General features: G+C 35.1%; 3 protein-coding genes across 3 annotated transcripts; all 3 read right to left on the reverse strand.

Moving 5' to 3' along the window:
• Nucleotides 1–7838: 7838 nt before the first annotated feature.
• LOC143228154 (uncharacterized) lies at nt 7839–9742 on the reverse strand. The gene has a single exon (XM_076459466.1). The coding sequence runs from the start codon at nt 9676–9678 to the stop codon at nt 9298–9300; it is 381 nt and encodes a 126-aa protein (XP_076315581.1). The 5' UTR covers nt 9679–9742; the 3' UTR covers nt 7839–9297.
• Nucleotides 9743–12409: 2667 nt separating this feature from the next.
• On the reverse strand, nt 12410–23606 carry LOC143229910 (myc protein-like). The gene is made up of 3 exons (XM_076462780.1): nt 23515–23606; nt 18266–19020; nt 12410–15159 (listed from the first exon to the last, which is right to left on the reverse strand). The coding sequence occupies exons 2-3, from the start codon at nt 18333–18335 to the stop codon at nt 14558–14560; spliced, it is 672 nt and encodes a 223-aa protein (XP_076318895.1). The 5' UTR covers nt 18336–19020; nt 23515–23606; the 3' UTR covers nt 12410–14557.
• LOC143228411 (transcriptional regulator Myc-1-like) lies at nt 18446–18958 on the reverse strand. The gene has a single exon (XM_076459675.1). It carries the CDS (start codon nt 18956–18958, stop codon nt 18446–18448), a length of 513 nt encoding a protein of 170 aa, XP_076315790.1.
• Nucleotides 23607–72089: the final 48483 nt, after the last annotated feature.

A 72089-nucleotide genomic window follows, 5' to 3' on the forward strand; every position in this document is an offset into this window, starting at 1 on the left:
AAGATCAATCTACAAAATATACTGGTAAATTATTTATGTAAATACCAAGTTTCTGCATTCTTTGAAACTAATTTATTATTATTTTTTTATCCACTGTACATACAATAACTTTTCTTTACAAAATGTTTTCGGAGTTACACGAACGAGCTTTATTCTTTTCATTATTGAGTGTACTTTTTTTTTTTTCAAATTTCGCGCAAAGCAACTCGAGGGCTATCTGCGCTAGCCGTCCCTAATTTAGTAGTGTAAGACTAGAGGGAAGGTAGCTAGTCATCACCACCCACTGCCAACTCTTGGGCTACTCTTTTACCAACGAATAGTAGGATTGATTGTAACATTATAACGCCCCCACGCCTGGGAGGGCGAGCATGTTTGGCGCGCTGGGATTCGATCCGCGACCCTCAAATTACGAGTCGCACGCCTAAACACGCTTGGTCCTGCCGGGCCTATTAAGTGTACTAAATAGTGTTTTTTTTTTATGAAGGGTGTTTTTATGTATTATTCAATTACTTGTGATGTGTAAAATACGCAAAAATTACGTTTATAAAACTAAAATGATAGCAGTATTTGTCTGTAAAGAATTAATGTCTTGCCTAATATGATGTTTAGAACTAATATAAACTTTGGAAGATAAGTCATCTTAATAAGGTAAGTTACTGCATACGATTTATATTCGATTCACATTTATATCAGAGTCAAACTTAAGTGTAAAATCAAAGTGTTATAAAAACAAATAATCTGAGTTTAGAAATACATTTTATTTTTAAGGATTACACTAATTTATCATGTGTTGCTCTAATAAGATTCTCTGTTTCGAAAAATTATCTGAGGTCACTAGTTTACTTCTTAATAATAGAATAGTGCTCCACAGAATATGTATTCAACCATCAACTGAAATGTTACTACAGTTCATTCACCCGTTAAGACATAAAGCTAGAGATCTTGTAACGCTCTCTAAGTTGTGGCTAAATGTTGAACACGTTTCCGTAGGGTTCGCAATCAGCCAAAAAGTTAACCGACTTCAAACCTACGAAAATACTGTTTTATGTAAACTGAATATAAATAACATGCATGCAATTATCATAAAATGTAGTGTATAATGTGATATGTACTTCATTACTTTGTCATATGGTGTAATTATTACATCTATATAAACTTTATAAATACGTCTCATGAAATTATCACAGCCTTGTTTCATCAAGATAAAATTTTATTTCTTAGAAATTTTAATCCAGCTATTCAATACTGGATTTAATTGGTACTTGAAATGTTATTGTTTTGTTTTCACCCCTTTGTTATTTAAATGACATGAAACCGAATATTTTAGACGAACGGTTGACAAATAATTCAGTGACAATTGTTCCTATGACCAGAATTTTTTTTTTAAATTAATAGAAACAATTTTTCAACACTTAGCAATCACTTCTACCAACAGTTTTAATCGATATGTTTTTCTCTACTTTTGAAATCTGATTTTTAACAATCTTTTTATCCTCACTGATATTTTTGGTGGAAAGAAAACCGGATATTATTTGTTCTATTTTATCACGCTATCTTTACGTGTGTGTGTGTGTGTATCTTAACTTGTCTTCCACTCTAGAACTTTGTGGTAACAAGGTTAATAGACGAGAGGTCATTGTAGGCTAAAAACATGACTGAGAAATTCAAAATCTCTGCCCACTTAAGCCACCGCCTTTCACAGGAATCTTGGTCAATCCTGTTTTCATGGGGAACTACTGTACCGAACATTGCTGTTGTAATATGTGCACCAGTAATTTGTTAATAATAGAAATTAAAAAAAAAAACAACGGACGATAACTTCGGAAAACCGGTTTTTATAAAATGCCACTAGAAAATAGTTCTTGAAATCAGTTATTTTGTTGAGCTAAAAGAAATTATATAAATTACTTCATTTACGAAAGCGTGAAGCAGTTTTTTTTTACTTGTGGGTTTAGTTAAATAACGGCAAACTTTTAAAAACGTTTATATCATTGAAATGCTTTAAAGAATTCCGGAAATGTATATAAATTTTTTATCCTTTAGTATTTCCCTACAGTGGCTCAGTTGTTAGTCTGAGGAATAATAACTCTTTTTATATACTCACTTATAGTATATATTATTTTGCCTAATTTTGTACTTGAACCAACTGTAATACTGTTAGTTTCAGGGTTTTCAAAACAACATTCAGTAAAGCACTAGGAAACATGGCCTGACTTTAATGTCCTCAAATCCCCTTTTAACCTCTTTGAATGAAATGAGTAAAGGTTAATAAAACAATAAAGAATTCACGATTCGGAGAAATATTCTTCATCAGATCAAACGCAGCATACAATATACTTAGAAGAAATAATCAGAATAAACATTTTTTCACTAAACCGTGAAAACGGTTTTAATAATATCAGCCGTATTTGGCAAGCTGTATTCAGCTTTCATAAATTTGACCTTTACCTATATCCTGCCACCCGCTGACACTGTTTCCCGATACATTTAAATCCTGTGTTTTGTTTTTGTAACGATATATAAACCTTGTATTGCTTAGAAGACAGATTAAGTCTCCACAGTTACAAATACAAATACGTTCATCCTATTTGATAAGAACAGAGAATTGTCCAATTTTGGTCTGTTAAATAAAATGAGAGGTAGAACTAAAAATGTTTCAGTATTCAGTAATAACTAGAACTCCTCACGGTATATGAGAGATAAGAAACTTTGTCAGATTACTGTCTTTGGAATGATGTTTTTTCTTGGTATAAAATATTTTGCCACAGAAAATATTGAATGGTGTGTATACATACACTAATTAAAGTACCGCAGGTCTTAAACCTAAACTATACTTCCGTGGCTTGTAGAAAGAAAATCAATCAAACCCATTCTTTTGGAGAAATATTCAAATTCAGTTTTAAGTTGATCATTATCCAACTATCACCGACGTTTCTCTGTAAATAGTTTTTAGTAGTTCATAATAGGGATCGTCCAGGAATTTCACAAACATTCTAATGGAGCATACGGATAAAAACATCTTATAAAGCAGGCTTGTTCTTCTAACAACACTCTGGACTCTCCATCTTCATGGCTAAGACTGTTAAAATATCTATGATAGCAAAATAGAAGTTTCGTACCCGATAGATGGACAAAAGTCATTCATTTGTTTTTCATGTTGCTATTCATATTATTTTTGTTTCCCTAGTATACAAAAAAGGCAGGTCATAGGCCTATTTTTGTGTAAAATAAGAAGAGATTTCATCAGTTTTTATCGCTACTAACCAAGAATCTCTTCGACGCCATTCAAGTAACGCTATTCTAATGCAGTTGCTCTGCTTTATACTGGTCGGAAACACTTTCTTTTATTAAACAATGTTCATAACAGCGACCCCAGCCTTAATTTTAATTATTGTAATTTTACAAGCCGCTACAAAGAGAGTTTGTAATAAATGCAGTATTGAGTATGCCGTCGGGTAGTTTTAAAATTTATTCAAGGGGCTTCGTTTTTCCACTCTGAATAATTTCTCAAAATTCTTCACTTACCGCCAATGAAACAAATCTGATATCTTACTAAAGTAGATAATTGGAAAATAATTTGTGTGCAACTTATTGTGCATTAATTGAGAACTGACACGTTGATGATTCATAATTTTTTGGGTTTGCTATTGTAGTGATGACTAGCTGCCTTCCCTCTTGTCTTACACTGCTAAATTAGGGACGGCTGGCGCAGAAAGCACTCGTGTAGCTATGCGCGAAATTCAAAACAAACCTTCTTTTGCGAGAAGTGCTTTATTCTACTGAGTATTATACTTCGCTGAGATTGTGAATGTATATCTTAATATTATTTTATTATTATTATTCATATAGCTATTTTATGAATCTGCAAAATGAGCTGAATATTTTGCACCAAAACCTAAATAAATACACGAACTCTTGAACATTCATGGCCTATTTTAAAAGGTGATTTTTTCATTGCAAGTTGATTTACGGGGCTATAAATATATGTGAGATGTTATTGTAAGCGGCTTCCTTTGTATTCGACTCTTGTTAAACGCGTGTTTACACAAAACCTCAGGCGCAAAACCACCTGGTTCAGTAAAGAGCTGGGTGACAAAAAGCCAATGCAATTCAAAATATGTAACATTCAATTGAATGCATATGCATGTATATAACTTAAAATGTATTATTCATAAAGGTACATAAAACTGAAGAAACAAGATGAATACAGATTGTAACTTTAGGAAGGGCAATAGGGATCGTCAAAAGAGCAGGAAAACGTTGAATCAAAATGATTATATTTTCAAGCCTACAAGTAGGGACTTTCTTTTAAGTAAACAAATGAGGCTGGAAATAGTGTCTAATTTTTTTTCTATATGTACAGGTTTATCAATGCTACTCCTTTCTTAGTTTAAAATGACAATTATTAATTATCTTGTATACTTCCTTTAAAGACATTTTGCCAAGGTTCCCACGTTGTTTAAATCATATCATTGTAGGTTATTGTTTTTTGTTTCTTTGTTTTAAATTTACAGGTGTTTATCTTTGTTTGGCCTCAATTACGATGTCACTTCGTAAATTCATGACTTAAGATCTGGAATTTTTCAACATTTGAATTGTTTGAGAGGTATAAACTACTAATTAGGCAAGAGGAAATGATTTTTTGTGAGTGTTAGTTAGCTAATGAGTAATAATTGCATATTCGGTCGCTTTTGCTGTTGTTGTTAACCAGTTACCAAGTTCATTGTTATGATATTTGAGTTAGAATTTCACGAAGAAACAGATATCAGAGAATTGGCTTGTGAAATAATAGTATTAACGTTTACAATGAACATTAGTTAAGCCAACTTGTATTCGAAGAAATAAAACCCTTTTGTTATCAGTAAATGGATTTTAAATTTAAATTATTGTTCTTACTGAGTAATCTGAAACATACTGGCCTACCAATAGATTCCTCTAAAACATATTCCTGCTAGTGTGCTTATAGTCTATTTAATGTCAGTTTACTTCAGTACCGCTGTTGTTCTCTTACCTTTACTGATCACTAAAGGATTCAACATCACCTATTAATATCATAAAATCAGTTTTAAAAAAATTTCTAAAGTAATAATTGTGCAGCCTAAAGATCTATTAATATAGATTTTCTTTACCCTACAAATTTAAAATTATTATTTTATATCTTTTTTTATAAGTAAAGTGCTACAACTTGGTTGTTTTTTTTTGCCTTTTTCTCATGCAAACCAACTCGTGTTTGTTGGATGAAAACCTTGTATTTTTGTTAAAGTTTCTGTGATAGGTAATCGATAATAACGAATATTAATGTATTTTAGACTGAAGGACAAATAACGAGCTTTATTAATATTGGAAAGTGAACAAGAACAAATAAAGAATTTCTTTTCAAACTATCATATAGAGATTCATGACCAATGCGATAAAATCTTTGAATCAACAAGTTACAAATAACATATGTGATTGTTGACACTTGTTTAATCGGTCATAACTGTCATTAGTGCACGTTCTAACTGTATAGATTTGCACGTTTTAAACAGTCCGTAAAAGTAAAGATATGATATTTGTATGAATGTTTACGTATCCTCAGCAATGCTAGAAAGGCATCCATAAATTGCAATATTTATATAATTCCCAGTAGATCAAATAACGTCCTCCAGTGGCTCACCGGTATGTTTGCGGACTTACAAGGCTAAAAACCGGGTTTCGATACTCGTGGTGGGCAGACCACAGATAGCCCATTGTGTAGCTTTGTGCTTAATTCAAAACAAGATCAAATAACATAACTAATCTATCATTTGTAAAGATGCCACTTAAAGGTAAATTAAGTAAGTGGAATTTTATACCTCGACAATGTAGCATCATCTACAGAATTTTGTAAGCAAGAAAACTCGTCGATGTTTTCAATAACTTGTACATAATATCCTGTCACCTTTTGTTGTTAAGTGTAAATACTGCTTACAACGAAAAATATTCCAAAGTTTCAAGCAAATACACGTTAAAATATACATTGTTTTATGAAAGTTTATGTCCCTTACTGGCACAGCGGTATGTCTGCGCTAGAAAGTGGGTTTTGATATTCATGGTGGGCAGAACACAGATAGCCCATTGTGTAGCGACGTGCTTAGCTGCATACAAACATAGAAACGAATGTTTATACATTTCAACATATATTACAACACCCATAGTTTAAGATTTATTTTCTGCTCTATCTTTAAAATCCTCATCAAGGAGAGTTTGAATACAAAATATTCAAGGTTAGATTACTCGTGCAACGATTGGTAATTTTACTTATGCGTTGTAATTGTATAAAACAATATAAATAAGTTACTTGAATTGCTGTTAGCTGGTGCTAAAAGTGCAGTATCACTTAATTTATTTTCTCAAATTCATCACTTGTGAGGCTCGGCATGGCCCAAGCGTGTTAAGGCTACAGATTACAGTGTAATCTGAGGGTTGCGGGTTCGCATCCCCGTCGCGCCAAACTTGCTCGCCCTTACAGCCGTGGGGGCGTTATAATGTTACAATCAATCCCACTATTCGTTGGTAAAAGAGTAGCCCAAGAGTTGGCGGTGGGTAGTGATGACTAGCTGCCTTCCCTCTAGTCTTACACTGGTAAATTAGGGACGGCTAGCGCAGATAGCCCTCGAGTAGCTTTGTGCGAAATTCAGAAAACAAACAAATCATCACTTGTTTTCAATGAAGTGTTGATTTTCTGTCATCTTTTAAGACAGAAATTCCAATCTTGTTCGAAGTAGATTAAACTTTACTTTGTATTTCTTGCGAACACTAAATGGAACTGAATAATAGCTATTTCTGATCAGTTTTTTTTTCAGAATAATTTTAGAATATTCTCAATAAACATACATATTTCGGAGTCTTCATTTTGGAATGATTCGAAAATATAAAAAATAGTGAAGAATGATTGCTCAAATGTTAACAGGTTGTGTGAATTTCATTTTAATGTAAATGTATTGTTATGGGTATATTCACATTTTATTCTCATTCTGCCTTTGCTCCAGATAAAGGTAAGTCTATCTGTCGATAATGTTATAGTTGTATTCTTTCTTTTAAAACATAATTTATTATGTTTTATGTACTTTTTATTGTTATATTTTTGTAAAAAAATCATTGTGATTCCAACATTATCTGCCAAATATAACAAAATGCAAAAGAAACCTTAGTAACTGGAGAGTGGTTGAATGCAATCTAGTGAAATAAATAGATTATAAAATCCCTTCCGGCCCGGCATGGCCAGGTGAGTTAAGGCGTTCGACTCGTAATCTGAGGGTCGTGGGTTCGAATCCCCGTCGCACCAAAACATGCTCCCCGTTTCAGCCGTGGGGGCGTTATAATGTTACGGTCAATCCCGCTATTCATTGGTAAAAGAGTAGCCCAAGAGTTGGCGGTGGGTGGTGATGACTAGCTGCCTTCCCTCTTGTCTTACACTGAAATATTAGAAACGGCTAGCGCAGATAGCTCTCGTGTAGCTTTGCGCAAAATTGAAAACAAGCCAAAATTAACGTATTAAACGTTAGGCCTATCACTTCAATGACAGTTAAGTTCACGCTATTATTACTGTCTGTCCTTTTCCGTTAATCTCGTCCTATTTTATATGTTTATTATTTAATCGTTTGTTCACTATATTCTCGACATCAGTGAGTTACAAACACAGCTTCCAATAATCGTATGCTTTTTTCTTTCTTGTTATAAATATAAAACCAAACGATCATAAAATAAACTAGTTAATAATGTCTACACTAAATAGTCTTTTATATCAAGATATAAACCCTTCTTCAAGAGAAATATTTATAATATTTTTTCTACTATATATGAATACTGTTCTCAGTTCATTCATAAAGTCTGCTCCAACATTTGCAGTTCTTTGATGGCTTCAGTGTGGATCCTGTAGTTCTGAAATTGCAACTTCCACCTCATGATCCCTGGATGATGAACTTCTTTCCGTATAGACAGTTCTGGAACTTCCGAATTGCAAATATGATGGCCAAACACTGTCGTTCAATCATGGAGTAGTTCTTCTCACTGTTTAACAGGTTCTTATATATATTACCGGAAATAGTCTGTTTTCATCTTCTTGTATAAGTACTACCCAAATTCCAATGTTAAGCATCAACGTGTCGATCCCCAGAAATAATTTGATCTGTACATCTTCACATTACAATTGAATAATTTATATGTCGAATTTGAAGAGTCAGTGATTACAGCTTCCAACATTGCTTCAACTTCCTGCTTTATCAGGTCTCTCATTCTATAAGACATCTGAGAGGGCTTCGCTTCGACTGGATCCTTGGTTATGGTTTCGATATTGTGTTGCACCAGGTCTGTTTTCCCTGGTTTATCCATGAAGATATCTGTGTGTGGTACTTTAGGTATTACAAGACTTTTTTCTACCTGTCAATCAATTCTTTGCTTATGATGACATATTTGTATGTCTCATCTTTACCTCTTGGCTTTAGATCTGGTAGGTTCTCATCTTCTAAGAGAATGTCACTGTCTTCTGCCTCTGCATCTATAACGGCCACATCTGCAACATTATCACTGTCTCAGTAGTTGCACCCATCAGATCTTTTTTTTTTTTTTTTCAAAATACGTCTTCAACAGATTGTCATGGTAGATCTTGGTCTTCCAATTTACATTAACCTTGAGTCCATTCTATTGAATATTTTCCATTCTTCAAAAGCTCCTTTCCATTGTAGGGTGAGTTTACTGTGACCCGTGGGCAGCAGAAATAAAACCATCTGTCTAACCTTGAAACACAAATCCTTGGACTTCTTGTCATAGAAATACTTTTGACTACCTTATGCTGCATACAAACTCTGTTGAGCAAATCAACAGGTCTCCTCCAGTCAGTTCCTGAGGTCTAACACACACTGATGTGTTCCTCACTTCTGAGTCTTTTTATTGAGCCTCCTACTGTTCTACCAAACAGTAGCTCAAAGGATAAAAATCATGTACTTGCTTATGGGGCTTCTCAATAAGCAAATAATACTGTCGGTAAGTGCCTGTCCCATTCAGGTGGCCTCTCTTGGCACCTTTATTTAGCATACTCTTTAAAATTCCAGTGACTATCTCACGAAGTTCATTACACTTAGGAGTGTACAAGGTGGTAACTAGCTGCCGAGTACTCATGAGTCTGCATACTTCCTGCGTCAGTTCTGAAGTAAACTGGCCCCCTATCACTCAGGATTTTCCTTGGAAAGCCTATTTTGTGAAGTATTTCCAGGAGGGCTTCCACTGTTTCTATTTTCACCAGTGATATTATTTCTAGATAATGTGCCCCATAGTCGACTATGTCAGCACATACTGGTTTCCTTTATCAGACACAGGCATTAATGGCCCAGTCAAGTCCACAGCTAATCTGCTGAATGGCTCTTCTATGAGAGACTTATTTCCTAGTAGCACTTTGGCTACCTTCCTTCTAGGTACTGTCCTTTGGCATATCTTACATGATCTGCAGAATATACTCACACCTCCAATGACTCCTTGTCTATGGAAGTTACTGGTGTTTCTAACTGCCATTTTCTTTGTTCCTAGGCGTCGTTCCACATTTGATTCATGGGTCAACGTTATCATTTGGGTCCAGTATTGTGTAGGTAATATGATTTTTTTAATTTCCCCAGTGTAACTGATTTGACTGATTTGGTATAGCACTCCCTTTCGGGTCTCCATTCTATAAGTATCTTTCCCTTTTGTCTTGTGCTCAACTTTCACTGATTTTGTATAGCACTCCCTTTCGGGTCTCCATTCTATAAGTATCTTTCCCTTTTGTCTTGTGCTCAACTTTCACTGATTTTGTATAGCACTCCCTTTCGGGTCATTCTATAAGTATCTTTCCCTTTTGTCTTGTGCTCAACTTTCACTGATTTTGTATAGCACTCCCTTTCGGGTCATTCTATAAGTATCTTTCCCTTTATGTCTTGTGCTCAACTTTCACTGATTTTGTATAGCACAAAGTCCCTTTCGGGTCATTCTATAAGTATCTTTCCCTTTTCTCTTGTGCTCAACTTTCACTGATTTTGTATAGCACTCCCTTTCGGGTCATTCTATAAGTATCTTTCCACTTTACTGTCTTGTGCTCAACTTTCACTGATTTTGTATAGCATATCTTTCGGGTCATTCTATAAGTATCTTCTTGATCTTTGTCTTGTGCTCAACTTTCACTGATTTTGTATAGCACTCCCTTTTTGGTCATTCTATAAGTATCTTTCCGCTTCTGTCTTGTGCTCAACTTTCACTGATTTTACCACTGTATAGCACTCCTTTCGGGTCATTCTATAAGTATCTTTCCCTTTGTCTTGTGCTCAACTTTCACTGATTTTGTATAGCACTCCGAGCTTCTTGGTAATTCTATAAGTATTTTTATCAGCCTTTTGTCTTGTGCTCAACTTTCTCCCAGAAATTGTCCCAAGGTTTAGTATAGAAGGGTCTTGCTTCTGTGTTTCCTTGTTTGCACTTCTTTTCTTGAGCTCTGGTTGTGACAACAGATGCTATATTATTCTTATTTCTGTCTGTTCATCCAAATTTCTACTACCTGCTATATTTTCTATCACAAAGTCGTATTTCGATTCCTTCATACACGTGGCTTCAATGTATTCTACATAATATTTAATATCTACATTTTCTGATGTCATTTTTGTAAGCCTTTTCCTGTGAAAAGTGGGCCGAGACATCACGTCCAGCCGCCTTTTTCGTTATGACTTAAAGCTGTCTCGTGTTCGATTAGCATATGTAGATGTATCTTTAACTTATCATCTGATCATAGATACCAGACTGGTTCTCACTGCTGCAATACTGCACTTAGTATCCCATAACAATTTCCTTTTCTTTCTTTTTAGCTACATATCCTTCAAGTATTTACCTATTATGATTTGTTGGCCCATCTTGATCTTTGTTACATAATGCTGCTACTAGTGGCACTGTTGATCCATTTTCATTATTACTACAGTTTTGTATATATAGGCCTACTTATTTACGCTGTCTTTCACGTGTTGTTGTTTTTTTTTTTTTCTTATCGTCATTTACCACTGTATAATCCTAACTGTGATTCGCCTGTTTTCAAATGTTAAGTTCCGTTATATTCTCCGATGGTCAACTAAAGACTTTTACTTCGTTATAGTGTAAATATACAATGTTGTTGTCAGGCTTAGGATTTTTCTACACTAGGTGTCTGGGACTTGTTGGTGATAAATTAAAAAAGAAAGAAACTTCTACGGCAGTTAACTTCACGCTGACAGTTTCAATAAAAACGAACGCACTGTCACCTGCTTTCTCGATATCGAAAAAGCTTTCGGCATAATGTGGTACACTGGTTTATGGTTCTGCATGGCAAAAATGGAATTCCGCGGGGTACTATTTGGTGGTTAACAAATTTTCTGTAAAATAAAAGTTGCAAAACAAATGTCAGGGGAACCTTCTTTGAGTCAGTTAACATAGAAACAAGCATATCCCAAGGAGAGGTAATTAGCCTTATTCTATTTATTTTATATGTGAGCAATATGCCCTTTACAAGACCTAAACTGTGAGTATGTATTACATTTCACTTACGATGTTGCGGTTCGGGAAAGTGTCCACACTCCATCCATAACAGCGACAAATGTACAACCATTATTAAATAATACAGAATAATACTGACAGAAATGTCGCATAAAATAACGTTCCCAAAAATAAATTATTAACATTCACAAGTTTGTTTGTTTTTGAATTTCGCACAAAGCTACTCGAGGGCTATCTGCGCTAGCCGTCCCTAATTTAGCAGTGTAAGACTAGAGGGAAGGCAGCTCGTCATCACCACCCACCGCCAACTGTTGGGCTACTCTTTTACCAACGAATAGTGAGATTGACCGCAACATTATAACGCCCACACGGCTGGGATGGCAAGCATCTTTGGTGCGACGGGGATCCGAACCCGCGACCCTCGGATTACGAGTCGAACGCCTTAACACACTTGGCCATGCCGGGCCAGAAGGGTACAATACTATAAGTTTTAATTTTCTGAGGTTTAAGTACTTTAAAAGAAATTTTACAATTAAATGGGTTATAAATTCTATATAGTAAACTGTCAAAATATTTTTTACTTCAGTCTACAGTACTACTTGTGTTCACATAATAAATGGTAATATTTGTATAGAATTTCTTATGATGTCCATATACGAGGATGATGATTCTATTGTTAATGTAATCGAAGACATTTACAGGATTTACAAAGTTCAAAGGTTCAATAAGTTTTATTAGTTTGGAGGACAAAGGCCCCAGTATATACGAGGTTAAGAATTTCTGTAAAACTGGTGCAAGCTTAATTTTTGCAGTTTTATCAACTGTGATAAGATTTTCAAAATCTGAAATTAAATGTATTTTTAATTGTAAATAAGGTTTGCTAATTAAAGAAGGAAAAAGAAAACGAGTCGAGGATAGATCTTTCATTTTGAGATACAACATACATATAATGGTTGCTCCGAATAAAAGTACAAAAACTGGAAGACATTAATATTTGTCACAGTGATGTCGAGAAAACCCACTTGTAGCGAAAAGTATATGTTAAAACGGTTCGTTTGGGTTGAGAAAAATTTTACCAGCCGTTTTACATAAATATTTGTTTACATTTGTAGTTCTAAAGTCACTTTAACCCCAACGAATAACAAAGTTCCTTTATTGATTCTAAAATTAAAAAAGTTGTAACTTCACGGGAAATCGAACCCCGGATTTTAGTGTTGTACGATTCCCATGAGAAGCAATTGTTGAATAATTACAAATGTATTTGTAAAATACATTTAGTAACAATTCTGACCTTTTGCAATCATTCATATAGTCAACATATAACCATATAAACAATTAACAAACATTTTCGTTAATATTGAAAAGTAAATTATTGCGTATTGTGTAAAAATATACTGCCAGAAATGGTTTACTAATCCAGAACTAATAACTGTCTTTCAGTTTATGGCTATAATATTAAATGTTTAATTTTCCATCAATAGTGTATTTACTGTTTCTGTTCATCATAAAGACGATTTCTTACGTGACTCTACTACCAAGATTACATACATAATCCAGAGTAATATTATGTTATGACATAACAAACACGAGATTATTCTCTGAATGAAACTCGTAAAAAGGTAAAGTAATCTGAAAAGTACAAAAATTATTAAAACCATTGTATAGGAAATAGAATATTTCAGTCACACTGTGTGTGTGTCGTCGCAACTTCATTTATAGTTGAATTTGTCATTAATTAAAATTACAGGACACTTTTTGGTCATTTATGTGATGATAACTGGACATCTACAAGTGTCTAATGATGGTTATACGTAACAAATGCCAAAAGGAAGAATTATAAAAGGTATGAGGTAAGTACACTGTGGTTCAAAAATCCTCCAAATCTGATTCCATCTCTCCAGTTTTTAGTTTAAGTCAGGATTCAACATATTGCCAGCAGACAGTGGTTATTTAGGACACAAGAGATCAATTCTTTCCTAATGTGAAATTCACGCTGTTGTTCTCGAGCAATGTCATTTACAACATGTCACTAAACTATCGAACGCAGAAATTAAGTTGACGAGTTTGAAGAAACATGATAACTCAACTCTGCTTTACAAACTGAATCACCAGTTTCACATACCTTTAGATACTGTACAACATTATCTTCCCACAGTTCGGGACGTGGCAAGATTACCGACACGTGTTTTTTCTAGCAAGAAGTAACGACTCACTTTAAGCTGTTTTAGCGAGGCTATGAATCGACTGTGTGGGTCCATTTCCTGGTCATCACTATCTCCATACCAGATTATACTGAAAGTTTATGCTTTGAACTCTATTATCTAGCCACTCATACCGATCTTGATGGATGTACTATGAAAATACTTAAACGATACCCCAGAACACTCACCAGACAAATAACAAAGACGCCTGAGGAAGCTTGTTGCACTGAGAGAAGTCATGTGGAGGTTTATTATAAAACTGAAAAGTTGGACACACAAAGATTTTAATAAATAAACTTTGTATTCCGAAAATTATTTAAGTTCAAAGCCTGAGCTTCACTCCATCTTCCCGTCCTCCTTATATAATTGTTACAAGATGTGTAACAATTGTGTAACCTATCCAGTGTACAGGTTTTATCATAGTAATTATAAAGCATGTTTCAAATAAGATTTTTACCAAACAAACTGACCTAAAATTTTCATTAACTATCGAAAGTTTCTTAGTAAGAAAACTACTTGAGTAAAAAACGTTCGAGTTAATACTTTGACGTTTGGTCGTTCACTTAAACCTAAAAAACCTCATCTTTCAATCAATAAAACCAGTAGTTCAGCTTATAAAATTAGCCAGTATTTAACGTCTATTTGAACAGTGTTCTTGTTTTGTAAGTCAAATATGCTTTTAAAATATTTCATGTTTACCAAAGAAAAGCATTTACGGTAATTTTAGAAATGCAACTAAGAGAAAAACGTTCATAAAATGTTTTTTCTCAAAGAACAAATATGCTTTCTGCTCTTCTATTAAAATAAAACAAAAAACATTTGGTCAGTAAAAACGTTAGAGATAGAAACAACCGTCACATCATGTTTGTTTCAACTTTTTGGGAAGTTCTGACGATACTTAATAGTAGTTGAAGCCTTCTTCGAAGTTTTTTGTTCCTCTGTGTTTCTGTGCTTAACGAATGTTCCAACACTCGTTCCGTCCTTTGCAGTTGTTGGACATACATAGTTGCTCTTTTTAAGATCACCACCTTTGAAGCCTTGGAACTGTGCATCAATTCAGGTATGTTTTTTCTGAGAGTCTGGAATGAAAAACGTAAGTCGTCTCGTCTTTTTCTTTCCATGGTGTTGTGTTCTTTCCTTACTCTTTTCGGATAATCCGAGTCAGAACTGAAACGACTATTGGGACAACCTCTTCTCTCTGATTTCATATCGTTTCTTTCAAATATTTTATTTGTCCTTCGCATTTCGCCCTGTCCAACGGAAAAACGAACATTACTCACGATTTCAGAAGGGCGCGATTTTGTTGGTTTTCGAGCCACCAATTGTCCATTCTTTTCAAAATACGAAAGCATTTTGGGCGTAAGACACGTGTCTTCATCGTCGGCCTTAAGTACATTTTCTTTCACAGAGCAGCGAGTCGACAAATTGTCTACTGTAACGACATCTACTTCCTCATCTGAAACATAATGAAAAATAAATATAAGCCTTCTGATTTACATTACTGACCCGAATCTTAAAATATGCAAATTATAGTTGTTTTCGCGCTGTTGGCGTGTCGATCTTCGTATCGTGAGGTCCAAAGTTCGAACTGTGATACGCCGCTGAACATGTTCAGCTGAAAGTAACTGTTAATAATATAATTAAATTATACTTTATATAATTTTTTTTAAGTCTCTTCTCTATTTCGGAATAACAACATTCACAAAACTTTACACAAACAGAATGTTCACTGGAGATTAACTGGCTTCATTTCATTGAATCTTTTCAGTCATTTTTCTCTGATATAAGTTTGAATTCTACTTTTCTCTAGGAGCTCACTGGGATGTTGCTAAGCTTACAAAGATAAAATCAAATTTCCATAGACCATTGTGCAGCTTTGTACAAAAATCAAAAAAATATTTATTATAATTATACCAAATAACGGACAATTCCTAAATTATACGTCGTTCATATTGTTGTAATTACTATCTTTCTGTCTATTAGCATAACTATAGCTTGGGCCAAAGTTAACATTTTTATTTAAAACATATCACAAGTTATGATCAGATAAAAATTTAAAATAGTGCTTGCGTTACGCAAATATCTCAATAGATGGGGCTACAAACAAATCTGTCAACACCAAAGTTTAGTTTTAAGTAAATGGAGTTAAAGGCTTAAAAATTGCATGAATATTTAAAATATCCTGCTATTATTAAAGAAAGTTTCAAACTAAATATAAATATTTAATGTAGCATAATGTTTTAGTTAAGAGAAAAAGGTTCTCAAAGGAAGAATTTTACCCATATAATAACAACCGCGTTTGGCTGCTACATACAAAACAACACGGACTATAAAATATAAATCGTGACCGATACTTTAAGTACGTCGCGGGTTCGCGCCCGCGTTGCGCTAAACATGCTCGCCCTCCCAGCCGTGGGGGGTGTATAATGTGACGGTCAATCCCACTATTCGTTGGTAAAGAGTAGCCCAAGAGTTGGCGGTGGGTGGTGATGACTAGCTGCCTTCCCTCTAGTCTTACACTGCTAAAGTAGGGACGGCTAGCAAAGATAGCCCTCGAGTAGCTTTGTGCGAAATTCCAAAACAAACAAACTTTAAGTACAGAGCATATAACTAAGTGAAAGGCCATGAAAATCTTTAACAGTCCTCATGTTCGTGTGTACATTAAAGTGTTGCCAATAATATTGCTCGGCACTTATGTAACATCGTAGTTTCCAATAATATCAGGGCCAAGCATGGTCCTATGGTGAGCGTGCTAAACTATGGTCGATGAAGCTTCACATCCTTTTAGAGAAACAATGTCAATTACTACAGCACATATAGGAGGAACCTTGGGTGCGTTAGAAGAGTGACAGTCAAATCGTACTATTCGGCCAGGCATGAGCGAACTATAATTTAAGAGTTGACTGCTTACTATTCACTAAATATTTTCCATGAAGTTAACTGGTTCAAAACTGTGGACGATAACACAGATAGCATTCGATTAGTTTTGCATAAATATCTTAAAACAAATAAGCAACCCAGGTATCAAATATTACTCTCCACGTTTGCATCTCAGTGGTTCTAGAAACTGACAATCAATAAATAATCAGGCCAATTTAAATAAGAAAATCATTCTTAAACGATGCTTCTTAACAGAGCACCAATGTCGTATCTCTTGTAATTCTCATAAAATCGAAGTTCCTACACACTGACCCAAACATCCAAGTTAATATTAACATCGAAGAGTTACAATGAATACGTGTAATTCGGAGTATACAAATAACCATTTTAAACTTTTTACGTGATGGTGCCCAGCATGGCCAGGTGGTTAAGGAATTCCATGCGTAATCCGAGGGTCGTGGGTTCGAATCTCCGTCGCACCAAACATGCTCGCCTATTTTAGCCGTGGGGGCATTATAAGTGACGGTAAATCCTACTATTCTTTGGTAAAAGAGTTGGCAGTGGGTGGTGATGACTAGTTGCCTTACCTCTAGTCTTGTACTGCTAAATTAGCGACAGGCTAGTGCAGATAGCCCTCTCGTAGCTTTGTGCGAAATTCAAAACCTTTTCGTGATGACCGTGTGCTTCTACTTGCTTAATTTGTCACTGAAATCTAATAGTTCAGCCATTTTAATTATTTTGATTCGTTTATGTCTTGTTAATTTACTAATATTTAAAGGGAAAATGAAAAGTTACGTTTAATACCAATTCAATCTAACAGAATACTGTAATTTTGTTTAGTTTTCTTTACAAAGTGATGAACTCGACATATTAAACGAATATATTTAAATAATAAAACTTATAATAATATTCAAAATAATACAATTTCAACAAAACACCTTTAATATGATGGCAGTTACCCACAGTTCGTTTCCAATACTAAAGATTACTTAAAAATTCGACACTAGTTAAAGTTACGATTCTTGAAAGGTTTCACTACAGACAATTAAAACAAAATAAAATTTCAGTACTCGTCAACAGCTGAATTTATTTAAAACAAAATTGTTACTTTCCAATGAGTATTGAGTATTCGTTGTTATTGCTAAGCGCAAAGCCGATTTCCAACAATATAAGTGTGCACTGTGCAACTGAGGGGCGGTGAATTTCGATGAACTGGACTGAGTGGAGTGTCTTGGATTTTTCTATTATAATTTGACAAAGCGACACAGAAGTTTCCTGTGAATCACAATAAGTTTAAAGATATACTACGCTAAAGTTCGGGGTTCGATTCTCCGCGGTGAACAGAGTGCACATATAGCCCATGTGTAGTTTTCCGTTAAAACAACGTGACACAAGAAAAGTTGTCATAACTAAGTTGACTGTCAACTTAGATGGTAACACAACGCTAGATGTCGGGTTTCGATACCATGGTTGGGCAAAATACAAATAACCCATTGCATAACTTTGCGCTTAACAACAATCAAATTCCATTTTTCGGCTTTTCGCTACATTAATATTTATTATGTAATTGTTACAATTACCAAAAAATACAATAATTTTCAAATACCATCTTTACATTAAGAGATACAATATACTTAACCTACTGATACGAAGTTTTGTTAACAATACACTACCTTACCTACCCGAATCAGAAGGTGTATCACTGTTCAGATGTTCTGGACTTCGTTTACACGTGGCAAACTTAAATTTCATGTCATTATATCGATGCAGACCTGTTGGCTTCGCATCTTTGTTTTGTGGTTGGTAATAACTATGATCAATACGAAATGACACCGATTCGCAAGGCGAAACGTTAGATGAATCTATACACTCAACAGAACTATTTTTTCTAAAGGTTCGTAATCTATTGAATTACTACTTGACGTAGAAAGTAGTTCCCGTCCTCTTGTTTTATCTAACTCCTTTTGCTTGCAATTTTCGGTGCAACGACCAGACCACATACAGTCATGTATAAGTTCCACTTTATGCCAGTCTCTAGCCTTTGATTCCAACAGTCCTCGCCAACTACTGAAGTAATCTAAATAACTCTCAAGGCCTGGGTATTTTTGGTATGGCAGAAAGTCACTGTCTAAAAGATCAGAGACCAGCTCCAGACGTTCGCACGGACTAAATGGGTCTGGAAAGTCCTCGTGAGAAACGTGAACAGGTGATTGTGGAGGCGTTGGGAGTTCAAACTTTTTCCAGATGTTTTCACTTGGAGCTGGAGTGTTGTAGAATTCGTTGTCCGATGAGAAACAGTCTAAGCCTTCATCCGCAAGGAACGACGCTGAACACGAATCTAAACATCCTTTATAAAACACGTCTTTGGTTCCCATTTCGTCTGTCTGTACACTCGTGATTAGTGGATGCTTTTCTGAGACGATAGCTTCTCACCACGCTGTAACCGATTGAAAAACAAACTGGTATGATGGAACACGAAACACGATAAACATGATAGCATTTATAAAATAAATTTAATCACGCATTAATCTATGTATTTCTAAGTTATAAAAAAATTACATAAATTAAAGAAAAATATGCTTATGCAATTTCGTTAAATATACACAACACAAAACAAGTAAAATGAGTTTTTGAATATTTTAGCTATCAAAAGAAAGTTTACTGCTGTAAAATAGTGTTATCAGCCTTCAAGGTCCCTAATGATTTTCAAGTAATCTGAAATTATTGATTATTACCTTTACACTAATAACTAAACATTTGATTTAGATAATTTTATATTATTTACTCTTCATAACAATTAACTTTGGTATGAACTATGACCAACATAATTATCAAGTGCAGCTTGGAGCTAAAGATGAAAGCTTAAATTCGTAGTATTAATACAATATTGAGGTATTAACTGAAGTATCTTTCTTTGGACCCAACAAGCGAAATTTGGTGAAAATTCATGAAAAGGAGGCGAACAAACTCGCACACGAAAACCACAAAACTGAGAGGTTTGTATGTACTTCCGCACGGACCTAATGGACCTCTATACCAGTTATTGTGAAGGTCCATCCACACCTTACAAAGTAGTAACATGAACACATCACAGACAATACTATTATATTTACATAGATTCTCAACCTATTCTCTGAAAGTGTTTCTTTCAAGATAGACTGAATGTCTGAAATGTACTTTCCAAGACACACCACACACGCTCGATAAGACTAAATGTTCTAGTGAGTTTGAAAGTTTTTTGTTTTTTTTCCATCCGGTAACCGCCATCCAAGGAATACATAGACCAGTTTATCATAATAGGGGTAAACGTTATCATCCAGTGGCGTCAAGTTCATATGTACCTACGATTGTAGACACTGGCTCCTATAATATGTGACGTTATTCTTTTGCACAATAAAAATCAGTGTGTTTACCACTGCTTACTCCTGGTCACACGAATCTTTCATCAAATCCATGTATGGAACTGGACATTAGAGTTGGTTTCAGATTCTCAAATGGTAACAAGTGACCAATCATTTCCATTTCATATTTCTTCACCGATCATCATACACCATGCTTACAAAGTAACGAACTGAGAAGGTAGCTGAGAATTATTTATAGCAATGGTTCTTGCTTTATCATAGGTTTAATATCACAAATACCAATTACACTTTAACTGCATTGTATAGAAATGGACGTTTATTGAAACGACGCTGAACACGAATCTAAACATCCTTTATAAAACACGTCTTTGGTTCCCATTTCGTCTGTCTGTACACACGAAACAGTTTTAAACTTTTAAAAGGTTTTTAAAAACTTAAAAAATGATAAAAGTCATCCTTGTACCCTTTTAACATTTTTTAAATGTTTTAAAACATTTTTTTAATTTAAAAAAATTAAATTTAAAATTTAAATTATTAAATAAACTTTTAATTTTAAAAATTTAAAAAAAAATTAAATTTTTAACTTTTAAAAATTCACTGCTAAATTAGGCACTGCTAGTGCAGGCAGCCCCCGTGTAGCTTTGTGCGTAATTCAAAACAAGCAAATAAACCTTTCTGTGATTCAAGTAATGTTCGGTGGTGACGCTTTCCAGCACTTGTTTGGACACAACAAAATTTCATAAAGGACTTGACCGTCATTTTTAATTACTGAATAGCATGGATACCACTTTCATTCTTCAGCTATTTCAGGTATTCGATAGGTATGACTGGAAGCCTTATTTTAATGTATCCATACGCTGTTGCCCTAGTTTCCAGACAGATATCTCTTGACCATGTTATCTGTTATCTGGGGTACAAGGATGACTTTTATCATTGAACCTGGCGTTCATACATTCACACCTGTTACAAGATGCCGTACTCTGCTTATTACGGCAAGGATACGTTTTCTTGCATGTATCTGTTTGGATTATCTTGGTGATTCAAGCTGATCAATATTCTTTTGTATCACAGGTTCTTTAAACACAAATGACAAGTGTGTCAATATTTAGCGTCGAAAGGGACTGCTACATACCTTTTCCAAATGCGACCAATATTTGGTGGTACAACACTATCTACAAATCGCCAAACAATACCAAAATATAGTTCTGATACATACTGTTCCACCGCAACTTTATAATGGCCGCGAGTCACGTGATCTGCCTATTCATAATTCATTTACCATAATGTACTCAACCCTGTAGACAAAAAGAGCTGAAAACTAAAACGCTTTCGTGATAAAAATGTTGAATAAGACTGGCTTGTTTTCATATTCAACAACAACTCGCTTTTATTTTAACAAAATATTTTACGGCAAATCTATAAACAATTTGTTATCAGTATTTTTTAACAAGGATGGAAAATGTATTTAATGCTATCACGATAACTCCATAGGAAAAAAACACTTATAAAACAAACTTACGACTTTTTAAATGCATATCTTTCAGATAAATTCGCAATTATCATGTGTTTCTTCTTGAGGTTTCAATAAAGAAAATGCCAGAACCATGGTTAAGTCAGTGTTTGTACTATACATAAAATACAGAATACAAACCGCTAGAATGCGAATGTCATGACGTCATCTTGAAATTTAGTGAAAGTTTGGAATTTTAATTCATATAGTGTGTGTGTTCTTATAGCAGAGCCACATCGGGCTATCTGGCGAGTCCGCCGAAGGTAATCGAACCCCTGATTTTAGCGTTGTAAATCCGTAGATTTACCGCGGTAACAGCGGGGAACATATAGTAAGTAGAAACGACTTAAGAAAAATCAGTGAATGAATTGCGTAATTAATTGAGTATTCAGCGAGGCAATGAATGAACAACTTTAGTGTCGGTTAGCGAGTTATTCGGTTGTATTATTCAATTAGCAAGTGAAACAGTTAGTGTGATTGTTACCAATTAGTTAATGAGAAGAAGTTTTACGTGCATTCGTGAATTAGGCTTAGAGTTAATCTCTGAATACGTGTTCAAACATTATTTGTAAAACTGGACTTATCGAATGAAAGAAGGCTGCAGCAAATGTTAAGGGTTAATTAATTTGCTATCATTATTTGGACTGGACTTTGAACTTGTCATTGTTTTTAACGAGTCTTCGAGAAGAATCCACCCAACAAAAATATTCATAAACAAAACGGTTTCTTCAGTCCAACGTTATTCATATACCATATATAAACTACTATGACTTGATTTTGTATATACCTTTCTCACCTAAAACTAAAAATACACGTTTAATAATACTAAAAAATTGTAGAATTTGAAATATATAACATTTCATTAAATACTATGGCTTCTGTGAAACGCTGTGTCCATACGTTTGATATTGTGTATTTGATACACAAATACAGTTAATACATACCCATAATATTTAATATAAGTGGGATTTCTTTTTAGCGCTTCTTTAAAAATGTTATATTCTAGTATAAATTTTCTTTCTCTTTTGGGGCAGTTAATCCACAAAACAAAACAAGTGTCTTAAAAAATATATGCCATATGAAAAAAATATGTACACATTTTTTAATGAACATGTTAATTGCAGTTATTTTGCTTTTAGAGTCTAAAAGTTAGACTATACCGAGATAAAGGTCAGTTCTGTGATACGTTCTATATAATTAACACGAAAGCAAAAACTATGTAGATCGTCGGTTTCTTGTGCACCTGCTTCCCAAAGTTCTATAATATGAAAGGCAACTTGGTCTAACTTAATGGTAGAACAATAAAAAAAAAAGTTTCATTGTATCTCTTTCCCATCATGAAAACTAAAACGTGAAGAATTTCGATTAAACGTAAAATAAAGAGACAGGCGAAGAAGGAAAGTTATATATCTACAAAACAACAGCACTATAAACAAATTACTTCATTATTAGTGGTAGCATGGGAACGAAACTGTTTATTCTTTTAAATATTCGCATATTACTTTCACATTTTAATAACAGTTAAGATAAACCTTCACACTCGATATAAATATAAAAGAATATATTTATCTGGAATGTAAATACAGTTTTTTCTTAACTTTTATCAAAATGTGCAAAACCCTCTGGTATGCAATACTAATTAAAAAAAAAACAGAAATTTCTTTCACATAATTAAAAAAATAAACTGTTGCGTAGAAATTAGCGACCAACAATACCAATATCTATGACAAACCAAAACTGTTATTTGAATTTGTATCGACTTTGGCTACTTATAACAATAGTAAATGTGTCCTCAGATCATATTAGCAAACATTAAAACAATATAATGTAATGGATGTTTAAACTTGTTATACAGAAATTTTAGTAGACACGGGTTAATATTTCTTATAACAAATTAAATGATTGAGCTTTACAACATGTCAAAAACGACGTTAGGGTTAAGTGATAACACGTAGTTTAACTGCTGGTTGAATTAATATACGATATTTTTCTACACGCTCTACGCAAAATAATCCAAAGCTACCAACAAACGTCTACAGCTCACGGAATTCTTACATACCTTATAACTGATAGTCAGACGAACGCAGCGCACTATAAGTGGATTTATCTTTCCCTACCGATACAATTACGAAACTAACCACGCAAGCCCGAGTAAATTCGTACTGACTACTGTCTTTAAAACGTCCTTAAGAAAGAAAAAAAAGATTGCGCTATAATATATTAGTCCGCAGAGATCGTGAGCGCAGTAATATCAGCATAATCTGATTTGATTGTATAAATATTAAAGAAGAGCAAGTTTTTATTACAAGTTTATTAAAATACACGATCCAAGTTTTTAATTATACAGTTGTTAACGAACTATGTTTTCACGTGGTTTTATACACTCTTCGGAACGACTGCCTTTGTTTGGCGCTTTTCTTGGCAAGCGGGAATCTCTTCATCCAATCAAAATGTACATTTCAACCAAACCAGAAAGAAAATGACATCCATGTTACAAGCCACTTAAAAAATATTGAAACTCATAAAAATATCTTTCATGTTTCGAAAAATATTTCACATTGTTGTTGCGTGTAGTTACAATATTTTTGAACAAAGTAAGAAAAATATATTAAAGTACGGCAGATAGGAAAATATACGTATCGACATAAACACGAGATCATTTTTTAAAAATGTTTACAGTTGTTTTGTACATTATAAATACCGTTAATTTTCTGTATTATTCTGAATAAATTAAAAAATAGCTTTTCCATAACAATCGTTTAATGAAATATAACTTTTTAAAGATATGTCACATTTCAGAAAATAACCGCTTAAGTTGTTTTGTTTCTTGTTTTTAAAATAAACCTTTGTGGTTTTGTTATCAGCTTTTGCAGGCTGATTTCACGTTTTCCTGTAGTAGTAAAATATTTTTATTTCGTGTTCATAATTTAGAATTTTAATCATTTTAACATCCAAAATCCGAAATGGAAATAACCACATGAGGGAACGCTAACAATATAGGAAAATCAATAAAAAATATGTAGCAAAGTTATCTTGTAAAATTAATACAATAAAGACAAACTACTGAAAATTATATAAATTATCTTTAACTCCCCTGTTTTACTGAGTTTTCTTTAATTTCTGTAGTGTATATTGGTGGATAGAAGACATTTAATAGTAGAAATAAACGACCTTCATGACCATGTGGTTAGGGCTCATGAATCGTCATCTGATGGTCGCGAGTTCGAATCCCCGTCACACCAAACGTCCTCATTCATTTTAAAGTGGGAGCATTATACTGTGACAGTCAATCGCTATAAATTGATAAAAGAGTAGCCCCAAAATTGGCTGTGGGTGGTGATGACTAGCTGGCTGCCTTCCCTCACTGCTAAATTAAGAATGACAAGTACAGATAACCCTCGTGTAGTTTTCGCGAAGTTTAAAATAAAATAAATGGAAGATCTTATAACGCAAATAGTTGTTTTCCTGTAACTGGACATTCAACGTTTCGCTTTACGGCTTCTTCAGGATCGTTTCACTGAAATACAAACAGCATCTGACAGTGGAATGTTCCTGAAGAAGTCGTAAGCGAAACATTGAATGTTTAGTTAAGGTAAAACAACTATTTGGTGTGATGGAGTTATTTATTTCTAGTACTAAATACATCAACTTTTATTTGAATACTTTGATTAGATAGAATGACACATTACTTTAACATTGTTGCATGTCTCAAGTACGCTACATTAAACTATTTTGAGCATCATGCTAATAAAATTATGGTTAGTTAGTTATTTGGTATTTTGCGCAAAGCTACACGAGGGCTATCTACGCTAGTCGTTCCTAATTTAGCAATGTAAGACTAGAGGGAAGACAGCTAGTCATCACCACTCACCGCCAACTCTTGGGCTACTCTTTTATCAACGAATAGTGGGATTTACCGTAACATTATAACGCCCCCAGGGCATGTTGGTGCGACCGGGATTCGAACCTTCGGGCCCTCGGATTACGAGTCAAACGCTTTAACACACTTGGCTATGCCGGGCCATTAAAATTATGGAAAGACCAATGATGAAAGATTATATAAGTGACTGTTATAATATCTCTCTACTGAGCAACTCCAGAATAACAATAGCACCAGACATTTAATTTATATTCATCTTGTGGTGCTTTGCTTACAGACTTTGGTTGATGGCATAAAGGAAGAAAATAAGTTTAATGTATTATTATGTATCAAAACAGTGAAAGGTTTCATCGTTCGTTTATCCAATGCGGTAACGAAATGTACATCTCAAAAGAGTTGCGTAATCAATGCTTAATTAAATATACACAATAGCTTTCAGAAACGAATAAGTTACTTTATTACATTGGTATAAAATAGTAATAATTTATAAGCAAAATAATATATCTGAATATATAAAAATAAAACATCAGTCAAACTGAAAAAAATTCAAATTTTTACAACACAAGGTGACACAGCATCATGAGTCAAACTTATGTGTTTTTTTTTTTAAATAGCTTCAGTACTATGCAGTAATATTAGGTCATCCCATAAGTAATGTCCGAAAATTTAATACAGAAAGTGCATCATTTATGTCTTTGTAGAAGGCTTTAATGACTAAAATATGTAGTAAGATGTATATAAAAATGTTCAGACAAATAAAATAAATAACCCAACTCCTCTTTTTTAGATCATTAAACAAATAAACCCTTATGAAGATGGATGTGTCTGAGGAGCACATTAGGCATATAATGTTTTATGAGTTTTTAAAAAAAGGAAGTAGTGCAGAAAAAACAACACGAAACATTCAAGGTGTTTATGGTGTGGAGTCTCTCAATGAAAGAAAATGTCGAAGGTGGTTTCAGAAGTTCAGATCAGGTGACTACAGCTTAAGTGATGCGCCACGTTCAGGTTGTTCTGTTGAGTTTAATGATGACTTGCTGCTGGCTGTACTTGATGAAGATTGTGCTGTAACAATTGAAGAACTAGCACAGAAGCTTAATTTAACCCATTCAACAGGTCACTGTTATCTGCAACAGCTTGGAAAAGTGTCAAAAATTGGAAAATGTGTCCCCCATGAGTTGACAGAAGCTAACCTGAGAGCAAGAGTGGACAATTGCACTTCTCTGCACTCTCGTGAACGTAACTCACCTTTTTTTGGACAAGTTAGTGACTGGAGATGAATAATTGATATTTTATAAAAAAAATGTTAAGCACCGCAGACAGTGGCTCAGTGCAAGTAAACTGGCTTAAGTAAAGTCCAAAATGGACTTTCACCCTAGAAAAGTCTTGTTAAGCGTTTGGTGGGATATTGTTGGTGTGATCCACTTTGAGTGGCTATCACTCAGTGTAACGATTACATCAGACTTCTATTGTCAACAGTTAGAGCGCTTGACTGTTACACTGAAAGAAAAGAGGCCTGCTTTGATCAATCATGAGGGTGTTGTGTTACACCAGGATTATGTACAGTTTCATACAACAAGGATCACACCTGCAAAAATTGAAGAGCTAGACTGGGAAAAAATTCCACATCCTTCTTATTCTCTAGACCTTCCCCCATCTGATTATCATTTATTCAGAAATTTGCAAAACTATCTTGATGGAAAAGAGCTTGGAACACATGATGATGTCAAAACTATCCTCTTTGTATTCTTTTCCTCTAAACCCCAAGAAGTTTACAGAAGTGGCGTTCAGAAGCTTGTGAATCGTTGGCAGGAAGTAATTAATAATAATGAAACATACATTATTGATTAAATAACATTAAAAGTGTTTGAAACCCTTTCTATTTTTCTGAACCTAGAATCGGATGTCACTTAAGGGATGATTGTTTGTTTTTGAATTTCGCACAAAGCTACTCGAGGGCTATCTGTGCTAGCCGTCCCTAATTTAGTACTGTAAAACTAGAGGGAAGGCAGCTAGTCATCACCACCAACCGCCAACTCTTGGGCTACTCTTTTACCAACGAATAGTGGGATTGACCGTAAATTTATAACGCCCCCTCGGCTAAAAAGGTGAGCATGTTTGGAGCGATGGGGATACGAACCCGTGACGTTCACATTACGAATCGCACGCCTTAACGCGTTTAGCCATGCTGGTCCACGTAAGGAATGACCTGATACCTTTAAGAACTACGACATATCGTCTTCGAGTTTCCTGGTTTTTTTTTCTCCATACGATTACACAGTTGAAAATGTTAATTGACTTTAGAAATACGTGAAAACAAAGATTAATTGCATTCATTCCAAGAAGGAAAACAGAAACCGATAATGGAAAACTTTGTTCTTGAAGAAACAGAAAAAAAAAAGAAACAAAAAGAGATCTCATATCAAAACTACTAAAAACAAAACAATTTTGTCATAACTGTTCTGGTAGAAAACAGCAGAGCTCAGAAAATATAATTTTAGGTACCTGCTTTTTGGAATGGTATTTTTAATGGAACAAGTGCCAGCACTTGTGTCCTTTTATTTATCTATCTTCTACACCAACATAAGATTTGAAAAGCACAAATAAATACACGAGCCTTAGGCCTGAGGCCAGGAGATGAGGCACACGATCTGATTCAGGATGGCTCTAATCAGTTTATCCGAAACCTTTATTAATGATCTGATATCCCTAGTACTGAGGGCTTTGCTGTAGAAGACATTCCCCACCCTAAGATCTGTTTTACCTTTTAAAATTTCTTGTTTTATATTTAAGTGTATTTTTTATTGTGTACTGTATTATATACTGAAGCTAATACCAGTACTCCTGTTATTTTCATGGAAGTGTCTGAAGATCACTGGCATGTTTGGTGCAATCGTTACAATTATTGACCAGTCACAAGCGGCATCACATAAACAGAATGTTGTCATCTAATTACTGGAATACTACAGTTATATATATAGTGATTTAGGCCTTCGTTATGATACCATATGCTTTAACAGAAGCTGTAATTGTGTAAACGAGAGTTAACAAGTGAGGTGTATTTACACAGGCCTACGAAGTTAACCTTCGTAGAAACTCTTTTGTTTTCAGTAATTCAGCTACGCCTATTTTGGAAATTTTATTTATTTTTCTATCACGTAAGGATTTTTTTACAAATCAGGAACAAAAAATGTTCTTACTAAGATTAAGCTATTTTTTCGTTTGCCACAATGGATATATATATATATATATGCTAGGTCCACCGAGAGAAATCGAACGCTCGATTTTAGCATACTAAATCTATAGGCTTTTCGGGAGACCTGTAGCTTGGACGGTTTTGTCCCTTTCGTTTTTTGTTTTTTTTTTGGCTAGGTGATTAGAGCGTTCGAGTCATAATTTAAGGGTTATGGGTTCGAATTATCGTCACACCAACATGCTCACCCTTTCAGCCGTGGGAAGCGTTATAATGTAACGATCAATACCAATATTCGTTAGTAAAAGAGGAGTCCAAAAGCTGGCGGTGGGTGGTGATGACTAGCTGCCTTCCCTTTAGTCTTACACTGCTAAATTAAGGATAGCTAGCGCAGAAAGCACTCGTGTAGCTTTGCGAGAAATTAAAAACAAACAAACAAACATATATATTTTTTTAAAAAATTGGAGATTTAATACGTTCCTGTTACAGCTGAACTATATAGCAAATTTTGTGAAAAAAATGTGGCGTAGAAATCATTTGTTGCAAAAGAATACTCAATAACATTAAAACATAATTATTCTAAATGTTCATAAAATTAAATCCGTTTTCTTGCCTTATTCACAAACTCGCATTAGTCTTAGAAAAATAACAAAATAGTTGTTTCCTGATTGGTTCACACACACAGACAGTAATATATTTACTCATTTTAAACATTATAAACAATAGAGAAGTATGTTGAAAGTCTTCGTATTTGACTTCTTAAGGAATGTTGATATATTTATTTGAGCTGTATTATTTAAACTATTATCAATTTTCTATTTTAGGCTTGCAAATGTCTTTACATATGCATGAATTATTTTCACCATAAAAGTCAAAATTAATCGGCGTATTTTAGTGCCACACTTTTACTACTCATTGTTCATAATACAGACAGTTGTACACATTAACCATATAAACATACAAATGTTTGTGCTCCGATTAATAGCACATTTGCAAGTTATGTAGTCAATTGGAAAATTTGGTAATCCATCGAGCGTGACAACACCACTGGACAGGATTCAATCGCTTTAACTTTCTTACAGCAATGTCTTGACATGTCACGAAATAGCAAAGCCTTGATATATCACGCTATAGCAGTTTTGAAATATCACATTATAGCAATACCTGGACATTTCACGTGATAGCAAGGCCTTTGATATATCACGTAATATATACAATGTCTTGACATGTCGCATATACCAATGTCTTAAACTGTCGCCCCCGCTAGTACAGCGGTATGTCTCGGATTACAACGCTAAAATCAGGGGTTCGATTCCTCTCGGTGGGCTGAGCAGATAGCCCGATGTGGCTTTGCTACAAGAAAAACAAACACACACACACACACACACTTAAACTGTCAAGATGCACATGGGCCATAATGTAAAACTTGGCTTGCTATGCATTCAGTAAAATAGAAACTCGAATTAAAAATTGGATTATTATATGAATGTTTTCATATTCCCTGAGCTAACTAGTGAGATATGTTTAATTTAAAACCCACAGAATGGCACTGCCTTCGAAAGGCCTAAAGACTAAGTCTTACAGCATTATTGTTTCATTTGTTTATTCAGCATTTTGTATAATCAGAAGGAACCCAAGCCAGGAGAGTCACTTGTTTCTGACCTGGCATGGCCAAGCGCGTAAGGCGTGCGACTCGTAATCCGAGGGTCGCGGGTTCGTGCCCGCGTCGTGCTAAACATACTCGCCCTCCCAGCCGTAGGGGTGTATAATGTTACGGTCAATCCCACTATTCGTTGGTAAAAGAGTAGCCCAAGAGTTGGCGGTGGGTGGTGATGACTAGCTGCCTTCCCTCTAGTCTTACACTGCTAAATTAGGGACGGCTAGCACAGATAGCCCTCGAGTAGCTTTGTGCGAAATTCCCAAACAAACAAACAAACACTTGTTTCTTTACGGTCACGATTGGAATGGCGGGAACACTCGAGTTGCGTCATTCACTGACAGTAGCATCAAAAGAAACATTGAAATTCCTATAAAACTCGGGAAAAAGAAAAATAATAAATTATGGTTTGTTTTTAACTCCGCTGAATTATACTTAATTAAGAACCTATAAAATGTCTTGATGATCTGAGGTTGGAAAGTTGAGACATATTTTCCTTACGGACATAACAATTCTCACAAGCCGTTCTATAGTATATCTTAGCGTCACTTAGATGTTTCCTGTTTTCACATTATGTCTTTGACGTTATATTTTTGGAAATTGACCTTGTAGGAGATAGATAATCTTGTTTGTATTAGCGTGGTTCTTAGCGAGAGGAAATAAGGGGTGCCTCAGCCATAGTGACCGGAAATCGGGCTTCGCATCCCGTGATAATAAGTTTCGGATGTGCGAAAACAATAGGCTAATAAAACAACAGGGAGTAAAAAGTATTCGAGAAACATACATCATCACTGAGAGAAAGCGATAATTCATGTTGTTGTTTTAATTATACTGACCACAGAAATCATATGACATATGAGATGTTTTTGCTCCACGTTTATTGTTAAGTTTGTTTGTTTTTTATCAAATCATTTATGCATTAATTTTTTGCATTTTTCCTTACAAATATTTATTTAACAGATGCTTGAGTAAGAAAGCAAGTTATGCTAATATAATGATAGGTAGATAATAACAGAGTTTTATTGATGGTGTAACATGATATTGGTCTGTTTCCTTCACGTATGATCTGTACCAAGTAAAGGGCTTATATAGTGTTACAAACACTAAAGAATTGGTTGGTTGGTTGGTTTGGTTTGGTGTTCTATGGCGCAAAGAAACTAGGCTATCTGCGCCAACGTTTAAGTTTGTTTGTTTGTTTTGAATTTCCCACAAAGCTACTCGAGGGCTATATGTGCTAGCCGTCCCTAATTTATCAGTGTAAGACTAGAGGGAAGGCAGCTAGTCATCAACACCCACCGCCAACTCTTTGGCTACTCTTTTACCAACGAATAGTGGGACTGACCGTCGCATTATAATACGTCCATGGCTGAAAGGGCAAGCATGTTTGGTGTGACGGGGATTCGAACCCGCGACCCTCAGATTACGAGTTGAACGTCTTAACCACCTGGCATGTGCCAGGCAGCTTGCTTACATTTAGCATTGCAAGTCAACTTACACACACAAGTTTAGACATGTTCCATATCTATTTAAAATGCCATGCTGATAATAATGAACTCTTTCATAAGATAAAATTTCATTTGTACATTGTAAGCACAACATAGTATATTTCATTAAAAAAAAAATCCATGAAGGACCGAAAAATGGAATAATCTATCAGAAGATTGAAATTTGACAAATGGCTTCGACGTTTTCGTGTGTCCTCGAGGTATCTGCTGAGAACACCGCAGGGGAATCAAACCCCTGATTTTACCGTTGTAAATCCGTAGACTTACCGCTGTACCAGCAGGGGACCTGCAAAACTGACCTATTAACATACGTAGAAGAAAATGCATATATATATTATATATTTAATGAATTTGAACTCAAGTTTCCTTTTTCTCCGTATAATACAGTAACTTTTTTTTTTTTTAACTATAAGCAACATGGTGAAGGAAAACTCGTCACACATTATGTATATATAAATTAAAATATACCCCATTCACAGTCTCAGTTAAACACTGTCACAAATCAGCCACCCTGATGAGACATTGTCGGAACTGGATATGGCAGATGTTATTGTGCTTGACATATATTCTCTCTCGCTTTCATTCGTGAGTTCATAGAACTGTTAATGTTAGTAGTGTCGTTTTCTCCCGCTGACGCTGTAATTCCTCGCTGGTTCACTGGTTATTGTGAATTATTGTAAAATTAATTAAACCAAATAATAATAATTATAAATAAACAAAAAATAATAATCGTTGTCAACAGAAAATAAACAATGTTGTATTATTTATTTTTACTGTAAAATATCCTATTTGTAAACTACTTATGTTTGTATAATAACTACAGTTCACTTGTTTAATCGGGTTTACACCCTAATATTCCTTGTTCATGAAAATTGATGACGCGTGCCTAAACAACTACTTTGTTTCGTATCCTAGTCGGTCCTTTGAACCTTGGGATTGAGCGAAAGGCCTCGTCGGCAGTGGTTATAACAGATGCAGTGGGATTGACATATCCTTCTTTGAATCACCTCATTATTGTTTAGAATTCCGAGCTTAGTATGAGCTATGAACAACCGCGTAAACCTGGCAGTGTGAACAACCGTGATACTAAACAACGGACCAATTAGAAAATTTTATAAACAGAGATATAATTGGTCAAAAAACTAAAAGCAATATTGGAATCGATTTGTTATGTTTCCTGCTGAGATTAAACTGAATTGTATTAAGAGATCGAATTATAGCTATAATGATTCAGTTTCTGTTTTAACGAGGCGTTTAGTAATTCCCTGAATAAACTATCACGACAAATTGTTTGAACATTCGTCAACAGGTGTGTTGAAGCTTCCTAGGCTTTAATTTATATTTGCAAACTTCGGTTTCATAAGATGTCGATTTGAACTTTAAAAGAAAATATTATCCAATTTTTGTTAGCTCAATGCTAAATTAAAATAATAGTTTTAATTCAATTCAGAAGATTCATATTGTAAAGTTTCAGATATGTGTACTTAGTCTAAACAATATATGTTTATTGCATCACAGAAACAACATATATATACGTATAAACATAATATTTTTATTCCAACAGTGACAGCTATATGAGCCTTCAGTTGTTTTTGTTTGAACGCAAAGTTATGTAAAGAAATCGAACCCCGGATTTTTCAATGAAAGCCTATGAGCTTAATCCTGATTCTTCATAGGACATCTGATAATCGCGATAGGTTCTTCACATTCTTTGTTATTATAGCTGGCTAATAGCAGCTTTATCTGCCCAGTATTACAGGGATAATCTTATCTACAAGCAGACATACTTCAAATATTAGGTCATTTAGACCTTGCTCTGAAACACACGAACCTTGACTTTGTCTTACAAGATTTTCTGGTGTTTAAACGCTATTTTAGCTTTTAAGTCACATAGCTGTTTCACAGACTTATAAACGTTCGGCTGATAAATGATATTATGTATTGAAAACCATTTCTTTATCAAACTTTTCGTCTCGAATAGAGCTCAAATTTAGTCAACTTATATTATGATATTGATGCAATTCTATATAAAGCATGAATTCAGTTGTTATGATATTCGGTTGAAAAGATCGCTAGACATGGAGAAGCAAATATTTAAAAATGGTATAACACACGTTTATAACAAACATTTCTATTCTTGTTTGCAATGTTCTGGGCAGAAGCCCTTTTTGTCAGGCATTATATTAATTGTGTTACATGGAGAAAAAAGAGGCTTAAACAAAATCGTTGAAAGGTTAGAATACACAAAGATTCTAAAATGCATATATAATACGTGAAACGCGTTAACAAAAACACCGTTAGAAGGTTTGTTTTGAATTTCGCGCAAAGCTACACGAAGACTATCTGCGCTAGCTGTGTCTAATTTAGCAGTGTAAAAATAGAGGCTAGGCAGCTAGTCATCACCACGCACCGCCAACTCTTGGGTTACTCTTTTACCAACGAATAGTTGGATTGACTGTAACGTTATAACGCCCCCACGGCTGAAAATGCGGACGTGCTTGGTGCGACGGGCATTCGAACCCGCGATTCTCAGATTACTGGTCGAGTGCCCTAAACACCTGGCCATGCTGGGCCATCGCTAGAAGGAACGATGGAGTGTTTGTTTGCTTTGTAATTAAGCACAAAGTTACACAAAGGGCTATCTGTGCTCTGCCCGTCACGGATATCGAAACCCGGTTTCTAACGGTGTTAGTCAAACCGCTGTGCAGCGGAGGGGGGCGATCCTGGAAGTTGAAGTGTTTGGGAAATGGGTGTTCTAGGGTGCCTTTGCACACAAGTTGGAGATGTTCAGGAAGTCTGTCAGGTGATTTGGGTATAGTTTTCCTAGTATACAGGTATACAGTTGTTTACACTTTGTACAGGGAATCCAATAAATAATGCGCAGTAAGGTACAAGTGAATAGGTCTTTCACGTAAAGGTAGAACTGAAGGGAGTCGATAAGTCGGTGATATGATCATATGTAAGACAAAGAGTGTCTTCACACAGACGACTTCTGTTAGTTTGTGTAAGTGAAGACACTCTAGTTTGAAATATGGAAAATATTAGGTAGTATTTCACATTACTTTCACATTTGCAGGATGTAGAAATGTCGTTAGATGTGTTGTTGTTCTTTGTTAGTAAGGTAATGTTGCCACGCACAATTCTGCTAATTTGTGTGGTTAAAGGATGATATGTAAGGACCGAAGACTCTGTCACTATGGTGGCTTGTCGTTGGAGTAGACACAGTCAGCTTGTATTAAAGTGAAAGTGGCATGTTTGGAGTTATCAGGATAATTCTGATGTCTAAAATAACGAGTCATGTCGTTTAATTTATTCATAAAATCAGCGCTGGAATTTCATCATAATAAATTACTACCAACATATCTGTCCATAAAAATAATTTAAAATATTCACCTTTTATTATCTCTATATTTGTAGTGTACACTTACTTGTTCATCTATATTCACCAATCTATTTATCATTAGCCCTGTTTGCTTTGTATTATAAATCTGCTTACAGCGATTAAGGTGTAATAAATTCCAGTAATTATTTACCGGTATGAAAGAAATGTAGCTGCTTAACATGAACAGGAAAAAAACAAAAACAACAGCAACCACAACCTGACAGTGAAGTCACAGAACTACGAACAAGAGTTGAACGAACGTATTCACGCGCGTAAAAACTAAACTTTGAAATTTTTTCTGTACCCTGAATTCAGTTGGTGAGACATTCAGGTGTATTTTGGCAATTAATATCCTAAAAAAAACTTTTTATCTCAACCATGTAAATGACTGTTAATATGAATACTGTCCACATGTGAACAGCCAATCTCTGTTTGATTTTAATTAAGCAAAAAGGTAATTTGACATGGGGCCTGGCATGGCCTAGCGCGTTAAGGAGTGCGCTTCGTAATCTGAGAGTCGCGGGTTCGCGCCCGAGTTGCGCCAAACATGCTCGCCCTCCCAGCCGTGGGGGCGTTATAATGTGACGGTCAATCCCACTATTCATTGGTAAAAGAGTAGCCCAAGAGTTGGCGGTGGGTAGTGATGACTAGCTGCCTTCCCTCTAGTCTTACACTGCTAAATTAGGAACGGCTAGCACAGATAGCCCTCGAGTTGCTTTGTGCGAAATTCCAAAACAAACAATTTGACATGAATACCCTATTCGTGTTTCTTCAATTACACTTATTGGTTTAAACTGGGGAACTTTTGTTATGATCGGAACATTACTAATTACACTAAGTAAACATGCTAATGCTGACAAAGGTTTGACGCACTTTTTGAAGAATGATTTGCATATATTAGTGCTACAGGCGACAAGTTTGTTTTTGTTTCGAATTTCGCGCAAAGTTGGACGAGGGCTATCGTTCCTAATTTAGCAGTGTAAAACTGGAGGGAAGGTAGCTAGTCATCACCACCCACCGCCAACTCTTGGGCTACTCTTTTATCAACGAATAGTGGGATTTACCGTAACATTATAACGCCCCCAGGGCATGTTGGTGCGACCGGGATTCGAACCTTCGGGCCCTCGGATTACGAGTCAAACGCTTTAACACACTTGGCTATGCCGGGCCATTAAAATTATGGAAAGACCAATGATGAAAGATTATATAAGTGACTGTTATAATATCTCTCTACTGAGCAACTCCAGAATAACAATAGCACCAGACATTTAATTTATATTCATCTTGTGGTGCTTTGCTTACAGACTTTGGTTGATGGCATAAAGGAAGAAAATAAGTTTAATGTATTATTATGTATCAAAACAGTGAAAGGTTTCATCGTTCGTTTATCCAATGCGGTAACGAAATGTACATCTCAAAAGAGTTGCGTAATCAATGCTTAATTAATTATACACAATAGCTTTCAGAAACGAATAAGTTACTTTATTACATTGGTATAAAATAGTAATAATTTATAAGCAAAATAATATATCTGAATATATAAAAATAAAACATCAGTCAAACTGAAAAAAATTCAAATTTTTACAACACAAGGTGACACAGCATCATGAGTCAAACTTATGTGTTTTTTTTTTTAAATAGCTTCAGTACTATGCAGTAATATTAGGTCATCCCATAAGTAATGTCCGAAAATTTAATACAGAAAGTGCATCATTTATGTCTTTGTAGAAGGCTTTAATGACTAAAATATGTAGTAAGATGTATATAAAAATGTTCAGACAAATAAAATAAACTAACCCAACTCCACTTTTTCAGATCATTAAACAAATAAACCCTTATGAAGATGGATGTGTCTGAGGAGCACATTAGGCATATAATGATTTATGAGTTTTTTAAAAAAGGAAGTAGTGCAGAAAAAACAACACGAAACATTCAAGGTGTTTATGGTGTGGAGTCTCTCAATGAAAGAAAATGTCGAAGGTGGTTTCAGAAGTTCAGATCAGGTGACTACAGCTTAAGTGATGCGCCACGTTCAGGTCATCCTGTTGAGTTTAATGATGACTTGCTGCTGGCTGTACTTGATGAAGATTGTGCTGTAACAATTGAAGAACTAGCACAGAAGCTTAATTTAACCCATTCAACAGGTCACTGTTATCTGCAACAGCTTGGAAAAGTGTCAAAAATTGGAAAATGTGTCCCCCATGATTTGATAGAAGCTAACCTGAGAGCAAGAGTGGACAATTGCACTTCTCTGCACTCTCGTGAACGTAACTCACCTTTTTTTGGACAAGTTAGTGACTGGAGATGAATAATTGATATTTTATAAAAAAAAATGTTAAGCACCGCAGACAGTGGCTCAGTGCAAGTAAACTGGCTTAAGTAAAGTCCAAAATGGACTTTCACCCTAGAAAAGTCTTGTTAAGCGTTTGGTGGGATATTGTTGGTGTGATCCACTTTGAGTGGCTATCACTCAGTGTAACGATTACATCAGACTTCTATTGTCAACAGTTAGAGCGCTTGACTGTTACACTGAAAGAAAAGAGGCCTGCTTTGATCAATCATAAAGGTGTTGTGTTACACCAGGATAATGTACAGTTTCATACAACAAGGATCACACCTGCAAAAATTGAAGAGCTAGACTGGGAAAAAATTCCACATCCTTCTTATTCTCTAGACCTTCCCCCATCTGATTATCATTTATTCAGAAATTTGCAAAACTATCTTGATGGAAAAGAGCTTGGAACACATGATGATGTCAAAACTATCCTCTTTGTATTCTTTTCCTCTAAACCCCAAGAAGTTTACAGAAGTGGCGTTCAGAAGCTTGTGAATCGTTGGCAGGAAGTAATTAATAATAATGAAACATACATTATTGATTAAATAACATTAAAAGTGTTTGAAACCCTTTCTATTTTTCTGAACCTAGAATCGGACGTTACTTAAGGGATGATTGTTTTTGAATTTCGCACAAAGCTACTCGAAAGCTATCTGTGCTAGCCGTCCCTAATTTAGTACTGTAAGACTAGAGGGAAGGCAGCTAGTCATCACCACCCACCGCCAACTCTTGGGCTACTCTTTTACCAACGAATAGTGGGATTGACCGTAACTTTATAACGCCCCCACGGCTAAAAAGGTGAGCATGTTTGGCGCGATGGGGATGCGAACCCGCGACGTTCAGATTACGAATCGCACGCCTTAACGCATTTAGCCATGCCGGCCCACGTAAGGGATGACCTGATACCTTTAAGAATTACGACATATCGTCTTCGAGTTTCCTGGGTTTTTTTCTCCATACGATTACACAGTTGCAAATGTTTATTGACTTTAGAAATACGTGAAAACAAAGATTAATTGCATTCATTCCAAGAAGGAAAACACCAAGAGTTGGCGGTGGGTGGTGATGACTAGCTGCCTTCCCTTTAGTCTTACACTGCTAAATTAAGGATAGCTAGCGCAGAAAGCACTCGTGTAGCTTTGCGAGAAATTAAAAACAAACAAACAAACATATATATTTTTTTAAAAAATTGGAGATTTAATACGTTCCTGTTACAGCTGAACTATATAGCAAATTTTGTGAAAAAAATGTGGCGTAGAAATCATTTGTTGCAAAAGAATACTCAATAACATTAAAACATAATTATTCTAAATGTTCATAAAATTAAATCCGTTTTCTTGCCTTATTCACAAACTCGCATTAGTCTTAGAAAAATAACAAAATAGTTGTTTCCTGATTGGTTCACACACACAGACAGTAATATATTTACTCATTTTAAACATTATAAACAATAGAGAAGTATGTTGAAAGTCTTCGTATTTGACTTCTTAAGGAATGTTGATATATTTATTTGAGCTGTATTATTTAAACTATTATCAATTTTCTATTTTAGGCTTGCAAATGTCTTTACATATGCATGAATTATTTTCACCATAAAAGTCAAAATTAATCGGCGTATTTTAGTGCCACACTTTTACTACTCATTGTTCATAATACAGACAGTTGTACACATTAACCATATAAACATACAAATGTTTGTGCTCCGATTAATAGCACATTTGCAAGTTATGTAGTCAATTGGAAAATTTGGTAATCCATCGAGCGTGACAACACCACTGGACAGGATTCAATCGCTTTAACTTTCTTACAGCAATGTCTTGACATGTCACGAAATAGCAAAGCCTTGATATATCACGCTATAGCAGTTTTGAAATATCACATTATAGCAATACCTGGACATTTCACGTGATAGCAAGGCCTTTGATATATCACGTAATATATACAATGTCTTGACATGTCGCATATACCAATGTCTTAAACTGTCGCCCCCCGCTAGTACAGCGGTATGTCTCCGGATTACAACGCTAAAATCAGGGGTTCGATTCCTCTCGGTGGGCTGAGCAGATAGCCCGATGTGGCTTTGCTACGAGAAAAACAAACACACACACACACACACACTTAAACTGTCAAGATGCACATGGGCCATAATGTAAAACTTGGCTTGCTATGCATTCAGTAAAATAGAAACTCGAATTAAAAATTGGATTATTATATGAATGTTTTCATATTCCCTGAGCTAACTAGTGAGATATGTTTAATTTAAAACCCACAGAATGGCACTGCCTTCGAAAGGCCTAAAGACTAAGTCTTACAGCATTATTGTTTCATTTGTTTATTCAGCATTTTGTATAATCAGAAGGAACCCAAGCCAGGAGAGTCACTTGTTTCTGACCTGGCATGGCCAAGCGCGTAAGGCGTGCGACTCGTAATCCGAGGGTCGCGGGTTCGTGCCCGCGTCGTGCTAAACATACTCGCCCTCCCAGCCGTAGGGGTGTATAATGTTACGGTCAATCCCACTATTCGTTGGTAAAGAGTAGCCCAAGAGTTGGCGGTGGGTGGTGATGACTAGCTGCCTTCCCTCTAGTCTTACACTGCTAAATTAGGGACGGCTAGCACAGATAGCCCTCGAGTAGCTTTGTGCGAAATTCCCAAACAAACAAACAAACACTTGTTTCTTTACGGTCACGATTGGAATGGCGGGAACACTCGAGTTGCGTCATTCACTGACAGTAGCATCAAAAGAAACATTGAAATTCCTATAAAACTCGGGAAAAAGAAAAATAATAAATTATGGTTTGTTTTTAACTCCGCTGAATTATACTTAATTAAGAACCTATAAAATGTCTTGATGATCTGAGGTTGGAAAGTTGAGACATATTTTCCTTACGGACATAACAATTCTCACAAGCCGTTCTATAGTATATCTTAGCGTCACTTAGATGTTTCCTGTTTTCACATTATGTCTTTGACGTTATATTTTTGGAAATTGACCTTGTAGGAGATAGATAATCTTGTTTGTATTAGCGTGGTTCTTAGCGAGAGGAAATAAGGGTGCCTCAGCCATAGTGACCGGAAATCGGGCTTCGCATCCCGTGATAATAAGTTTCGGATGTGCGAAAACAATAGGCTAATAAAACAACAGGGAGTAAAAAGTATTCGAGAAACATACATCATCACTGAGAGAAAGCGATAATTCATGTTGTTGTTTTAATTATACTGACCACAGAAATCATATGACATATGAGATGTTTTTTGCTCCACGTTTATTGTTAAGTTTGTTTGTTTTTTATCAAATCATTTATGCATTAATTTTTTTGCATTTTTCCTTACAAATATTTATTTAACAGATGCTTGAGTAAGAAAGCAAGTTATGCTAATATAATGATAGGTAGATAATAACAGAGTTTTATTGATGGTGTAACATGATATTGGTCTGTTTCCTTCACGTATGATCTGTACCAAGTAAAGGGCTTATATAGTGTTACAAACACTAAAGAATTGGTTGGTTGGTTGGTTTGGTTTGGTGTTCTATGGCGCAAAGAAACTAGGCTATCTGCGCCAACGTTTAAGTTTGTTTGTTTGTTTTGAATTTCCCACAAAGCTACTCGAGGGCTATATGTGCTAGCCGTCCCTAATTTATCAGTGTAAGACTAGAGGGAAGGCAGCTAGTCATCAACACCCACCGCCAACTCTTTGGCTACTCTTTTACCAACGAATAGTGGGACTGACCGTCGCATTATAATACGTCCATGGCTGAAAGGGCAAGCATGTTTGGTGTGACGGGGATTCGAACCCGCGACCCTCAGATTACGAGTTGAACGTCTTAACCACCTGGCATGTGCCAGGCAGCTTGCTTACATTTAGCATTGCAAGTCAACTTACACACACAAGTTTAGACATGTTCCATATCTATTTAAAATGCCATGCTGATAATAATGAACTTTTCATAAGATAAAATTTCATTTGTACATTGTAAGCACAACATAGTATATTTCATTAAAAAAAAATCCATGAAGGACCGAAAAATGGAATAATCTATCAGAAGATTGAAATTTGACAAATGGCTTCGACGTTTTCGTGTGTCCTCGAGGTATCTGCTGAGAACACCGCAGGGGAATCAAACCCCTGATTTTACCGTTGTAAATCCGTAGACTTACCGCTGTACCAGCAGGGGACCTGCAAAACTGACCTATTAACATACGTAGAAGAAAATGCATATATATATTATATATTTAATGAATTTGAACTCAAGTTTCCTTTTCTCCGTATAATACAGTAACTTTTTTTTTTTTTTAACTATAAGCAACATGGTGAAGGAAAACTCGTCACACATTATGTATATATAAATTAAAATATACCCCATTCACAGTCTCAGTTAAACACTGTCACAAATCAGCCACCCTGATGAGACATTGTCGGAACTGGATATGGCAGATGTTATTGTGCTTGACATATATTCTCTCTCGCTTTCATTCGTGAGTTCATAGAACTGTTAATGTTAGTAGTGTCGTTTTCTCCCGCTGACGCTGTAATTCCTCGCTGGTTCACTGGTTATTGTGAATTATTGTAAAATTAATTAAACCAAATAATAATAATTATAAATAAACAAAAAATAATAATCGTTGTCAACAGAAAATAAACAATGTTGTATTATTTATTTTTACTGTAAAATATCCTATTTGTAAACTACTTATGTTTGTATAATAACTACAGTTCACTTGTTTAATCGGGTTTACACCCTAATATTCCTTGTTCATGAAAATTGATGACGCGTGCCTAAACAACTACTTTGTTTCGTATCCTAGTCGGTCCTTTGAACCTTGGGATTGAGCGAAAGGCCTCGTCGGCAGTGGTTATAACAGATGCAGTGGGATTGACATATCCTTCTTTGAATCACCTCATTATTGTTTAGAATTCCGAGCTTAGTATGAGCTATGAACAACCGCGTAAACCTGGCAGTGTGAACAACCGTGATACTAAACAACGGACCAATTAGAAAATTTTATAAACAGAGATATAATTGGTCAAAAACTAAAAGCAATATTGGAATCGATTTGTTATGTTTCCTGCTGAGATTAAACTGAATTGTATTAAGAGATCGAATTATAGCTATAATGATTCAGTTTCTGTTTTAACGAGGCGTTTAGTAATTCCCTGAATAAACTATCACGACAAATTGTTTGAACATTCGTCAACAGGTGTGTTGAAGCTTCCTAGGCTTTAATTTATATTTGCAAACTTCGGTTTCATAAGATGTCGATTTGAACTTTAAAAGAAAATATTATCCAATTTTTGTTAGCTCAATGCTAAATTAAAATAATAGTTTTAATTCAATTCAGAAGATTCATATTGTAAAGTTTCAGATATGTGTACTTAGTCTAAACAATATATGTTTATTGCATCACAGAAACAACATATATATACGTATAAACATAATATTTTTATTCCAACAGTGACAGCTATATGAGCCTTCAGTTGTTTTTGTTTGAACGCAAAGTTATGTAAAGAAATCGAACCCCGGATTTTTTCAATGAAAGCCTATGAGCTTAATCCTGATTCTTCATAGGACATCTGATAATCGCGATAGGTTCTTCACATTCTTTGTTATTATAGCTGGCTAATAGCAGCTTTATCTGCCCAGTATTACAGGGATAATCTTATCTACAAGCAGACATACTTCAAATATTAGGTCATTTAGACCTTGCTCTGAAACACACGAACCTTGACTTTGTCTTACAAGATTTTCTGGTGTTTAAACGCTATTTTAGCTTTTAAGTCACATAGCTGTTTCACAGACTTATAAACGTTCGGCTGATAAATGATATTATGTATTGAAAACCATTTCTTTATCAAACTTTTCGTCTCGAATAGAGCTCAAATTTAGTCAACTTATATTATGATATTGATGCAATTCTATATAAAGCATGAATTCAGTTGTTATGATATTCGGTTGAAAAGATCGCTAGACATGGAGAAGCAAATATTTAAAAATGGTATAACACACGTTTATAACAAACATTTCTATTCTTGTTTGCAATGTTCTGGGCAGAAGCCCTTTTTGTCAGGCATTATATTAATTGTGTTACATGGAGAAAAAAGAGGCTTAAACAAAATCGTTGAAAGGTTAGAATACACAAAGATTCTAAAATGCATATATAATACGTGAAACGCGTTAACAAAAACACCGTTAGAAGGTTTGTTTTGAATTTCGCGCAAAGCTACACGAAGACTATCTGCGCTAGCTGTGTCTAATTTAGCAGTGTAAAAATAGAGGCTAGGCAGCTAGTCATCACCACGCACCGCCAACTCTTGGGTTACTCTTTTACCAACGAATAGTTGGATTGACTGTAACGTTATAACGCCCCCACGGCTGAAAGGGAGGACGTGCTTGGTGCGACGGGCATTCGAACCCGCGATTCTCAGATTACTGGTCGAGTGCCCTAAACACCTGGCCATGCTGGGCCATCGCTAGAAGGAACGATGGAGTGTTTGTTTGCTTTGTAATTAAGCACAAAGTTACACAAAGGGCTATCTGTGCTCTGCCCGTCACGGATATCGAAACCCGGTTTCTAACGGTGTTAGTCAAACCGCTGTGCAGCGGAGGGGGGCGATCCTGGAAGTTGAAGTGTTTGGGAAATGGGTGTTCTAGGGTGCCTTTGCACACAAGTTGGAGATGTTCAGGAAGTCTGTCAGGTGATTTGGGTATAGTTTTCCTAGTATACAGGTATACAGTTGTTTACACTTTGTACAGGGAATCCAATAAATAATGCGCAGTAAGGTACAAGTGAATAGGTCTTTCACGTAAAGGTAGAACTGAAGGGAGTCGATAAGTCGGTGATATGATCATATGTAAGACAAAGAGTGTCTTCACACAGACGACTTCTGTTAGTTTGTGTAAGTGAAGACACTCTAGTTTGAAATATGGAAAATATTAGGTAGTATTTCACATTACTTTCACATTTGTAGGATGTAGAAATGTCGTTAGATGTGTTGTTGTTCTTTGTTAGTAAGGTAATGTTGCCACGCACAATTCTGCTAATTTGTGTGGTTAAAGGATGATATGTAAGGACCGAAGACTCTGTCACTATGGTGGCTTGTCGTTGGAGTAGACACAGTCAGCTTGTATTAAAGTGAAAGTGGCATGTTTGGAGTTATCAGGATAATTCTGATGTCTAAAATAACGAGTCATGTCGTTTAATTTATTCATAAAATCAGCGCTGGAATTTCATCATAATAAATTACTACCAACATATCTGTCCATAAAAATAATTTAAAATATTCACCTTTTATTATCTCTATATTTGTAGTGTACACTTACTTGTTCATCTATATTCACCAATCTATTTATCATTAGCCCTGTTTGCTTTGTATTATAAATCTGCTTACAGCGATTAAGGTGTAATAAATTCCAGTAATTATTTACCGGTATGAAAGAAATGTAGCTGCTTAACATGAACAGGAAAAAAAAAAACAACAGCAACCACAACCTGACAGTGAAGTCACAGAACTACGAACAAGAGTTGAACGAACGTATTCACGCGCGTAAAACTAAACTTTGAAATTTTTCTGTACCCTGAATTCAGTTGGTGAGACATTCAGGTGTATTTTGGCAATTAATATCCTAAAAAACTTTTTTATCTCAACCATGTAAATGACTGTTAATATGAATACTGTCCACATGTGAACAGCCAATCTCTGTTTGATTTTAATTAAGCAAAAAGGTAATTTGACATGGGGCCTGGCATGGCCTAGCGCGTTAAGGAGTGCGCTTCGTAATCTGAGAGTCGCGGGTTCGCGCCCGAGTTGCGCCAAACATGCTCGCCCTCCCAGCCGTGGGGCGTTATAATGTGACGGTCAATCCCACTATTCATTGGTAAAAGAGTAGCCCAAGAGTTGGCGGTGGGTAGTGATGACTAGCTGCCTTCCCTCTAGTCTTACACTGCTAAATTAGGAACGGCTAGCACAGATAGCCCTCGAGTTGCTTTGTGCGAAATTCCAAAACAAACAATTTGACATGAATACCCTATTCGTGTTTCTTCAATTACACTTATTGGTTTAAACTGGGGAACTTTTGTTATGATCGGAACATTACTAATTACACTAAGTAAACATGCTAATGCTGACAAAGGTTTGACGCACTTTTTGAAGAATGATTTGCATATATTAGTGCTACAGGCGACACGTTTGTTTTTGTTTCGAATTTCGCGCAAAGTTGGACGAGGGCTATCGTCCCTAATTTACCAGTGTAAAACTGGAGGGAAGGTAGCTAGTCATCACAACCACCGCCAAAGCTTGAGCTACTCTTTTACCAACGAATAGTGGGATTGATTTTCACATTATGACGCCCCCATAACTGAAAGGGTGACCATTTTGGTGCGATGGGGATTCGAATCCGCGACCCTCGGAATACAAGTCGAGTGTCTTAGCCACCTGGCCATATTTGGTAAGAAATAATAAGAACCTCATGAACTGAATACTTTAAACAAAGTGGTTGGTGAAATTGTCACACACAAAGAACAAAGAATTTCATACGACAACATGTACTTCTTAATTAGGAACATAAAACATACCATTGGATAGTGCTAAGCACCTGCATTCTCAGCGGGACAAGTTGACTAACCGGATAGATTTTTGTTTTTAAATTTTGTAACTTGTATGTATGAATGAACACATTTCCATCTCGTACTGTTCTCACTTGGATAAAACAAGTTAAACATGATAATTAACGATTTTTATTGAAACCCAGAATGTGAAGTTTGACAACGCAAGCTGGGGGATGTTACAGAACTACGCAACAACGTGCATCATCGCTCTGACGTACAAAGTGGAATAGAAGTTACTGTTTTACACCTAGCAAACACTGAAAGCTAAGACAATGACTTGTAACACCTGCTGTAAAATGGGTTTCACTATAATAAATCCTGAAACGATTTAAGTGGAAAAGGAAAGATTGGTTTTTGGAATTTCGCGCAAAGCTTCTCGAGAGCCATCTGCGCTAGCCGTCCCTAATTTAGGAGTGTAAGACTAGAGGAAAGGCAACTAGTCATCACCACCCACCGCCAACTCTTGGGCTACTCTTTTACCAACGAATAGTGGGATTGAGAGTAACATTATAACGTCCCCACGGATGAAATGGCGAACATGTTTGGTGCAACCGCGATTCGAACCCGTGACCCTCGAATTACGAGTCGAACGCCTTTACACTCCTAAATTAGGGACGGCTAGCGCAGATGGCTCTCGAGAAGCTTTGCGCGAAATTCAAAAACAAACAAACAAACAAATCTCGACTATTATAGTTTGAGGGTCGGCCGGAAATTTTCAGAAGCCGAAAATGTTTACACCCAGACAGCAACCATATGATATGAAACATGTATAGCGACGGGAGCTTCCAGTCCTCCCTATACAAGTGGCGCTCAAACTAACAAGCAAGGCTCGTGCCATTCGTACGATAACTTCATAAAGCACTGGTATCCCGTGTAGTATCACTCTGAGGGTTCTTATTTCTGAATAAAGAGGTTGATACGTCCAATATTCAATAGTTCATAATAAGGAATATTACACTCTCGTACATTAGCGAATAACTAATTATATACAGATGTATTCTGTTATACTAATGCATATCTACATGTATAGATATCTCCCCCCGCGATTTCGTGATAATTTTGTAGGGGGGGGGGTAACACATTAAAATGATTTTATTCCCTTGAAGTTAAGCATGAAGCGCTGTGCTATTTGAATCTCTGTCTCCCAGTGACACAAAGGTATGTATGTGGATTTACAACGCTAGAAACTGGGTTTCGATAATCGCGGTGTACAGAGCGCAGATAGCTCCTCGTGTAGCTTAGTGCTTAAGGTCAGAGAAACAAACAAACTGTAAAAACGGAAGTAACAAATGACCTATTATGCATTTCCGGTTCCTACTTATAACTTTTTTTCACGCACAATTATATAAGAACGAAACACATTTTCAGTTTAAGAGACAATACTGCTGAAGTTTTTAAACCGTATCTTATTCATTTACTTACTACGTAATTTGTAAGAAGGAATTAGATAACAGTGAATATCAGATTAAAAAATTACTTACTTACTATGTAATTTGTAAGAAGGAATTAGATAACAGTGAATATCAGATTAAAAACTTAATTACTTACTGTGTAACTTGTAAGAAGGAATTAGATAAAAGTGAATATCAGATTAAAAATTAATTACTCACTATGTAATTTGTAAGAAGGAATTAGATAACAGTGAATATAAGATTAAAAAATTAATTACTCACTATGTAATTTGTAAGAAGGAATTAGATAACAGTGAATATAAGATTAAAAAATTAATTACTCACTATGTAATTTGTAAGAAGGAATTAGATAACAGTGAATATCAGATTAAAAAACTAACAAAATATGTGTAAAAAACCGTCGAAAGTTGTCTTTATGGTTTCTGAGATGGAGGGTTGACAAAACAGAAATAAATGTTTTTCTTTGTTTGTTTTACACTTAGTGCAGAACTACTTGAGAGCTATCTGCACTACCCGTCCCTAATTTCAAAGAGATAGAGTACATGGAAGGCAGCTAGTCATCACCTCCCACCGCCAACTCTTGGGGTACTACTCTTTTACTAACGAATAGTGGGATTGACCGTCACAATATAACACTCCCACGGCTAAAAGAGCGAGCATATTTTGTGTGACGGGGACTCAAACCCATGATCCTCGGATTACGAGTCAAGCGCCTTATCCACCTGGATATACTTGGCCCAAACGTGTCCGATCTGTTTATTTCTAATTCAACATATAATTTAGTCGTGTTTAAAATTCAGAAACTTTCTAAATTTTCCTTTATAAAACGAACATATCCAACTGTTGTTCGAGAATACTATAACATCGCAAAGTCTCAGTTAGGTGATACTTCATTTGTTGGAAATAACTGTTAACTTGTATTGTTACAAAGTTCACACGGGAACAGGTTCAGAACCGACAGTCCTACCGATGCTTCTCTCTTAAACAAGAAAAAAATATTCGTTTCGTTTTGTATATTTACTAATTTAGACACATGTAACATACACTGATGCAGTCGTGCAATAAAACGTATTTATGTACAATATTGCAGATTTATTGAATTATCACATGTGTATACTTTCCGTTTTAAAACTAAGCGAATTTTTTTTTAATCTTGCGCAAAGTTACACCAGGGCTCTGTGCGCTAGCTGTCCATAATTTAGCAGAGAAAAGACAGCTGGTCATCACCACTTACAATAAAACTATTGAGCTACATTTTCTTAATAACGAATAGTGGGATTGATTATCATATTATAAAGCTACCACGACTGAAAGGGCGAGCATGTCTGGTGTAACGGGAATTCGAACCCACGACCCTCAGATTACGAGTCGAGTGCCCTAACTACCTGTCCATGCATGGCTCCAAGTGAATGAAGTGTGCATTAGAAATGTTATGGTATCTTGTAGATAAATTCATCGAAAATTATTTTTTGAATCCATATATTTTTGGAACCAATAGAAATGTGGAAATAAAAGAACTTGTTGTCTATTACAAAGTTATACAGGCCCGGCATGGCCAAGCGTGTTAAGGCGTGCGACTCGTAATCTGAGAGTCGCGGGTTCGCATCCTCTTCGCGCCAAACATCCTTGTTCTTTCAGCCGTGGGGGCGTTATAATGTGACGGTCAATTCCAATATTTGTTGGTAAAAGAATAGCCCAAGAGGTGGCGGCGGGTGGTGATGACTAGCTGCCTTCCCTCTAGTCTTACACTACTAAATTAGGGACGGCTAGCACAGATAACCCTCGAGTAGCTTTGTGCGAAATTACAAACAAACAAACAAACAAAATTATATATATGTTATATTATATAGATATTATCTTACGATTTGCTAGAAGTTGTATTTTTTGTTTCTTTATTAACAAATAATTTTACTGTGAAATAAATACGACAAATTATATTTACGCAGCAGATTCCTTTTTAACTTCGAAAAATTCATTCGTGTTATGATAAATCGTACTCTCGTACTCTATGACGAGTGCATCACGTGATTTTACACGTGGCTTTTGGATCACATAAAATATTTTTGCGAGAAGGTGCGGCAGAGATATACACTTAATCATATTTAGTATTTTATTGTACCTACCATTTAGTGAAGCAAATGTTGGGCCCTTTACATAGTTAGCACTGCTGTCGTCGCAGTGGTTGATTCATACTCTCATTGAACATTGCTTGTGTCCTCGATAGTTTCCGGAAGTTCCGGGTGCACTGTGGAAAAATGAAGGAAGCACTTACAAAGGAAATAAATGACAAACATAAACACTAGTCAATCAACAGCTAATGATACACAAACATGAACACGGGTCATACCAATAGCTCATTGTACGCCTCTACACTGTTAGAAGCAATTACTCATCGTAACGCTATTTGGTAACCTGACAATTGTTCTCCGCAGCTATAAGAAATTATAAAAGAAATCGTATATTTCATAAAATAATTATTTATCTAATAGTGTTTAAGTAGGAGAAAATAAGACAGGTTTCATATTAAATTTTCTTCATAGTAATAAAATTAAAATGGCGAGCTATACAAGTTACGTACATTAGTAGCCCAAGATTTGGTAATGGGTACTATTGCTTAGAGTAGCTCAAGATTTGGTAATGGGTACTATTGTCTAGAGTAGCCCAAAAGTTGGTAACGGACACTATTGACTTGAGTAGTCGAAGAGCTAGTAATGAATACTGTTGACTGGAGTAGCCCAAGAGTTGGTAATGAATACTGTTGATTAGGATAGCTCAAGAGATTGTAATGAATACTGTTGATTAAAATAACACAAGAGATTGTAATGAATACTGTTGATTAGGATAGCTCAAGAGATTGTAATGAATACTGTTGATTAGGATAGCTCAAGAGATTGTAATGAATACTGTTGATTAGGATAGCTCAAGATATTGTAATGAATACTGTTGATTAGGATAGCTCAAGATATTGTAATGAATACTGTTGATTAGGATAGCTCAAGAGATTGTAATGAATACTGTTGATTAGGATAGCTCAAGATATTCTAATGAATTTTGTTGATTAGGATAGCTCAAGATATTGTAATGAATACTGTTGATTAGGATAGCTCAAGAGGTTGTAATGAATACTGTTGATTAGGATAGCTCAAGAGATTGTAATGAATACTGTTGATTAGGATAGCTCAAGAGATTGTAAGGAATATTGTTGATTAGGATAGCTCAAGAGTTTGTAATGAATACTGTTGATTAGGATAGCTCAAGATATTGTAATGAATACTGTTGATTAGGATAGCTCAAGATATTGTAATGAATACTGTTGATTAGGATAGCTCAAGAGATTGTAATGAATACTGTTGATTAGGATAGCTCAAGAGATTGTAATGAATACTGTTGATTAGGATAGCTCAAGAGATTGCAATGAATACTGTTGACTAGAGTAACCCAAGATCTGGTACTTAATACTGTTGACTAGAGTAACTTAAGGGTTGGTAATGAATTCTGTTGACTATCAGTTCAAAAGCTGGTACTCTAACGCAGAGTAATCCAAAACAAACGTCTGCCTCAGTAGAGTTGTAATTCTTCCAACAATATATTTTGTACCCTGCTTTTAATCTTTTATCTGTTGTGTCCACCCCTTATTGTTGTTAAATTTATTATCATATTTTCAAGATAAAAGAGACACTTTTGTGTTATTGTGTAAGTACGTTTAAACACACAGTTCTATCAGAATAACGAAAGAGTATGGGAGAGTATTTATAGTACTAAAATCAAAGAAAACTTATTATAATTTGCTAGTTTGTTATTAAACACACAGCTACACAATAGACTATCAGTACTCTCGCCACCATGGTATCGCAACCCGAATTTTAGCGTTGGAAGCAAAAAGACTTACCATATAGGTACTAGGAGGCCACTGATTATGAATTCATGAGGTCAAAAACCACCATAAATTATTTTTAATAACTAGAGGTCATTGAAACATTAAACATTTTTATTTCGCTATCATTATTTATTTATTCAAGATAAACTGCTTTTCTGTTTGATTTTATATATATATATATATTTGACACTGAAGAGTAAGTTGCTTGTGACGCTAGAAGACCGGTTTAATAAGGTACATTATGGAGGGAAGAAACGAGCGCAGACTTGTTATACATTTCCAACTTGATGTAAAACCTTCAACTGTAATTTAGATATACATTCATGCAGTATATATATGTATGTATATAAATCTGAGTAAAATATTTACTCTAACGTTAAATAAGATCATCTTAAATTAAAAGAGAGTTTTAAATGTTTTATTAACCTTGACATATATTAAGTATCTAACGTATTTCAATTACACTGGGGAACACTTTTTCAGTAACTTTGAGTTGCATTGGATATTTTAACTGATTCTGAAGGAGATTTAGGCGCTGATTTCAAATCTGAAATTAGTTTTTCTCTACAAGCTCTAGTTTGTATGCAATTTGAGGTTAATGAAATTGTACAAATGTGAACTTGCGTAAACCATGTATAAGCATTTTCACGTCCATATATATGGACAGCTTCTAATATTTTGATCAATCTTCTTTTGTTTCAGATCAAACATGGCTTCCAAAAATAGATATCATTGCAGAAACAAGCCTGATGCCTTCTGCTACATATGTGGATGCTACACACTCAATCGTCAGAGACGTAACATATTCTCGTTCGTCAAGCGTGCCTACAAGGCATATTTTGAAGTTCATCTTGGTGATCAAGACAAGCAATGGGCTCCTCATGTTGTGTGCCATAATTGTGAGGAAATGCTTCGAGACTGGACCAAAGGAAAACGCAGTGGTCTGCCTTTTGGTGTTTCAATGATTTGGCGCGAACCCACCAACCATGTAACTGACTGTTATTTCTGCATGGTAAACACAACGGGTGTTGGGAAGAAAAACCGACATAAAATTACGTATCCGAACATTCCCTCAGCTATTCGGCCTGCTCCGCACTCTGAAGAACTTTCTGTTCCAGTTTTCAAAGGCTTACCTTCATTGGACGATAAAGACATTGGACATGATACAAGCGAACAAGACAATTGTGACAGTGAATTGTCAGAAAAGTGTACACAATCGGAGAACTGTTCTTCAGACACTGAACCTTTCCCCGTCCCCAAGCCTCTTCCTCAGGCTGAACTGAATGATTTAGTGCGGGATTTAGGTCTTTCAAATAAAAATGTCAAATTGCATAAAATCTGTAGCTTGCAGACAAAAACTGACTTCAGATTTGAAATCAACACACTCAAATTGACTATAGAAAGGTCTTTTTTTAAATGCAACAAAATGAGTGTTCCCCAGTGTTATCAATCCCTGTATGTCGTCCACGTTAGTCTTAAGGTTTGTCTAACTATATGTAATTTAGAAAGCAAATTTTTATATAGCAAGTCTAGGAGTTTTCGATAAACATTTACGTTTTTTAACATATTTTATTTAATTGATAAGTGAGAGAGAATAAAGAAAACACAAATCAAGTATTTTGTGCACACAAAATCTAGTTATATGTTATTTCTTATGTCGCTTGCGCTCAAGAATATAGGCTGTCTCGCCTTTTAAACAAGGATACCCACAGAGTAATTTGCCAGGTATACAAATATCAACAGAGACAGATAGCACAAAGGTAGGTTAGTAATGTTTAAATATGTGCAAGATGACAAAACATTGTGAGTTGCGTGAAATTAACAAACGATTTTATTTGTTTGTTTGTTTGGGAATTTCGCACAAAGCTACTCGAGGGCTATCTGTGCTAGCCGTCCCTAATTTAGCAGTGTAAGACTAGAGGGAAGGCAGCTAGTCATCACCACCCACCGCCAACTCTTGGGCTACTTTTTTACCAACGAATAGTAGGATTGACCGTCACATTATACACCCCCACGGCTGGGAGGGCGAGCATGTTTAGCGCGACGCGGGCGCGAACCCGCGACCCTCGGATTACGAGTCGCACGCCTTACGCGCTAGGCCATGCCGAGCCTTAACAAACGAAAAATATAGCATGTAGAATTGTGCAAAACCGATATGAACAATAGATTATATTATTCACCAGCCAGAAACCCTTAGCACTTGACAAGTACGACATCTCTATAAAGTTCTAAGTTTCTGTAAGAGCTAATAATATTTTTAATAAGATTCTCTGTAATTTTAATTTATTTAATGTGTGCATATTTGAAGGGGAACTATTAATAAAGCTTATTCTATAATTCGAATAATTTTTATAAAGTATGTGACACACATAACGTGTATCAAAATAAATAATACTCATCATTATTTGTCTTTGTATAGAACTCATTATGTAACAGAATCTGATAATTTGTTGCACAATTTTTACAGAGAAGAAGTCACAGAATAAAGTTCCAGATGATGATCATCTGTAGATATTTTGACAAGGGGCTAAATAATTATATTTTTCATTAGTTATATCTCGCGTGAAGAATTGTTGGGTTGTACATTCTGAGCTATTTATTCATGTGCTTACGATTATATTATTATTACACATGTATTCTAGTTGTAAAAATATGATATTTCTAATTGATTAAGATGCATAATGTCTCTGGAATATTATATGTGGACTGTAGAGTTGTTTAGACTACTGAGATATCTTGATATTAAGGTTTATAGTATCTGTTTGTTTGTTTTTTCAGGCTGTGCGACGTCTTCAATGTTTTTAAATGCATTAGACGTCTCTAGCTGTTTACTTTATGTCCTACTTGTTACATGAAATATATATAGTTTAGTTTTTAGATTATGAGTTTAAGACGGGGGATATTTAAATTGTATACAACGTCTGTATTTGATTAGATTATGCCAGTGGTGGGGAACCTATGACACGAGAAAACATTTTTCTAGCACGAGGCAGCATTGCTGCCTCTTGATTCGTTAAGGCCTAACGCTAACCCATAATAAATAAATATATATAATGATTATCATTATTGCCAAATGCAGCAGCGAATGATTTTTTTTCCAACCCGGGAGCAGTGAGAAATATTCACAGGTGACGTCTGACGCTCTCTTGGCACCAAATTTGCGATTGCTGGAACACGTGACTTCGGATAAAACATTTTGAATTCCTCGCACATCTAGTGTACGCATCAGTATTTGAGTAAAAATAGAAGTAAACTGTTGGTATTGGCTTCATTCTACTTATATTTTACTTCTGTTGTTTGTTAGTGAATACTGTATATTTAGTGATAATAACAGTAAATATGCATTTATTTGTTCACAGTAAATATATGAATTATATTGTTAAATTATATTATTCAGCGTAGCATGCGTATATCTTTTATCAGTTAGTTAATTATAGATTTATTTCTATAACAATGATATAATTTTTTTTGTACTTGCTGTTATGTTACCGTACGTTAAATTATTGTATTTAAGTTAATTGGCGAGATATTTTTAAACTCTATTTACCCTTTTCAGCTTGTCAGAATGTCAACTCAACCAGCAAAGAAAAAAAACATACAAATGGAAGAAGCAGCAACAGATATTTTCTAGAATCATGGACTGAAAGGCTTAGCATGATAAAAAATGGTAATAAAGCATTATGTATCTTGTGTTCTGAAATAGTGGTGTGCAGGACTTCCTCTGTAAAGTGGCATTATGAAACTGTTCATAAACGACTTTGTAATAAGAATGAACAAGAATAAAAAAGAACACATTTCTCGAGAAGTCAGCAACAACAACATGCAGTCAAATGTTTTGATGAAACTTGTTTCAGGTAGTTCTATCTTAGTTGCTGCTAGTTTTGAGATTTTAAAGATTATCGCTCAACTTGGAAAACTACTTAGTGATGAGGAGTATATTAAAGAATCATGGCTGGAATGTGCTCCTTTCCTTTATGATGGTTTTCCAGAAAAGGAAAAAAATTATTTAGTGCATTAAGGAACTGCCAGTCAGTAGAAACACAGTAAAAGATAGAACATTAAAGATGGAAACAAACATATCAGAACAGCTAACAAAAGATATTGGATCATGTAAATTCATTTTCTTTTGCATTGAGGAGAACACTGATGTTACATCATCAGCTAGGCTAGCCATTATTGTTCGACTTTGTAGGGGTGGTGAAATCTGCGAAGAACCGGTTAACTTGGTAACGTTGCCTGAACATACCTGAAATATGTAAGGCAATAGTAAACGAATTATCCAATCAACAGGCTAATCTTTCAAAAATAGTTTCTGTGACAACTGATGGTGCATCCAACAAGACTGGCAAACAAACAGGTTTTGTAAATCTGTTTGCAAAAATATGTTGGACATCCACTGATAGGTTTTTATTGTATTATACATGAGAAGGCTTTGTGTGTAAAAGATGGTCCTAAGAATTTTGAAAAAGTGATAGAAATTGTAACCAAGGTAGTTAATGTTATTTATGCATATGCTTTGAAAAAAAAAGAATTTCATAATTTATTGAGAGACAAATTCATCGTATACAGGACTGTTTATGTACGACAATATTCATTGGCTAAGAAGAGGTTCTGTCCTTAAACAATTTGTTGAGTGTTTGGATGAAATTCTTCTGTTCTTCACAAATGGAAAAAAGTTCCTTCTCAAGAATTATCTGATGTCGTGTGGATTTGAAGATCAATATTTTTTACAAATATCTCCTCACATTTAAATGACTTAAACACCAAATTGCAGGGATCTGGTAAGCATTTGATATTATGTTTGATAACAAACAATTACAAAATCAAACTGAAAATGTTTAAATGTGATGTTTACAACGGCACTTTTAAATATTTCCCAAGCCTCAAAAAAACATGACAGATCTTGAAATTCCTGAGAAAATGTACATTTGAAGCTTACAAATTCAATTTTCAAACATCATTAATTCAACTATTGAACAAGTTTCTTAATAAGACTTAATAAGATCAGGTTGTATGAAGAAACTATAAAAGTTATAAAATATGCAGACAGTGTAACGTTAGACAAACTGAATCTGAAAATGTTGCAGTGGGCTGAATTGGATAATTTTGAGATGCAACTGATTCATTTACAAAGCAGCTCAAATTGGAAGAAAAAACTTTGCCGACTTAACAACTGAGCTATAAAATATTGAAAGAGATTGGTTAATGACTAGAATAACACAGAAAACTGCAGAAAATGAGATTTGAAACTCTGGAATTCTATTCCTGAAACTTTTGATTGTCTGAAAAATGACGTACTTATACGAGTCATTATTTTCAGTAATTAACTATGGAAAGTGTTTTTAAAAAATATAAACTTTCTGATGAAACTACTGTTGCATGCACCAAATACAAGCCTGATATAAAATATATGTCATTGTTGGTGCAGCAGGAAAAGTCTCACTAAGGGTTAAATATGCTTATTTTTCTTTGTATTATTTTTATGTTACATAATAAGAACCAAAGCTTACCATTTCATAGAATGCTCTCTGTTAATAGTAAAACAATGAATAAACGTAAATAAACAAGATAATTCCTTTTACATTAAAAAAATCCATTATTATTGTTAATAATTCACTAATTGTATTTCTCGTGAATTAATATGGTTATTAATAACATGTAACGCCTAAAGCTGTTTCGTTTAAAATAATTCATAATAATAATAAATTACAATCCGCTGCTAAAAATTACCAAGAGCACGCGAGAGAATTGTTTAGACGATTATCCCCGATTTGGGCACACACTCTCTTACAGGTTCGCCATCCCTGGGTTATGCGATGTGCCTAGTTGTGTGGATTACATATATTTCCATTTAGTTTACGTGACGTATTTGGGCGATGTGGTGCTTCCAGTTTCCAGTCGCGGTGTAGCGACTCATAAAACTGCTCTGAACTTGTTTTGATTCTGTTCTTCAACTACAAAGTTTAAACTTATAGCTCCGTCATCTCTCGACCGATTTGAGATCTGTTTACAGTTACGGACTCACGATTTATTTGTTTGACTACATCTAAAACCTCATAGTTGGATTTTCATTAATGCTGCCTAGAATAATTACAATTTGAGGATAGGCTGAAAAAAATCCTGGTGAGTAATGAAATCGAATCTGGTATATTTGCACCCCAACCTTGGTGTTACTAGAGCACAAAATATATAACTAATAAAAAGGGGAAAAAAAGGCCCTCACAGATTAATTCACTGTAATCTTGAATAAAAAATTTCAGTTGCCGCGGCTATTGAGGATTGCTTTCCTTATTGTTTAACAATATCTCTAGTTATTTGTATTACGTTATATTTCGATTACGGTGTTTCTCTGGTTCTTTAAGCTATCATTTCGTTAGAAAACAGTTGTAAGTAAAACTGGATTTACAGCATGTTTTCATTTAATTAGAATAGCTATTAATATTTTCACTAGCGTTTTATGTGTGTGTGTTTATATGTATACTTTTTTTCTGAATAGGAGATTTCTATCGCAAATTTACAGCTGAATATTAGAAACAACACAAAACTGAAAACGTAAAACAGTTTCAGCTTAGCAAAGAAAGCAGTTCAGTTTAAGTATTAAAACTGAAACTATTAAACTCTTGTATTTTCTGAACAGAGAAAATGAATGGTTAAACAAAAGTTCCGAGTATATAATGAACTGTAGGGTTGTATTTCCTTGAAATAAAGTTTACGATAACTGTGTACTTCCTCGAAAGGAAGAAAAGTTTACGATAACTGTGTTCTTTTCTCGAGAAGCGCAGATAATTTTGCGCAAAAATTCAAAACAAACAAACCCCTTCGAGAGAACCTTGAATAGTTCCTGGTACAGGATTGCTCATACCAAGAACTCGTATATTAACAGAGCGGAAAATAAACTGTTTATTATTGCCTGTGATACTTTGTTTTCTTAACTGCAATACGTTAAGCTAATTTAAGAACTTGAAACAAAGAATATACTACATCAAATGTCGTAGTTTCTTAACAATGAACAGATTGATAAATATCTGTATTGGTTTAAAACTATTCTTTGTAACTAATAGTTCTCAAAGCAAAAGCGATTAAAATTGTATTGTATAAAAGATATCACTACCCTACAATGGTGAGGTGGTTAGGGCACTTGACTACCACTCTGAAGGTCACGGGTTCGAATCTCTGTCCCGCCAAACATATTCGCTTTTTCACCCCGGGGGTGTTATAACGTTACCCGCTAAAAGAGTATCCTAAGAATTGGAGGTGGTGAGCAGGCGTCTTTTAATGCTAAATCAGGGACGGCTAGCACAGATAGCCCTCAGGTAGTTTTGCTCGAAATTCTAAAAACGAACAAAAGTTCCGCTAGACAATTACCTAACTTGTAAAAGGCTCAAGATACAGGTATAAGCCCTGAGATTCAATATTTTTACAGTTTGCTGATTTTTAAACACTATCAGATCATTAAAGTTGTTGTTGTTTTGAATTAAGTACAAAGCTACACAATGGGCTATCTGTGCTCTGCTCACCACGAGTATCGAAACCCGGTTTTAGGTAATTAAAGTAAAAGATGAACCTTTATGGGTGAACCTCGAGGGAATTCAATCAGGTCATGTCTGTCATCGTTTTCATTCTGAGCGTATCGAAGCTAGCATATTATGTTGGTGGTTGGCTATGATGTTATAATGTAGTAATGATTGGTGGTCTTGCGAACAATGATCGTATATTGTTTTTTGTATAAAGGTGTCATTTTGTGAGGCATAGATGCAGTGAATGACAATTATCCTCCCATTGTTGATAGGCTCAATCACAAACAACTATTAGTTATACTAACTCATGTTAGAAGTTACCGACGTAGCAAAGCTGACGACAATGTTAGTTTTTTTGAATTTCTTAACAGATTGCGAGTCGAGTACCCTAAAAACTAGGCCTAATTGAGAGTGTCATTCGTCATTAATTTCCTATTTAGTTGTGTATAATACAGACTTATTGTTGTCAATATATATTGGTATGTCAACTTGTTTAACCTAAGAACGTTTATTTCGCTGTTGTTTTAGATATAATATCATCTGTTTGAGGTTCAATAAATGTAACGCGGTAATGAAGCTACCCCTTTGTTGTTGTTGTTTCTGTTGCTTCTGTCTATCGTTCTGTTGTGCAGGGTTTCATCAACAAGCTATATATCAGCATAAATACAGCAAACAAATATACGATGGAAACATTACCACGTATTTTTATATTAATTCACTGACCTTGTATGTTACGTAAAGGCAAGTATTTACTTACCCGATTGTCGCTACTAGAAAGGTTGTGTCGGTATTATACGCTAAGCAACCAAACACTTGTTTTTTCTTTCATTCGTTGAAGCCCCGGCATTGACCAGGTGGTTAAGGCACTCAACTCGTAATCTGACGGTCGCGGGTTCGAATCCCCGTCACACCAAACATGGTCGCCCTTTCAGCCGTGGGAGTGTTATTATATGACTCTCAATCCCACTATTCGTTGCCAAAATAGTAGCCCAGGTGATGACGGTGGGTAGTGATGACTAGCTGACTTTCCTGTAGTCTTACATTACTAACTAAGGGACGGCTAACGCAGTTAGTCCTCGTGTATTTTTGCGCGAAATTAAAAAAACAAACAAAACAAAATCATTCATTGAAAACTGATTACAGATAACTGTTGATATAAGCATTTAAAGCTATAAGACACTCTTACTCAAAAGTGTTTCTACACTGTCTATCTCTTCATCTGTCTCTGAGTGGCTGACCTTCCATTTCTCTGATCGACCGTTTCTCTGTCTAACAGTATACAATCACTTCCATTTTTACATTTTCTTTCGTGTTATAATGTTATTTGTTAAAAGTTTGGCTATTAAAATTTACCATTAAATGTATTTTTAACTTCTTTATAATTTATTATGTACTCCCAAGTTATGATAGTTATCTAAATGAAAAAGTTACAGTGCACTTCAACGCCTTTTCTTCCTTATCTGTCAGCAGATGTGACCAATGTGATTTCGTTTAACAATAATATTTCAGTTTCAGTAATTCGAGTGGTTTTACCTATTAAATCGTCTCTTGCTGGTATTTGTATGGTTATCGACTAGATCTTTTTCTAGTGTGTACGTTGCAACGCTCAACTTCCTGATGTTATTTGTTTCGAAGTTTTTAAATGTTTCGTTTTCGTATTATCGTCATTTCCTTAAACTTAATTTACTCTAAAGGCTTACAACAGAGCTCGTGTTTTGTTGTATTAAATCCGTTTCTATGTTCTTCCTTTCCCGTACTAACCACCCGACAAATTTATAGGTCTATAATCTCCGGCCCGTCATGGCCAAACGTGTTAAGGCGTTCGACTCGTAATTCGAGGGTCGCGGGTTCGAAACCAGGTCGCATCAAAAATGCTCGCCCTCCCATTCGTTGGTAAAAGACACCTCATACAGAGCCTTGCCACTTCATAGTAAACAAAATATAATTTATGTTGCTGGTGGTTAGCTGTGTCTATTGTTCTTACGATCGCCAACCTTTTGCGTTTCGTAGCTACAACATCACACCTTTGTTATCGTCCCAGTGTCGACGTAGAACTTCCATATTTGCCGCTTTCACCTTAAAAGTGTAGAAGAGGTCGATATCCTGACAGCAGTGAGTGTTACATTGGAATTGACAAAAAACTTCTTCTACGAGCTTGTCAGTTTCCTCATTTAACATTACCTCTACATGATCGGACACTTACATTCAGATGATTATCAAGCAATTACTTTCCTTTTGGCCATTCACCTGGGACAAATCAATTTAAATATGTAGCAAATGTAATATTGGTCACAGTGACTGTTTGTGACTTATTGCTTTCAATAATCCAGAGGATATCTTGTTTTATGAAGCTCCATACTTGAAATCTCCAATAGCCTTATGCAGAACGTTGTTGCTCCAAGAGATGATGAATGCCCAACCAAACTTTTTTTTATTGCCAATGATGACAAGTGCCTGTCCAGCATGGTTTTCAGATACGTGATGATGGGTCTTTTCTGCCTTCACTCTCTGCTCAATCTCAAATTTTTTTTCTAAACTGATTTTCAAAGCTCCTAATGAAACTATTTATTTATTTCAAATAGGTAAATCTAAGATATGGTGGTGACGAATTATCTCGATGATGGATACAAAGCACCAGTTTATCAATGGATGCCTCTTTTAAAGCTTCTTTTAAGCAATATCATACTTGGTTAATGCCTGTATAGTTGTTATTGAGTTGGAACTTTCTAAAGAGGAACGTTATAATGTGACAGTCAAACCCAGTATTCGTTGATAAAAGAGTAGCCCAAGAGTTGGCGGTTGTTGGTGGTGACTAGCTGTCTTCCCTCTAGACTCATACTGCTAAACTAGGGACGGCGAGCGCAGATAGCCCTCGTGTAACTTTGGGCGAAATTAAAAAAAAATAAACAAACAAAAATGAACTTTGATACATTTTCGAAATCTGTAAGTTTTATACACACAGAAATTACATCATAAGTTATTTATACTAAAACTCTGAATCTGGTGAACTATACACTAATTTTAATCAATAAACAAATACACTTGCTAAAACCATATCATACTAATGTATAGAGAGAGCTGTAAATCATTTTATTGACATGATAAAACAGTTTGCATAAGAGTGATACTTAAGCCTCAATAACATTCTTAAAGTATTGTGTTGGGAAGAGAAGTTTTCCCTTTTCTAAGTTTAGGAACAAGAGAAGACTGCCATTGTAATGTAAACCACCATCCAACTCCATCATGCCACTGAATGCGTGTGTGTGTTCATCAGATATTCACTTGAGTTCTTGTTTCTCCTGAAGACTCGTATTCGATTATACCAAACAAATCCTTTTGTTCTAACAAAGACAATAAGTACCTCACTAACTGTGGTCTAAGTTAAAAATACCGTGTTTAGTTGTATCATTTAACATAGTTCGTCATGACTTGTTATGGTTAAATACTTAAATATTATGTTGAGAGATAGATTTTATAACTCACTAATTTGATGTTTAAATATCAATGATTCAATTTCGTAATGCATTAAATATGGAAAATATACGTTTGAGTAATGTCATTATTGGCTCGTACAAAGATGTTTTAGAAAAGGACCATATACTTACAAAAATGTAAGACTATAAAACGTTTAAACAAATAAGTCCATTTACATTAATTATTTCACCCATTAAATAAATATACGAACAAGATGTTTGCTGAAGAATTTCAGACTTTGCTTTTGAACTTTGATATCTGAGTTTTGTACTTTTAGGATTACTGCTGATGAAGTCATACACCAAAGATTAGCATTCCTTGATTTGGTGTGCAATGGAAAGTGCAATGTTGGTCTTTGATCATTTAGCGCGATGTCAACAGAGTTTATCGTATTACTACTATCTTGGCCTAAACGTTCTTAAACTATTTACCTAATTCGTGCTGGTAGCGAAATGGCACGAAATGATAGTCACTGCTCGTAAGTTGTTAACATGCGTACACAAAGTAAAATAAGGTCAATTATGATCAGAGTAATCGTGAAAAGAAAAATCGATGAACATGGAATTGGAGCGAAAGTTACTAATAACAGTTCCCAGGTAAAACTTTTAATTACTATATAGCTCCAAGACTGATCCTAAATTTGGGATGCGTTAGATAACAAATCATAAATATGTTGAAATTAGACAATTACTTACAATACAATTGTATTTAAGTCAATATGGAAACAATTATCTGTTATACCTGAAATGTACATGTGATGAATATCTAATATGGAACACAATGATAAAAATATTTCGCTTGAACTGATAGCACCCTATATATTACCAATGTATCGCTTCTACTCATATTTTCACCACAATTGTCCATGGTTACTCCCAAATTAAGATAACAATCAAGTGGTCAAGACCCATTTATTTTATCTCAAAGTATTGCGTGGAAGTGCTTTTGGAGTAAAATAGAAGATAACGATATGGAACACCTAGTTTCTCCAGGTGTTTACTGATATCACTAGTTGGTATCTTCAATAAGAAAACGAATGTTTTTTTATTTGTAACCTAGTAATCCTAGCAAAACAAAATAATAATTCTTTTAAATCAGTAACTGAAACGCAATTTTGCACAAATTTTCTTTATGTCTTTTTAAATGTTCTGCTTTTAAGTTATATTAATTGTTATAAGGAAAATTATGGTTTCTTGTTCCTTAATGGATGTTAGGTTTTTATAGGGCCGCGATTAGTTTCAGTAGGTGTCTGTGACTTGTTGGCGATTTTTCCAAAAATAAATGGACAGCACAAATCCATGTGCTTTAGTGTCGTGTAAGTGTGCGCGTGAGACACTTTGTTTTAAAGTATCGTATAGACTCCCACACGAGATGTATTAAAGTGAAATTACGATGACCACCCATGTTTTACTACAAGAATAATATCATGATTTAACATTAAATATTTATTTACAACCCTAAATTTTCCAAACATGTTTCATACTTATCAAAATTCAATGCAAAAATTTGAGTAAATTATATTTTGTAGCCTCACTATGCCATTTCGATCCATGTCAACACGTTCGGTCAACCTTTACCTGACCACCGTGCATCTTGACAACAAACCCCCAGCGTAGCATTGGTTTATTGATATACAAAATCCAATGCACGTTTATATTTTTTCAGTATCGATCTTCAAACAACATCACTTTTTTATAACATTTGATAACCGCTCACGTGAAGATAAAACTACATTTAGTATACGTTTACTTATTAATTCAAATGAAGCGTTAAAAGATCAATAGCGCCAGAAATGAAAATACTCAAGAAATAAGTGTGCTTTAGCTGTTTTTGAAGACATCTTTACCACATAATAAGAGTGCTCTAGCTGTTTCTAAAGACATCTTTACCACATAATAAGTGTGCTCTAGCTGTTTCTGAAGACATCTTTAACACATAATAAGAGTGCTCTAGCTGTTTCTAAAGACATCTTTAACACAGAATAAGTGTGCTCTAGCTGTTTCTAAAGACATCTTTAACACAGAATAAGTGTGCTCTAGCTGTTTCTGAAGACATCTTTACCACATAATAAGTGTGCTCTAACAATTTCTGAAAACATCTTTACCACATAATAAGAGTGCTCTAGCTGTTTATAAAGACATCTTTAACACAGAATAAGTGTGCTCTAGCTGTTTCTAAAGACATCCTTACCACAGAATAAGTGTGCTCTAGCTGTTTCTGAAGACATCATTACCACAGAATAAGTGTGCTCTAGCTGTTTCTAAAGACATCTTTAACACAGAATAAGTGTGCTCTAGCTGTTTCTAAAGACATCTTTAACACAGAATAAGTGTGCTCTAGCTGTTTCTGAAGACATCTTTACCACATAATAAGTGTGCTCTACCTGTTTCTGAAGACATCTTTACCACATAATAAGTGTGCTCTAACTGTTTCTGAAGACATCTTTACCACATAATAAGTGTGCTCTAGCTGTTTCTGAAAACATCTTTACCACATAATAAGTGTGCTCTAGCTGTTTCTTAAAACATCTTTACCACATAATAAGTGTGCTCTAGCTGTTTCTGAAAACATCTTTACCACATAATAAGTGTGCTCTAGCTGTTTCTGAAAACATCTTTACCACATAATAAGTGTGCTCTAGCTGTTTCTGAAAACATCTTTACCACATAATAAGTGTGCTCTAGCTGTTTCTGAAAACATCTTTACCACATAATGAGTGTGCTCTAGCTGTTTCTAAAGACATCTTTACCACAGAATAAGTGTGCTCTAGCTGTTTCTGAAAACATCTTTACCACATAATAAGTGTGCTCTAGCTGTTTCTGAAAACATCTTTACCACATAATAAGTGTGCTCTAGCTGTTTCTGAAAACATTTTTACCACATAATAAGTGTGCTCTAGCTGTTTCTGAAAACATCTTTACCACATAATAAGTGTGCTCAAGCTGTTTCTCAAAACATCTTTACCACATAATAAGTGTGCTCTAGCTGTTTCTGAAGACGTCTTTACCACATAATAAGTGTGCTCTAACTGTTTCTGAAGACATCTTTACCACATAATAAGTGTGCTCTAGCTGTTTCTGAAGACATCTTTGCCACATAATAAGTGTGCTCTAACTGTTTCTGAAGACATCTTTACCACATAATAAGTGTGCTCTAGCTGTTTCTGAAGACATCTTTACCACATAATAAGTGTGCTCTAACTGTTTCTGAAGACATCTTTACCAAATAATAAGTGTGCTCTAGCTGTTTCTGAAAACATCTTTACCACATAATAAGTGTGCTCTAGCTGTTTCTGAAGACATCTTTACCATAGAATAAGTGTGCTCTAGCTGTTTCTGAAAACATCTTTACCACATAATAAGTGTGCTCTAGCTGTTTCTGAAGACATCTTTAACACATAATAAGTGTGCTCTAACTGTTTCTGAAGACATCTTTAACACATAATAAGTGTGTTCTAACTGTTTCTGAAGACATCTTTACCACATAATAAGTGTGCTCTAACTGTTTCTAAAGACATCTTTACCACATAATAAGTGTGTTCTAACTGTTTCTGAAGACATCTTTACCAAATAATAAGTGTGTTCTAACTGTTTCTGAAGACATCTTTACCACATAATAAGTGTGCTCTAGCTGTTTCTGAAGACATCTTTAACACATAATAAGTGTGCTCTAACTGTTTCTGAAGACATCTTTGCCACATAATAAGTGTGCTCTAACTGTTTCTGAAGACATCTTTACCACATAATAAGTGTGCTCTAGCTGTTTCTGAAAACATCTTTACCACATAATAAGTGTGCTCTAGCTGTTTCTGAAAACATCTTTACCACATAATGAGTGTGCTCTAGCTGTTTCTAAAGACATCTTTACCACAGAATAAGGGTGCTCTAGCTGTTTCTGAAAACATCTTTAACACAGAATAAGTGTGCTCTAGCTGTTTCTAAAGACATCTTTAACACAGAATAAGTGTGCTCTAGCTGTTTCTGAAGACATCTTTACCACACAATAAGTGTGCTCTACCTGTTTCTGAAGACATCTTTACCACAGAATAAGTGTGCTCTAACTGTTTCTGAAGACATCTTTACCACATAATAAGTGTGCTCTAACTGTTTCTGAAGACATCTTTACCACATAATAAGTGTGCTCTAGCTGTTTCTTAAAACATCTTTACCACATAATAAGTGTGCTCTAGCTGTTTCGGAAGACATCTTTACCACATAATAAGTGTGCTCTAGCTGTTTCTGAAAACATCTTTACCACATAATAAGTGTGCTCTAACTGTTTCTGAAGACATCTTTACCACATAATAAGTGTGCTCTAACTGTTTCTGAAGACATCTTTGCCACATAATAAGTGTGCTCTAACTGTTTCTGAAGACATCTTTACCACATAATAAGTGTGCTCTAGCTGTTTTTGAAAACATCTTTACCACATAATAAGTGTGCTCTAGCTGTTTCTGAAAACATCTTTACCACATAATAAGTGTGCTCTAGCTGTTTCTGAAAACATTTTTACCACATAATAAGTGTGCTCTAGCTGTTTCTGAAAACATCTTTACCACATAATAAGTGTGCTCTAGCTGTTTCTGAAAACATCTTTACCACATAATAAGTGTGCTCTAGCTGTTTCTGAAGACGTCTTTACCACAGAATAAGTGTGCTCTAGCTGTTTCTAAAGACATCTTTAACACATAATAAGTGTGCTCTAACTGTTTCTGAAGACATCTTTACCACATAATAAGTGTGCTCTAACTGTTTCTGAAGACATCTTTGCCACATAATAAGTGTGCTCTAACTGTTTCTGAAGACATCTTTACCAAATAATAAGTGTGCTCTAGCTGTTTCTGAAAACATCTTTACCACATAATAAGTGTGCTCTAGCTGTTTCTGAAGACATCTTTACCATAGAATAAGTGTGCTCTAGCTGTTTCTTAAAACATCTTTACCACATAATAAGTGTGCTCTAGCTGTTTCGGAAGACATCTTTACCACATAATAAGTGTGCTCTAGCTGTTTCTGAAAACATCTTTACCACATAATAAGTGTGCTCTAGCTGTTTCTGAAAACATCTTTACCACATAATGAGTGTGCTCTAGCTGTTTCTAAAGACATCTTTACCACAGAATAAGTGTGCTCTAGCTGTTTCTGAAAACATCTTTACCACATAATAAGTGTGCTCTAGCTGTTTCTGAAAACATCTTTACCACATAATAAGTGTGCTCTAGCTGTTTCTGAAAACATTTTTACCACATAATAAGTGTGCTCTAGCTGTTTCTGAAAACATCTTTACCACATTATAAGTGTGCTCTAGCTGTTTCTGAAAACATCTTTACCACATAATAAGTGTGCTCTAGCTGTTTCTGAAGACGTCTTTACCACAGAATAAGTGTGCTCTAGCTGTTTCTGAAGACATCTTTAACACATAATAAGTGTGCTCTAACTGTTTCTGAAGACATCTTTACCACATAATAAGTGTGTTCTAACTGTTTCTGAAAACATCTTTACCACATAATAAGTGTGCTCTAGCTGTTTCTGAAGACATCTTTACCATAGAATAAGTGTGCTCTAGCTGTTTCTGAAAACATCTTTACCACATAATAAGTGTGCTCTAGCTGTTTCTGAAGACATCTTTAACACATAATAAGTGTGCTCTAACTGTTTCTGAAGACATCTTTACCACATAATAAGTGTGTTCTAACTGTTTCTGAAGACATCTTTACCACATAATAAGTGTGCTCTAGCTGTTTCTGAAAACATCTTTACCACATAATAAGTGTGCTCTAGCTGTTTCTGAAGACATCTTTACCATAGAATAAGTGTGCTCTAGCTGTTTCTGAAAACATCTTTACCACATAATAAGTGTGCTCTAGCTGTTTCTGAAGACATCTTTAACACATAATAAGTGTGCTCTAACTGTTTCTGAAGACATCTTTAACACATAATAAGTGTGTTCTAACTGTTTCTGAAGACATCTTTACCACATAATAAGTGTGCTCTAACTGTTTCTAAAGACATCTTTACCACATAATAAGTGTGCTCTACCTGTTTCTGAAGACATCTTTACCACATAATAAGTGTGCTCTAACTGTTTCTGAAGACATCTTTACCACATAATAAGTGTGCTCTAACTGTTTCTGAAGACATCTTTAACACATAATAGATGTGTTCTAACTGTTTCTGAAGACATCTTTACCACATAATAAGTGTGCTCTAACTGTTTCTAAAGACATCTTTACCACATAATAAGTGTGTTCTAACTGTTTCTGAAGACATCTTTAACACAGAATAAGTGTGCTCTAGCTGTTTCTGAAGACATCTTTGCCACATAATAAGTGTGCTCTAACTGTTTCTGAAGACATCTTTAACACATAATAAGTGTGCTCTAACTGTTTCTGAAGACATCTTTAACACATAATAAGTGTGTTCTAACTGTTTCTGAAGACATCTTTACCACATAATAAGTGTGCTCTAACTGTTTCTAAAGACATCTTTACCACATAATAAGTGTGTTCTAACTGTTTCTGAAGACATCTTTACCAAATAATAAGTGTGTTCTAACTGTTTCTGAAGACATCTTTACCACATAATAAGTGTGCTCTAGCTGTTTCTGAAGACATCTTTAACACATAATAAGTGTGCTCCAACTGTTTCTGAAGACATCTTTAACACAGAATAAGTGTGCTCTAGCTGTTTCTGAAGACATCTTTGCCACATAATAAGTGTGCTCTAACTGTTTCTGAAGACATCTTTACCACATAATAAGTGTGCTCTAGCTGTTTCTGAAAACATCTTTACCACATAATAAGTGTGCTCTAGCTGTTTCTGAAAACATCTTTACCACATAATGAGTGTGCTCTAGCTGTTTCTAAAGACATCTTTACCACAGAATAAGTGTGCTCTAGCTGTTTCTGAAAACATCTTTAACACAGAATAAGTGTGCTCTAGCTGTTTCTAAAGACATCTTTAACACAGAATAAGTGTGCTCTAGCTGTTTCTGAAGACATCTTTACCACACAATAAGTGTGCTCTACCTGTTTCTGAAGACATCTTTACCACAGAATAAGTGTGCTCTAACTGTTTCTGAAGACATCTTTACCACATAATAAGTGTGCTCTAACTGTTTCTGAAGACATCTTTACCACATAATAAGTGTGCTCTAGCTGTTTCTTAAAACATCTTTACCACATAATAAGTGTGCTCTAGCTGTTTCGGAAGACATCTTTACCACATAATAAGTGTGCTCTAGCTGTTTCTGAAAACATCTTTACCACATAATAAGTGTGCTCTAGCTGTTTCTGAAAACATCTTTACCACATAATAAGTGTGCTCTAACTGTTTCTGAAAACATCTTTACCACATAATAAGTGTGCTCTAGCTGTTTCTCAAAACATCTTTACCACATAATGAGTGTGCTCTAGCTGTTTCTAAAGACATCTTTACTACAGAATAAGTGTGCTCTAGCTGTTTCTGAAAACATCTTTACCACATAATAAGTGTGCTCTAGCTGTTTCTGAAAACATCTTTACCACATAATAAGTGTGCTCTAGCTGTTTCTGAAAACATTTTTACCACATAATAAGTGTGCTCTAGCTGTTTCTGAAAACATCTTTACCACATAATAAGTGTGCTCTAGCTGTTTCTGAAAACATCTTTACCACATAATAAGTGTGCTCTAGCTGTTTCTGAAGACGTCTTTACCACAGAATAAGTGTGCTCTAGCTGTTTCTGAAGACATCTTTAACACATAATAAGTGTGCTCTAACTGTTTCTGAAGACATCTTTACCACATAATAAGTGTGCTCTAACTGTTTCTGAAGACATCTTTGCCACATAATAAGTGTGCTCTAACTGTTTCTGAAGACATCTTTACCACATAATAAGTGTGCTCTAGCTGTTTCTGAAAACATCTTTACCACATAATAAGTGTGCTCTAGCTGTTTCTGAAAACATCTTTACCACATAATAAGTGTGCTCTAGCTGTTTCTGAAAACATTTTTACCACATAATAAGTGTGCTCTAGCTGTTTCTGAAAACATCTTTACCACATAATAAGTGTGCTCTAGCTGTTTCTGAAAACATCTTTACCACATAATAAGTGTGCTCTAGCTGTTTCTGAAGACGTCTTTACCACAGAATAAGTGTGCTCTAGCTGTTTCTGAAGACATCTTTAACACATAATAAGTGTGCTCTAACTGTTTCTGAAGACATCTTTACCACATAATAAGTGTGTTCTAACTGTTTCTGAAGACATCTTTGCCACATAATAAGTGTGCTCTAACTGTTTCTGAAGACATCTTTACCAAATAATAAGTGTGCTCTAGCTGTTTCTGAAAACATCTTTACCACATAATAAGTGTGCTCTAGCTGTTTCTGAAGACAACTTTACCATAGAATAAGTGTGCTCTAGCTGTTTCTTAAAACATCTTTACCACATAATAAGTGTGCTCTAGCTGTTTCTGAAGACATCTTTACCACATAATAAGTGTGCTCTAGCTGTTTCTGAAAACATCTTTACCACATAATAAGTGTGCTCTAGCTGTTTCTGAAAACATCTTTACCACATAATAAGTGTGCTCTAACTGTTTCTGAAAACATCTTTACCACATAATAAGTGTGCTCTAGCTGTTTCTGAAAACATCTTTACCACATAATGAGTGTGCTCTAGCTGTTTCTAAAGACATCTTTACCACAGAATAAGTGTGCTCTAGCTGTTTCTGAAAACATCTTTACCACATAATAAGTGTGCTCTAGCTGTTTCTGAAAACATCTTTACCACATAATAAGTGTGCTCTAGCTGTTTCTGAAAACATTTTTACCACATAATAAGTGTGCTCTAGCTGTTTCTGAAAACATCTTTACCACATAATAAGTGTGCTCTAGCTGTTTCTGAAAACATCTTTACCACATAATAAGTGTGCTCTAACTGTTTCTGAAAACATCTTTACCACATAATAAGTGTGCTCTAGCTGTTTCTGAAAACATCTTTACCACATAATGAGTGTGCTCTAGCTGTTTCTAAAGACATCTTTACCACAGAATAAGTGTGCTCTAGCTGTTTCTGAAAACATCTTTACCACATAATAAGTGTGCTCTAGCTGTTTCTGAAAACATCTTTACCACATAATAAGTGTGCTCTAGCTGTTTCTGAAAACATTTTTACCACATAATAAGTGTGCTCCAGCTGTTTCTGAAAACATCTTTACCACATAATAAGTGTGCTCTAGCTGTTTCTGAAAACATCTTTACCACATAATAAGTGTGCTCTAGCTGTTTCTGAAGACGTCTTTACCACAGAATAAGTGTGCTCTAGCTGTTTCTGAAGACATCTTTAACACATAATAAGTGTGCTCTAACTGTTTCTGAAGACATCTTTACCACATAATAAGTGTGTTCTAACTGTTTCTGAAAACATCTTTACCACATAATAAGTGTGCTCTAGCTGTTTCTGAAGACATCTTTACCATAGAATAAGTGTGCTCTAGCTGTTTCTGAAAACATCTTTACCACATAATAAGTGTGCTCTAGCTGTTTCTGAAGACATCTTTAACACATAATAAGTGTGCTCTAACTGTTTCTGAAGACATCTTTACCACATAATAAGTGTGTTCTAACTGTTTCTGAAGACATCTTTACCACATAATAAGTGTGCTCTAGCTGTTTCTGAAAACATCTTTACCACATAATAAGTGTGCTCTAGCTGTTTCTGAAGACATCTTTACCATAGAATAAGTGTGCTCTAGCTGTTTCTGAAAACATCTTTACCACATAATAAGTGTGCTCTAGCTGTTTCTGAAGACATCTTT

Source organism: Tachypleus tridentatus, chromosome 10 (genome assembly GCF_004210375.1).
Source record: "Tachypleus tridentatus isolate NWPU-2018 chromosome 10, ASM421037v1, whole genome shotgun sequence".
Taxonomy (NCBI): Eukaryota; Metazoa; Arthropoda; class Merostomata; order Xiphosura; family Limulidae; genus Tachypleus; species Tachypleus tridentatus.

What these genes read in the sequence shown, in the direction of transcription:
- LOC143228154 (XM_076459466.1), bottom strand. Translation starts at nt 9,678, where the DNA reads ATGGAGACCCGAAAGGGAGTGCTATACCAAATCAGTCAAATCAGTTAC.
- LOC143229910 (XM_076462780.1), bottom strand. Translation starts at nt 18,335, where the DNA reads ATGAAATTTAAGTTTGCCACGTGTAAACGAAGTCCAGAACATCTGAAC. An exon ending in TGATACACCTTCTGATTCGG is followed by an intron (nt 15,160 to 18,265) that starts GTAGGTAAGGTA and finishes ATTATGTTTCAG; the next exon opens with ATGAGGAAGTAGATGTCGTT.
- LOC143228411 (XM_076459675.1), bottom strand. Translation starts at nt 18,958, where the DNA reads ATGGGAACCAAAGACGTGTTTTATAAAGGATGTTTAGATTCGTGTTCA.